The sequence below is a fragment of the Heterodontus francisci genome, chromosome 25, assembly GCF_036365525.1.
Source record: "Heterodontus francisci isolate sHetFra1 chromosome 25, sHetFra1.hap1, whole genome shotgun sequence".
In the NCBI taxonomy this organism is placed as follows: domain Eukaryota; kingdom Metazoa; phylum Chordata; class Chondrichthyes; order Heterodontiformes; family Heterodontidae; genus Heterodontus; species Heterodontus francisci.
The window spans coordinates 9221022-9293110 of NC_090395.1; positions in this window are offsets into that span (position 1 = coordinate 9221022).

Here is a 72089-nt window from a genome sequence, read left to right on the forward strand (position 1 = left end):
ACACTGTCTGTCTCTCTCTGAAACTCTCTGACACACTATGAAGCTCTCTGACACTCTCTGAATCTCTCTGAAACTCTCCAACACTCTATGACACTCTCTGAAACTTTCTGGCACTCTCTGACACTCTCTGAAGATCTCTGGCACTCTCTGAAAATCTCGACACTCTCTGAAACTCTCTGACACTCTCTGACACTCTCTGAGACTGTCTGAAACTCTCTGACAATCGCTGGCACTCTCAGACACTCTCTGACACTCTCTGACACTCTCTGAAACCCTCTGACACTCTCTGACACTCTCTGAAAATCTTTGACACTCTTTGACACTCTCAGACACTGTCTGACTCTCTCTGAAACTCTCTGACACTCTCTGAAACTCCCTGACACCCTCTGAAGATTTCGGAAAATCTATGATACTCTGTGACACCCTCTGAAACTCTCTGAAACTCTCGGACACTCTCTGAAACTTTCTGACACTCTCTGAAACTCTCTGACGCTCTTTGTAACTCTCTGACACTCTCAGAAACTCTCAGAAGCTCTCTGAAGCTCTCTGACACTCTCTGACACTCTCTGAAACTCTCAGACTCTCTCAGACACTCTCTGAAACTCTCTGAAACTCTCTGACACTCTCTGAAACACTCTGACACTCTCTGACACACTCTGGCACACTCAGAAACTATCAGAAAAAAATCAGACACTCTCTGACACTCGCAGAAATTCTCTGAAACTCTCTGACACTCTCTGAAACCCTCTGACACTCTCTGAAACTCTTTGACACTCTTTGACACTCTCAGACACTGTCTAACTCTCTCCGAAACTCTCTGACACTCTCTGAAACTCCCTGACACCCTCTGAAGATTTCGGAAAATCTATGACACTCTGTGACACCCTCTGAAACTCTCTGAAACTCTCGGACACGCTCTGAAACTCTCTTAAACTCACTGAAACTCTGTGGCACTCACTGACACTCTCTGAAGATCTCTGAAACTCTCTGAAAATCTCTGACAATCTCTGAAACTCTGTGACACTCTCTGAAACACTCTGACACTCTCTGACACTCTCTGGCACACTCAGAAACTATCAGAAAAAATCAGGCACTCTCTGACACTCGCAGAAATTCTCTGAAACTCTCTGACACTCTCTGAAACCCTCTGACACTCTCTGACACTCTCTGACACTCTCTGACTCTCTCTAACACTCTCAGACACTCTCTGACACTCTCTGACACTTTCTGAAACTCTCTGACACAATCTGACACTTTCTGAATCTCTCGGACACTCTCCGAATCTCTCTGAAACTCTCCGACACTCTGTGACACTCTCTGAAACTTTCTGGCACTCTCTGACACTCTCTGAAACTCTCTGAAACTCTTTGACACTCTTTGACACTCTCAGACACTGTCTGTCTCTCTCTGAAACTCTCTGACACACTCTGAAGCTCTCTGACACTCTCTGAATCTCTCTGAAACTCTCCAACACTCTATGACACTCTCTGAAACGTTCTGGCACTCTCTGACACTCTCTGAAGATCTCTGGCACTCTCTGAAAATCTCTGACACTCTCTGAAACTCTGTGACATTCTCTGAAGGACTCTGACACTCTCTGACACTCTCATACACTCTCTGACACTCTCTGAAACCCTCTGACACTCTCTGACACTCTCTGAAAATCTTTGACACTCTTTGACACTCTCAGACACTGTCTGACTCTCTCTGAAACTCTCTGACACTCTCTGAAACTCCCTGACACCCTCTAAAGTTTTCGGAAAATCTATGACACTCTGTGACACCCTCTGAAACTCTCTGAAACTCTCGGACACTCTCTGAAACTTTCTGACACACTCTGAAACTCTCTGACACTCTTTGTACCTCTCTGACACTCTCAGAAACTCTCAGAAGCTCTCTGAAGCTCTCTGACACTCTCTGACACTCTCTGAAACTCTCAGACACTCTCAGACACTCTCTGACACTATCTGAGACTCTCTGAAACTCTCTGACACTCTCTGACACTCTCTGAAACTCTCTGAAACTCTCCGACTCTCTCTGACACTCTCTGAAACTCGCCGACACTCTCAGACACTCTCAGACACTCTCTGACACTCTGTGACACTTTCTGAAACTTTCTGACACTATCTGACACTTTCTGAATCTCTCGGACACTCTCTGAATCTCTCTGAAACTCTCCGACACTCTATGACACTCTCTGAAACTTTCTGGCACTCTCTGACACTCTCTGAAGATCTCTGGCACTCTCAGACACTCTCTGACACTCTCTGACACTCTCTGACACTTTCTGAAACTCTCTGACACTCTGTGACACTTTCTGCAACTCTGTGACACTCTGTGACACTCTGTGACACTCTCAGAATCTCTCTGAAAAGCTCTGACACTCTGTGACACTCTCTGAAACTCTCTGAAACTCCCTGACACTCTGTGACTCTCTCTGATACTTTCTGACACTCTCTGACACTCTTTGACAATCTCAGACACTGTCTGACTCTATCTGAAACTCTCTGACACTCTCTGACACTCTCTGACACTCCCTGACACTGTCTGAAGCTCTCTGAAACTCTCTGACACTCTCTGAAACTCTCTGACGATCTCTGACACTCTCAGACACTCTCTGACACTCTCTGACACTTTGTGAAATTCTCTGACACAATCTGACACTTTCTGAATCTCTCGGACACTCTCCGAATCTCTCTGAAACTCTCCGACACTCTGTGACACTCTCGGAAACTTTCTGGCACTCTCTGACACTCTCTGAAACTCTTTGACACTCTTTGACAATCTCAGACACTGTCTGACTCCGTCTGAAACTGTCTGACACTCCCTGACACTGTCTGAAGCTCTCTGACACTCTCTGACACTCTCCGAAGCTCTCTGAAACTCTCTGACACGCTCTGACACTCTCTGAAACTCTCTGACAATCTCTGACACTCTCAGACACTCTCTGACACTTTCTGAAACTCTCTGACACTATCTGACACTTTCTGAATCTCTCGGACACTCTCTGAATCTCACTGAAACACTCCGACACTCTGTGACACTCTCTGAAACTTTCTGGCACTCTCTGACACTCTCTGAAGATCTCTGAAACTCTCTGAAAGTCTCTGACAATCTCTGAAACTCTGTGACACTCTCTGAAACACTCTGACACTCTCTGACACTCTCCGGCACACTCAGAAACTATCAGAAAATCTCAGGCACTCTCTGACACTCGCAGAAATTCTCTGAAACTCTCTGACACTCTCTGAAACCCTCTGACCCTCTCTGACACTCTCTGAAAATCTTTGACACTCTTTGACACTCTCAGACACTGTCTGACTCTCTCTGAAACTCTCTGACACTCTCTGAAACTCCCTGACACCCTCTGAAGATTTCGGAAAATCTATGAAACTCTGTGACACCCTCTGAAACTCTCTGAAACTCTCGGACACTCTCTGAAACTTTCTGACACTCTCTGAAAGTCTGTGAAACTCTTTGTAACTCTCTGACACTCTCAGAAACTCTCAGAAGCTCTCTGAAGCTCTCTGACACTCTCTGATACTCTCTGAAACTCTCAGACACTCTCAGACACTCTCTGACACTATCTGAGACTCTCTGAAACTCTCTGGCACTCTCTGACACTCTCTGAAACTCTCTGAAACTCTCTGACACTCTCTGACACTCTCTGAAACTCTCCGACACTCTCAGAAACTCTCATACACTCTCTGACACTCTGTGACACTTTCTGAAACTCTCTGACACTATCTGACACTTTCTGAATCTCTCGGACACTCTCTGAATCTCTCTGAAACTCTCCGACACTCTATGACACTCTCTGAAACTTTCTGGCACTCTCTGACACTCTCTGAAGATCTCTGGCACTCTCTGAAAATCTCTGACACTCTCTGAAACTCTGTGACATTCTCTGAAGGACTCTGACACTCTCTGACACTCTGTGACACTTTCTGAAACTCTCTGACCCTATCTGACACTTTCTGAATCTCTCGGACACTCTCTGACACTCTCTGAAACTCCCTGACACCCTCTGAAGATTTCGGAAAATCTATGACACTCTGTGACACCCTCTGAAACTCTCTGAAACTCTCGGACACTCTCTGAAACTTTCTGACACTCTCTGAAAGTCTGTGAAACTCTTTGTAACTCTCTGACACTCTCAGAAACTCTCAGAAGCTCTCTGAAGCTCTCTGACACTCTCTGATACTCTCTGAAACTCTCAGACACTCTCAGACACTCTCTGACACTATCTGAGACTCTCTGAAACTCTCTGGCACTCTCTGACACTCTCTGAAACTCTCTGAAACTCTCTGACACTCTCTGACACTCTCTGAAACTCTCCGACACTCTCAGAAACTCTCATACACTCTCTGACACTCTGTGACACTTTCTGAAACTCTCTGACACTATCTGACACTTTCTGAATCTCTCGGACACTCTCTGAATCTCTCTGAAACTCTCCGACACTCTATGACACTCTCTGAAACTTTCTGGCACTTTCTGACACTCTCTGAAGATCTCTGGCACTCTCAGACACTCTCTGACTATTTCTGAAACGCTCGGACACTCTCTGACACACTCTGCAACTCTGTGACACTCTGTGACACTCTCTGACACTCTCTGAATCTCTCTGAAAAGCTCTGACACTCTGTGACACTCTCTGAAACTCTCTGAAACTCCCTGACACTCTGTGACTCTCTCTGAAACTTTCTGACACTCTCTGACACTCTGTGAACATCTCTGAAACTCTCTGAAACTCTCTGACACTCTCTGACATTCCCTGACACTCTCTGAAACTCTCTGACACTCTTTGACAATCTCAGACACTGTCTGACTCTATCTGAAACTCTCTGACACTCTCTGACACTCCCTGACACTGTCTGAAGCTCTCTGACACTCTCTGACACTCTCTGAAACTCTCTGACACTCTCTGAAACTCTCTGACGATCTCTGACACTCTCAGACACTCTCTGACACTCTCTGACACTTTCTGAAACTCTCTGACAGAATCTGACACTTTCTGAATCTCTTGGACACTCTCTGAATCTCTCTGAAACTCTCCGACACTCTGTGACACTCTCTGAAACTTTCTGGCACTCTCTGACACTCTCTGAATATCTCTGAAACTCACTGACACTCTCTGAAACTCTCTGAACCTCTCTGAAACTTTCTGACACTCTGTGAACATCTCTGAAACTCTCTGACACTCTCTGACACTCCCTGACGCTCTCTGAAACTCTCTGACACTCTTTGACAATCTCAGACACTGTCTGACTCTATCTGAAACTCTCTGACACTCTCTGACACTCCCTGACACTGTCTGAAGCTCTCTGACACTCTCTGACACTCTCTGAAACTCTCTGAAACTCTCTGACACTCTTTGAAACTCTCTGACGATCTCTGACACTCTCAGACACTCTCTGACACTCTCTGACACTTTCTGAAACTCTCTGACACTATCTGACACTTTCTGAATCTCTCGGACACACTCTGAATCTCTCTGAAACTCTCCGACACTCTGTGACACTCTCTGAAACTTTCTGGCACTCTCTGACACTCTCTGAAGATCTCTGAAACTCTCTGACACTCTCTGAAACTCTCTGAAACTCTCTGACACTCTCTGACACGCTCTGAAACACTCTGACAATCTCTGGCACTCTCAGACACTCTCAGACACTCTCTGAAGATCTCTGAATCTCTCTGACACTCTGTGACACTCTCTGTAACTCTCTGACACTCTCTGACACTCTGTGACACTCTCAGATACTCTCTGACTCACGCAGACACACTTCGACACACTCAGAATCTCTCAGAAACTCTCTGGCACTCTCTGACACTCTCGGAAAGTCTCTGAAACTCTCTGACACTCTGTGAAACTCTCTGACACTCTCTGAAACTCTCTGAAACTCTTTGACACTCTTTGACACTCTCAGACACTGTCTGTCTCTCTCTGAAACTCTCTGACACACTCTGAAGCTCTCTGAAACACTCTGACACTCTGTGACACTCTCTGAAACTCTCTGACACTCTCTGAAACTTTCTGACACTCTCTGAAACTCACTGAAGCTCTCTGAAACTCTCTGAAACTCTCTGACTCTCTCAGAAACACTCAGAAACTCTCTGAAACTCTCTGACACTCGCTGACACTCTGTGAAACTCTCTGAAATTCTCTGACAATCTCTGACTCTCTCTGACAAACTCAGAAACTTTCAGAAACTCTGTGACACTCTCTGAAACTCTCAGACACTCTCTGACACTCTCTGACACTCTCTGAAGCTCTCTGAAACCCTCTGACACCCTGTGACACACTCTGAAACTCTCTGATACTTTCTGAAACTCTCGGACAATCTCTGAAACTCTCTGAAACCATCTGACAATCTCTGACGCGCTCTGAAACTCTCTGAAACTCTCTGCCACTCTGTGACACTCTCTGAAACTCTATGACACTCTCCGACACACTCAGAATCTGTCAGAAACTCTCAGGCACTCTCTGACACTCTCAGAAAGTCTCTGAAACTCTCTGTAACTCTCTGACACTCTCTGAAACCCTTTGACACTCTTTGACTCTCTCAGACACTGTCTGACTCTCTCTGAAACTCTCTACTCTCTCTGACACTCTCTGACACTCTCTGAAGCTCTCTGATACTCTCTGACACTCTGTGACACTCTCTGAAACTCTCTGAAAGGCTCTGACACTCTCTGGCACTCCGAAACTTTCCGACACTCTCTGAAACACACTGACACTCTCTGAAGCTCTCTGATACTCTCTGACACTCTGTGACACTCTCTGAAACTCTCTGAAACTCTCTGTCACTCTCAGAAACTCTCAGAAACTCTCTGAAACTCTCTGACACTCTCTGACACTCTCTGACACTCACTGGCACTCTGTGACACTCTCTGAAACTCTCTAACACTCCCTGACACTCTATGACACTCTCTGAAACTCTCGGACACTCTCTGACACTGATACTCTGTGGCACTCTCTGAAACTCTCTGACAGTATCTGACACTCTCTGACACTCTCTGAAACTCTCTAACACTCCCTGACACTCTCTGAAACTCTGTAACACTCTCTGAAAATCTCTGAAGATCTCCGAAACTCTCTGACTCTCTGTGACACTCTCTGACACAATCTGAAACACTTTGACACTCTTTGACACTCTCTGAAACTCTCTGAAACACCCTGACACTCTCTGACACTCTCTGAAACTCTGTAACACTCTCTGAAAATCTCTGAAGATCTCCGAAACTCTCTGACTCTCTGTGACACTCTCTGACACAATCTGAAACACTTTGACACTCTTTGACACTCTCTGACACTGTCTGAATCTCTCTGAAACTCTCTGACACTCTCTGAAACTGACTGAAACTCTCTGACACTCTCTGACACCCTCTGACACACTCTGAAGCTCTCTGAAACTATCTGAAACTCTCTGACATTCTCTGAAACTCTCTGAAGCTCTCTGAAAGTCTCTGAAATTCTCTGAAACTCTCTGACACTCTCTGACACTCTCTGACACACTCAGAAAATCTCAGAGCCCTCTGACAGTCTCTGAAACTCTCTGACACACTCTGACACTCACAGATAATTTCTGAAACTCTCTGACACTATCTGACACTTTCTGAAACTCTCTGACACTCTCTGACATTCTCTGACACTCTGTGAATATCTCTGAAACTCTCCGAAACTCTGTGACACTCTCTGAAAATCTCTGAAGATCTCCGAAACGCACTGAAACTCTGTGACAATCTCTGACACTCTCTGACACTCTCCGACACACTCAGAAACTCTCAGAAACTCTCTGGCACTCTCTTACACTCTCGGAAAGTCTTTGAGACTCTCTGACATTCTCTGAAACTCTCTGAAACTCTCTGACACTCTCTGACACTCTCTGAAACACTTTGGCACTCTTTGACACTCTCAGACACTGTCTGACTCTCTCTGAAACTCTCTGACACTCTCTGAAACTGACTGAAACTCTCTGACACACTCTGACACTCTCTGAAGCTCTCTGAAACTCTCTGACGCCCTGTGACACTCTCTGAAGCTCTCTGAAAGTCTCTGAAACTCTCTGAAACTCTCAGAAACTCTCAGAAACTCTCAGAAACTCTCTGAAAGTCTCTGACACTCTCTGACACTCTGTGACACTCTATGAAAATCTCTGACACTCTCTGACCAGCTGAGAAACTCTCAGAAACTCTCTGACACTCTCTGAAACTCTCTCACACTCTCTGACACTCTCCGAAACTCTCAGACACTCTCTGACATTCTCTGACACTCTCTGAAACTCTCTGACACTCTCTGAAACTCTCTGATACTCTCTGACAATCTCTGACACGCTCTGAAACTCGCTGACACTCTCTGACACTCTCTGACACTCTCTGACAATTTCTGAATCTCTCTGAATCTCTCTGACACTATCTGACACTTTCTGAAACGTTCTGACACTCTCTGACACTCTCTGACACTCTCTGGCTCTCTCTGATACTCTCTGACACTCTCGGACACTCTCTGACACTCTCTGAAACTCTCTGACACTCTCTGACACTCTCTGACACTCTCAGATACTGTCTGACACTCGCTGAAACTCTCTGACACTCTCTGAAACTCTCTGACACTCTCTGACTCTCCCTGACACTCTCTGAATCTCTCTGAAACTTTCTGACACTCTTGGACAATCTCTGAAACTCTCTGAAACCATCTGACAATCTCTGACGCGCTCTGAAACTCTCTGAAACTCTCTGCCACTCTGTGACACTCTCTGAAACTCTATGACACTCTCCGACACACTCAGAATCTGTCAGAAACTCTCAGGCACTCTCTGACACTCTCAGAAAGTCTCTGAAACTCTCCGTAACTCTCTGACACTCTCTGAAACCCTTTGACACTCTTTGACTCTCTCAGACACTGTCTGACTCTCTCTGAAACTCTCTACTCTCTCTGACACTCTCTGACACTCTCTGAAGCTCTCTGATACTCTCTGACACTCTGTGACACTCTCTGAAACTCTCTGAAAGGCTCTGACACTCTCTGGCACTCCGAAACATTCCGACACTCTCTGAAACACACTGAAGCTCTCTGAAACTCTCTGAAACTCTCTGACACTCTCAGAAACTCTCAGAAACTCTCTGAAACTCTCTGACACTCTCAGACACTCTCTGACACTCACTGGCCCTCTGTGACACTCTCTGAAACTCTCTGACAGTCTCTGACACTCTCTGACACTCTCTGAAACTCTCTAACACTCCCTGACACTCTCTGAAACTCTCGGACACTCTCTGACACTGATACTCTGTGGCACTCTCTGGAACTCTCTGACAGTATCTGACACTCTCTGAAACTCTCTGACACTCTCTGACTCTCGCTGACACTCTCTGATACTCTCTGACACTCGCTGATACTCTCCAACTCTCGCTGACACTCTCTGATACTCTCTGACACTCACTGACACTATCTGACACTCTCTGAAACTCTCTGACACTCACTGACACTCTGTGACAATCTCTGAAACTCTCTGACACTCTCTGGCACTCTCTGCATTCTCTCTGACACTCTCTGACACACTCAGAAAATCTCAGAGCCCTCTGACAGTCTCTGAAACGCTCTGACACACTCTGACACTCACAGATAATTTCTGAAACTCTCTGACACTATCTGACACTTTCCGAAACACTCTGACAATCTCTGACATTCTCTGACACTCTGTGAATATCTCTGAAACTCTCCGAAACTCTGCGACACTCTCTGAAACTCTCTGAAACACCCTGACACTCTCTGAAACTCTGTGACACTCTCTGAAAATCTCTGAAGATCTTCGAAACTCTCTGACTCTCTTTGACACTCTCTGACACTGTCTGAATCTCTCTGAAACTCTCTGACACTCTCTGAAACTGACTGAAACTCTCTGACACTCTCTGACACCCTCTGACACACTCTGAAGCTCTCTGAAACTATCTGAAACTCTCTGACATTCTCTGAAACACTCTGAAGCTCTCTGAAATTCTCTGAAACTCTCTGAAACTCTCAGAAACTCTCAGAAACTCCCTGAAAGTCTCTGACACTCTCTGACACTCTGTGACACTCTCTGAAAATCTCTGACACTCTCTGTCAAACTCAGAAACTCTCAGAAACTCTCTGACACTCTCTGAAACTCTCTGACACTCTCTGAAACTCTAAGACACTCTCTGACATTCTCTGACAATCTGTGAAATTCTCTGACACTCTCTGAAACTCTCTGATACTCTCTGACAATCTCTGACACGCTCTGAAACTCTCTGACACTCTCTGACACTCTCAGCCACTCTCTGACACTCTCTGACACTTTCTGAATCTCTCTGACACTATCTAACACTTTCTGAAACTTTCTGACACTCTCTGACTCTCTCTGACACTCTCTGACACTCTCTGAAGCTCTCTGAAACTCTCTGACACCCCGTGACATTCTCTGAAACTCTCTGACAGGCTCTGACACTCTCTGAAACTCTCTGAAGCTCTCTGAAACTCTCTGAAACTCTCAGAAACACTCAGAAACTCTCTGAAAGTCTCTGACACTCTCTGACACTCTGTGACACTCTCTGAAAATCTCGGACACTCTCTGACGCTCTCTGGCAAACTCAGAAACTCTCAGAAACTCTCTGACACTCTCTGAAACTCTCTGACACTCTCTGAAACTCTCTGACAGTCTCTGAAACTCTCTGATACTCTCTGACAATCTCTGACACGCTCTGAAACTCTCTGACACTCTCTGAAACTCTCAGACACTCTCGGAAACTCTCTGACACTTTCTGAATCTCTCTGACACTATCTGATACTTTCTGATACTTTCTGACACTCTCTGACACTCTCTGACACTCTCTGATACTCTCTGATACTCTCGGACAATCTCTGACACTCTCTGACAAACTCACAAACTCTCAGAAACTCTCTGACTCTCTCTGACTCTCTCAGAAACTCTCTGAAACTCTCTGACAATCTCTGAGACTCTCTGAATCTCTCAGACACTCTCTGAAAGTCTCTGAAAATCTCTGACACTCTCTGACACTCTCTGAAACTCTCTGAAACTCTCTGACAATCTCTGACACTCTCTGAATCTCTCAGACACTCTCTGAAAGTCTCTGAAAATCTCTGACACTCTCTGACACTCTCTGAAACTCTCTGAAACTCTCTGGCACCCTCTGAAACTCTCTGACACACTCTGACACTCCCTGACACACTCCGACACACTCAGAAAGTCTCCAAAACTCTCTGGTACTGTCTGACACTCTCAGAAAGTCTCTGAGACTCTCTGACATTCTCTGAAAATCTCTGACTCTCTCTGAAGCTCTCTGAAACTCTCTGACACCCTTTGACACTCTCTGAAACTCTCTGACAGGCTCTGACACTCTCTGAAACTCTCTGAAGCTCTCTGAAACATTCTGAAACTCTCTGAAACTCTCAGAAACTCTCTGAAAGTCTCTGACACTATCTGACACTCTGTGAAACTCTCTGAAAATCTCTGACACTCTCTGGCACTCTCTGACAAACTCAGAAACTCTCAGAAACTCTCTGACACTATCTGAAACTCTCTGACAATCTCTGACACGCTCTGAAACTCTCTGACACTCTCTGACACTCTCAGAAACTCTCTGACACTATCTGAAACTCTCTGACAATCTCTGACACGCTCTGAAACTCTCTGACACTCTCTGACACTCTCTGATACTCTCTGACAATCTCTGACACGCTCTGAAACTCTCTGACACTCTCTGACACTCTCAGCCACTCTCTGACACTCTCTGACATTTTCTGAATCTCTCTGACACTATCTGACACTTTCTGAAACTTTCTGACACTTTCTGACTCTCTCTGACACTCTCTGACACTCTCTGAAGCTCTCTGAAACTCTCTGACACCCCGTGACATTCTCTGAAACTCTCTGACAGGCTCTGACACTCTCTGAAACTCTCTGAAAATCTCTGAAGCTCTCTGAAACTCTCTGAAACTCTCAGAAACACTCAGAAACTCTCTGAAAGTCTCTGACAATCTCTGACACTCTGTGACACTCTCTGAAAATCTCGGACACTCTCTGACGCTCTCTGGCAAACTCAGAAACTCTCAGAAACTCTCTGACACTCTCTGAAACTCTCTGACACTCTCTGAAACTCTCTGACAGTCTCTGAAACTCTCTGATACTCTCTGACAATCTCTGACACGCTCTGAAACTCTCTGACACTCTTTGACAATCTCAGACACTGTCTGACTCTATCTGAAACTCTCTGACACTCTCTGAAAATCTCTGAAGATCTTCGAAACTCTCTGACTCTCTTTGACACTCTCTGACACTGTCTGAATCTCTCTGAAACTCTCTGACACTCTCTGAAACTGACTGAAACTCTCTGACACTCTCTGACACCCTCTGACACACTCTGAAGCTCTCTGAAACTATCTGAAACTCTCTGACATTCTCTGAAACACTCTGAAGCTCTCTGAAATTCTCTGAAACTCTCTGAAACTCTCAGAAACTCTCAGAAACTCCCTGAAAGTCTCTGACACTCTCTGACACTCTGTGACACTCTCTGAAAATCTCTGACACTCTCTGTCAAACTCAGAAACTCTCAGAAACTCTCTGACACTCTCTGAAACTCTCTGACACTCTCTGAAACTCTAAGACACTCTCTGACATTCTCTGACAATCTGTGAAATTCTCTGACACTCTCTGAAACTCTCTGATACTCTCTGACAATCTCTGACACGCTCTGAAACTCTCTGACACTCTCTGACACTCTCAGCCACTCTCTGACACTCTCTGACACTTTCTGAATCTCTCTGACACTATCTAACACTTTCTGAAACTTTCTGACACTCTCTGACTCTCTCTGACACTCTCTGACACTCTCTGAAGCTCTCTGAAACTCTCTGACACCCCGTGACATTCTCTGAAACTCTCTGACAGGCTCTGACACTCTCTGAAACTCTCTGAAGCTCTCTGAAACTCTCTGAAACTCTCAGAAACACTCAGAAACTCTCTGAAAGTCTCTGACACTCTCTGACACTCTGTGACACTCTCTGAAAATCTCGGACACTCTCTGACGCTCTCTGGCAAACTCAGAAACTCTCAGAAACTCTCTGACACTCTCTGAAACTCTCTGACACTCTCTGAAACTCTCTGACAGTCTCTGAAACTCTCTGATACTCTCTGACAATCTCTGACACGCTCTGAAACTCTCTGACACTCTCTGAAACTCTCAGACACTCTCGGAAACTCTCTGACACTTTCTGAATCTCTCTGACACTATCTGATACTTTCTGATACTTTCTGACACTCTCTGACACTCTCTGACACTCTCTGATACTCTCTGATACTCTCGGACAATCTCTGACACTCTCTGACAAACTCACAAACTCTCAGAAACTCTCTGACTCTCTCTGACTCTCTCAGAAACTCTCTGAAACTCTCTGACAATCTCTGAGACTCTCTGAATCTCTCAGACACTCTCTGAAAGTCTCTGAAAATCTCTGACACTCTCTGACACTCTCTGAAACTCTCTGAAACTCTCTGACAATCTCTGACACTCTCTGAATCTCTCAGACACTCTCTGAAAGTCTCTGAAAATCTCTGACACTCTCTGACACTCTCTGAAACTCTCTGAAACTCTCTGGCACCCTCTGAAACTCTCTGACACACTCTGACACTCCCTGACACACTCCGACACACTCAGAAAGTCTCCAAAACTCTCTGGTACTGTCTGACACTCTCAGAAAGTCTCTGAGACTCTCTGACATTCTCTGAAAATCTCTGACTCTCTCTGAAGCTCTCTGAAACTCTCTGACACCCTTTGACACTCTCTGAAACTCTCTGACAGGCTCTGACACTCTCTGAAACTCTCTGAAGCTCTCTGAAACATTCTGAAACTCTCTGAAACTCTCAGAAACTCTCTGAAAGTCTCTGACACTATCTGACACTCTGTGAAACTCTCTGAAAATCTCTGACACTCTCTGGCACTCTCTGACAAACTCAGAAACTCTCAGAAACTCTCTGACACTATCTGAAACTCTCTGACAATCTCTGACACGCTCTGAAACTCTCTGACACTCTCTGACACTCTCAGAAACTCTCTGACACTATCTGAAACTCTCTGACAATCTCTGACACGCTCTGAAACTCTCTGACACTCTCTGACACTCTCTGATACTCTCTGACAATCTCTGACACGCTCTGAAACTCTCTGACACTCTCTGACACTCTCAGCCACTCTCTGACACTCTCTGACATTTTCTGAATCTCTCTGACACTATCTGACACTTTCTGAAACTTTCTGACACTTTCTGACTCTCTCTGACACTCTCTGACACTCTCTGAAGCTCTCTGAAACTCTCTGACACCCCGTGACATTCTCTGAAACTCTCTGACAGGCTCTGACACTCTCTGAAACTCTCTGAAAATCTCTGAAGCTCTCTGAAACTCTCTGAAACTCTCAGAAACACTCAGAAACTCTCTGAAAGTCTCTGACAATCTCTGACACTCTGTGACACTCTCTGAAAATCTCGGACACTCTCTGACGCTCTCTGGCAAACTCAGAAACTCTCAGAAACTCTCTGACACTCTCTGAAACTCTCTGACACTCTCTGAAACTCTCTGACAGTCTCTGAAACTCTCTGATACTCTCTGACAATCTCTGACACGCTCTGAAACTCTCTGACACTCTTTGACAATCTCAGACACTGTCTGACTCTATCTGAAACTCTCTGACACTCTCTGAAACTCTCTGACACTCTCTGAAACTCTCTGACAGTCTCTGAAACTCTCTGATACTCTCTGACAATCTCTGACACGCTCTGAAACTCTCTGACACTCTTTGACAATCTCAGACACTGTCTGACACTTTCTGAAACGTTCTGACACTCTCTGACACTCTCTGACACTCTCTGGCTCTCTCTGATACTCTCTGACACTCTCGGACACTCTCTGACACTCTCTGAAACTCTCTGACACTCTCTGACACTCTCAGATACTGTCTGACACTCGCTGAAACTCTCTGACACTCTCTGAAACTCTCTGACACTCTCTGACTCTCCCTGACACTCTCTGAATCTCTCTGAAACTTTCTGACACTCTTGGACAATCTCTGAAACTCTCTGAAACCATCTGACAATCTCTGACGCGCTCTGAAACTCTCTGAAACTCTCTGCCACTCTGTGACACTCTCTGAAACTCTATGACACTCTCCGACACACTCAGAATCTGTCAGAAACTCTCAGGCACTCTCTGACACTCTCAGAAAGTCTCTGAAACTCTCCGTAACTCTCTGACACTCTCTGAAACCCTTTGACACTCTTTGACTCTCTCAGACACTGTCTGACTCTCTCTGAAACTCTCTACTCTCTCTGACACTCTCTGACACTCTCTGAAGCTCTCTGATACTCTCTGACACTCTGTGACACTCTCTGAAACTCTCTGAAAGGCTCTGACACTCTCTGGCACTCCGAAACATTCCGACACTCTCTGAAACACACTGAAGCTCTCTGAAACTCTCTGAAACTCTCTGACACTCTCAGAAACTCTCAGAAACTCTCCGAAACTCTCTGACACTCTCAGACACTCTCTGACACTCACTGGCCCTCTGTGACACTCTCTGAAACTCTCTGACAGTCTCTGACACTCTCTGACACTCTCTGAAACTCTCTAACACTCCCTGACACTCTCTGAAACTCTCGGACACTCTCTGACACTGATACTCTGTGGCACTCTCTGAAACTCTCTGACAGTATCTGACACTCTCTGAAACTCTCTGACACTCTCTGACTCTCGCTGACACTCTCTGATACTCTCTGACACTCGCTGATACTCTCCAACTCTCGCTGACACTCTCTGATACTCTCTGACACTCACTGACACTATCTGACACTCTCTGAAACTCTCTGACACTCACTGACACTCTGTGACAATCTCTGAAACTCTCTGACACTCTCTGGCACTCTCTGCATTCTCTCTGACACTCTCTGACACACTCAGAAAATCTCAGAGCCCTCTGACAGTCTCTGAAACGCTCTGACACACTCTGACACTCACAGATAATTTCTGAAACTCTCTGACACTATCTGACACTTTCCGAAACACTCTGACAATCTCTGACATTCTCTGACACTCTGTGAATATCTCTGAAACTCTCCGAAACTCTGCGACACTCTCTGAAACTCTCTGAAACACCCTGACACTCTCTGAAACTCTGTGACACTCTCTGAAAATCTCTGAAGATCTTCGAAACTCTCTGACTCTCTTTGACACTCTCTGACACTGTCTGAATCTCTCTGAAACTCTCTGACACTCTCTGAAACTGACTGAAACTCTCTGACACTCTCTGACACCCTCTGACACACTCTGAAGCTCTCTGAAACTATCTGAAACTCTCTGACATTCTCTGAAACACTCTGAAGCTCTCTGAAAGTCTCTGAAACTCTCTGAAACTCTCAGAAATTCTCAGAAACTCCCTGAAAATCTCTGACACTCTCTGACACTCTGTGACACTCTCTGAAAATCTCTGACACTCTCTGTCAAACTCAGAAACTCTCAGAAACTCTCTGACACTCTCTGAAACTCTCTGACACTCTCTGAAACTCTAAGACACTCTCTGACATTCTCTGACAATCTGTGAAATTCTCTGACACTCTCTGAAACTCTCTGATACTCTCTGACAATCTCTGACACGCTCTGAAACTCTCTGACACTCTCTGACACTCTCAGCCACTCTCTGACACTCTCTGACACTTTCTGAATCTCTCTGACACTATCTAACACTTTCTGAAACTTTCTGACACTCTCTGACTCTCTCTGACACTCTCTGACACTCTCTGAAGCTCTCTGAAACTCTCTGACACCCCGTGACATTCTCTGAAACTCTCTGACAGGCTCTGACACTCTCTGAAACTCTCTGAAGCTCTCTGAAACTCTCTGAAACTCTCAGAAACACTCAGAAACTCTCTGAAAGTCTCTGACACTCTCTGACACTCTGTGACACTCTCTGAAAATCTCGGACACTCTCTGACGCTCTCTGGCAAACTCAGAAACTCTCAGAAACTCTCTGACACTCTCTGAAACTCTCTGACACTCTCTGAAACTCTCTGACAGTCTCTGAAACTCTCTGATACTCTCTGACAATCTCTGACACGCTCTGAAACTCTCTGACACTCTCTGAAACTCTCAGACACTCTCGGAAACTCTCTGACACTTTCTGAATCTCTCTGACACTATCTGATACTTTCTGATACTTTCTGACACTCTCTGACACTCTCTGACACTCTCTGATACTCTCTGATACTCTCGGACAATCTCTGACACTCTCTGACAAACTCACAAACTCTCAGAAACTCTCTGACTCTCTCTGACTCTCTCAGAAACTCTCTGAAACTCTCTGACAATCTCTGAGACTCTCTGAATCTCTCAGACACTCTCTGAAAGTCTCTGAAAATCTCTGACACTCTCTGACACTCTCTGAAACTCTCTGAAACTCTCTGGCACCCTCTGAAACTCTCTGAAACACTCTGACACTCCCTGACACACTCCGACACACTCAGAAAGTCTCCAAAACTCTCTGGTACTGTCTGACACTCTCAGAAAGTCTCTGAGACTCTCTGACATTCTCTGAAAATCTCTGACTCTCTCTGAAGCTCTCTGAAACTCTCTGACACCCTTTGACACTCTCTGAAACTCTCTGACAGGCTCTGACACTCTCTGAAACTCTCTGAAGCTCTCTGAAACATTCTGAAACTCTCTGAAACTCTCAGAAACTCTCTGAAAGTCTCTGACACTATCTGACACTCTGTGAAACTCTCTGAAAATCTCTGACACTCTCTGGCACTCTCTGACAAACTCAGAAACTCTCAGAAACTCTCTGACACTATCTGAAACTCTCTGACAATCTCTGACACGCTCTGAAACTCTCTGACACTCTCTGACACTCTCAGAAACTCTCTGACACTATCTGAAACTCTCTGACAATCTCTGACACGCTCTGAAACTCTCTGACACTCTCTGACACTCTCTGATACTCTCTGACAATCTCTGACACGCTCTGAAACTCTCTGACACTCTCTGACACTCTCAGCCACTCTCTGACACTCTCTGACATTTTCTGAATCTCTCTGACACTATCTGACACTTTCTGAAACTTTCTGACACTTTCTGACTCTCTCTGACACTCTCTGACACTCTCTGAAGCTCTCTGAAACTCTCTGACACCCCGTGACATTCTCTGAAACTCTCTGACAGGCTCTGACACTCTCTGAAACTCTCTGAAACTCTCTGAAGCTCTCTGAAACTCTCTGAAACTCTCAGAAACACTCAGAAACTCTCTGAAAGTCTCTGACAATCTCTGACACTCTGTGACACTCTCTGAAAATCTCGGACACTCTCTGACGCTCTCTGGCAAACTCAGAAACTCTCAGAAACTCTCTGACACTCTCTGAAACTCTCTGACACTCTCTGAAACTCTCTGACAGTCTCTGAAACTCTCTGATACTCTCTGACAATCTCTGACACGCTCTGAAACTCTCTGACACTCTCAGAAACTCTCAGACACTCTCGGAAACTCTCTGACACTTTCTGAATCTCTCTGACACTATCTGATACTTTCTGATACTTTCTGACACTCTCTGACACTCTCTGACACTCTCTGATACTCTCTGACACTCTTGGACAATCTCTGACACTCTCTGACAAACTCACAAACTCTCAGAAACTCTCTGACTCTCTCTGACTCTCTCAGAAACACTCTGAAACTCTCTGAAACTCTCGGACACTCTCTGACACTGATACTCTGTGGCACTCTCTGAAACTCTCTGACAGTCTCTGACACTCTCTGAAACTCTCTGACACTCTCTGACTCTCGCTGACACTCTCTGATACTCTCTGACACTCGCTGATACTCTCCAACTCTCGCTGACACTCTCTGATACTCTCTGACACTCACTGACACTATCTGACACTCTCTGAAACTCTCTGACACTCACTGACACTCTGTGACAATCTCTGAAACTCTCTGACACTCTCTGGCACTCTCTGCATTCTCTCTGACACTCTCTGACACACTCAGAAAATCTCAGAGCCCTCTGACAGTCTCTGAAACGCTCTGACACACTCTGACACTCACAGATAATTTCTGAAACTCTCTGACACTATCTGACACTTTCCGAAACTCTCTGACAATCTCTGACATTCTCTGACACTCTGTGAATATCTCTGAAACTCTCCGAAACTCTGTGACACTCTCTGAAACTCTCTGAAACACCCTGACACTCTCTGACACTCTCTGAAACTCTGTAACACTCTCTGAAAATCTCTGAAGATCTCCGAAACTCTCTGATTCTCTGTGACACTCTCTGACACAATCTGAAACACTTTGACACTCTTTGACACTCTCTGACACTGTCTGAATCTCTCTGAAACTCTCTGACACTCTCTGAAACTGACTGAAACTCTCTGACATCCTCTGACACACTCTGAAGCTCTCTGAAACTATCTGAAACTCTCTGACATTCTCTGAAACTCTCTGAAGCTCTCTGAAAGTCTCTGAAACTCTCTGAAACTCTCTGACACTCTCTGACACACTCAGAAAATCTCAGAGCCCTCTGACAGTCTCTGAAACTCTCTGCCACACTCTGACACTCACAGATAATTTCTGAAACTCTCTGACACTATCTGACACTTTCTGAAACTCTCTGACACTCTCTGACATTCTCTGACACTCTGTGAATATCTCTGAAACTCTCCGAAACTCTGTGACACTCTCTGAAACTCTCTGAAACTGCCTGACACTCTCTGACACTCTCTGAAACTCTGTGACACTCTCTGAAAATCTCTGAAGATCTCCGAAACGCACTGAAACTCTGTGACAATCTCTGACACTCTCTGACACTCTCCGACACACTCAGAAACTCTCAGAAACTCTCTGGCACTCTCTTACACTCTCAGAAAGTCTTTGAGACTCTCTGACATTCTCTGAAACTCTCTGAAACTCTCTGACACTCTCTGACACTCTCTGAAACACTTTGGCAATCTTTGACACTCTCAGACACTGTCTGACTCTCTCTGAAACTCTCTGACACTCTCTGAAACTGACTGAAACTCTCTGACACACTCTGAAAGTCTCTGAAACTCTCTGAAACTCTCAGAAACTCTCAGAAACTCTCAGAAACTCTCTGAAAGACTCTGACACTCTCTGACACTCTGTGACACTCTATGAAAATCTCTGACACTCTCTGACCAGCTGAGAAACTCTCAGAAACTCTCTGACACTCTCTGAAACTCTCTCACACTCTCTGACACTCTCTGAAACTCTCTGATACTCTCTGACAATCTCTGACACGCTCTGAAACTCGCTGACACTCTCTGACACTCTCTGACACTCTCTGACAATTTCTGAATCTCTCTGAATCTCTCTGACACTATCTGACACTTTCTGAAACGTTCTGACACTCTCTGACACTCTCTGACACTCTCTGGCTCTCTCTGATACTCTCTGACACTCTCGGACACTCTCTGACACTCTCTGAAACTCTCTGACACTCTCTGACACTCTCAGATACTGTCTGACACTCGCTGAAACTCTCTGACACTCTCTGAAACTCTCTGATACTCTCTGACTCTCCCTGACACTCTCTGAATCTCTCTGAAACTTTCTGACACTCTTGGACAATCTCTGAAACTCTCTGAAACCATCTGACGATCTCTGACGCGCTCTGAAACTCTCTGAAACTCTCTGCCACTCTGTGACACTCTCTGAAACTCTATGACACTCTCCGACACACTCAGAATCTGTCAGAAACTCTCAGGCACTCTCTGACACTCTCAGAAAGTCTATGAAACTCTCCGTAACTCTCTGACACTCTCTGAAACCCTTTGACACTCTTTGACTCTCTCAGACACTGTCTGACTCTCTCTGAAACTCTCTACTCTCTCTGACACTCTCTGACACTCTCTGAAGCTCTCTGATACTCTCTGACACTCTGTGACACTCTCTGAAACTCTCTGAAAGGCTCTGACACTCTCTGGCACTCCGAAACATTCCTACACTCTCTGAAACACACTGAAGCTCTCTGAAACTCTCTGAAACTCTCTGACACTCTCAGAAACTCTCAGAAACTCTCTGAAACTCTCTGACACTCTCTTACACTCTCTGACACTCACTGGCCCTCTGTGACACTCTCTGAAACTCTCTGACAGTCTCTGACACTCTCTGACACTCTCTGAAACTCTCTAACACTCCCTGACACTCTCTGACACTCTCTGAAACTCTCGGACACTCTCTGACACTGATACTCTGTGGCACTCTCTGAAACTCTCTGACAGTCTCTGACACTCTCTGAAACTCTCTGACACTCTCTGACTCTCGCTGACACTCTCTGATACTCTCTGACACTCGCTGATACTCTCCAACTCTCGCTGACACTCTCTGATACTCTCTGACACTCACTGACACTATCTGACACTCTCTGAAACTCTCTGACACTCACTGACACTCTGTGACAATCTCTGAAACTCTCTGACACTCTCTGGCACTCTCTGCATTCTCTCTGACACTCTCTGACACACTCAGAAAATCTCAGAGCCCTCTGACAGTCTCTGAAACGCTCTGACACACTCTGACACTCACAGATAATTTCTGAAATTCTCTGACACTATCTGACACTTTCCGAAGCACTCTGACAATCTCTGACATTCTCTGACACTCTGTGAATATCTCTGAAACTCTCCGAAACTCTGTGACACTCTCTGAAACTCTCTGAAACACCCTGACACTCTCTGAAACTCTGTGACACTCTCTGAAAATCTCTGAAGATCTTCGACACTCTCTGACTCTCTTTGACACTCTCTGACACTGTCTGAATCTCTCTGAAACTCTCTGACACTCTCTGAAACTGACTGAAACTCTCTGACACTCTCTGACACCCTCTGACACACTCTGAAGCTCTCTGAAACTATCTGAAACTCTCTGACATTCTCTGAAACTCTCTGAAGCTCTCTGAAAGTCTCTGAAACTCTCTGAAACTCTCAGAAACTCTCAGATACTCCCTGAAAGTCTCTGACACTCTCTGACACTCTGTGACACTCTCTGAAAATCTCTGACACTCTCTGTCAAACTCAGAAACTCTCAGAAACTCTCTGACACTCTCTGAAACTCTCTGACACTCTCTGAAACTCTAAGACACTCTCTGACATTCTCTGACAATCTGTGAAATTCTCTGACACTCTCTGAAACTCTCTGATACTCTCTGACAATCTCTGACACGCTCTGAAACTCTCTGACACTCTCTGACACTCTCTGACACTCTCTGACACTTTCTGAATCTCTCTGACACTATCTAACACTTTCTGAAACTTTCTGACACTCTCTGAATTTCTCTGACACTCTCTGACACTCTCTGAAGCTCTCTGAAACTCTCTGACACCCCGTGACATTCTCTGAAACTCTCTGACAGGCTCTGACACTCTCTGAAACTCTCTGAAGCTCTCTGAAACTCTCTGAAACTCTCAGAAACACTCAGAAACTCTCTGAAAGTCTCTGACACTCTCTGACACTCTGTGACACTCTCTGAAAATCTTGGACACTCTCTGACGCTCTCTGGCAAACTCAGAAACTCTCAGAAACTCTCTGACACTCTCTGAAACTCTCTGACACTCTCTGAAACTCTCTGACAGTCTCTGAAACTCTCTGATACTCTCTGACAATCTCTGACACGCTCTGAAACTCTCTGACACTCTCTGAAACTCTCAGACACTCTCGGAAACTCTCTGACACTTTCTGAATCTCTCTGACACTATCTGATACATTCTGATACTTTCTGACACTCTCTGACACTCTCTGACACTCTCTGATACTCTCTGACACTCTCGGACAATCTCTGACACTCTCTGACAAACTCACAAACTCTCAGAAACTCTCTGACTCTCTCTGACTCTCTCAGAAACTCTCTGAAACTCTCTGACAATCTCTGACACTCTCTGAATCTCTCAGACACTCTCTGAAAGTCTCTGAAAATCTCTGACACTCTCTGACACTCTCTGAAACTCTCTGAAACTCTCTGGCACCCTCTGAAACTCTCTGACACACTCTGACACTCCCTGACACACTCCGACACACTCAGAAAGTCTCCAAAACTCTCTGGTACTGTCTGACACTCTCAGAAAGTCTCTGAGACTCTCTGACATTCTCTGAAAATCTCTGACTCTCTCTGAAGCTCTCTGAAACTCTCTGACACCCTTTGACACTCTCTGAAACTCTCTGACAGGCTCTGACACTCTCTGAAACTCTCTGAAGCTCTCTGAAACATTCTGAAACTCTCTGAAACTCTCAGAAACTCTCTGAAAGTCTCTGACACTATCTGACACTCTGTGAAACTCTCTGAAAATCTCTGACACTCTCTGGCACTCTCTGACAAACTCAGAAACTCTCAGAAACTCTCTGACACTATCTGAAACTCTCTGACAATCTCTGACACGCTCTGAAACTCTCTGACACTCTCTGACACTCTCAGAAACTCTCTGACACTCTCTGACACTATCTGAAACTCTCTGACAATCTCTGACATGCTCTGAAACTCTCTGACACTCTCTGACACTCTCTGATACTCTCTGACAATCTCTGACACGCTCTGAAACTCTCTGACACTCTCTGACACTCTCAGCCACTCTCTGACACTCTCTGACATTTTCTGAATCTCTCTGACACTATCTGACACTTTCCGAAACTTTCTGACACTCTCTGACTCTCTCTGACACTCTCTGACACTCTCTGAAGCTCTCTGAAACTCTCTGACACCCCGTGACATTCTCTGAAACTCTCTGACAGGCTCTGACACTCTCTGAAACTCTCTGAAACTCTCTGAAGCTCTCTGAAACTCTCTGAAACTCTCAGAAACACTCAGAAACTCTCTGAAAGTCTCTGACAATCACTGACACTCTGTGACACTCTCTGAAAATCTCGGACACTCTCTGACGCTCTCTGGCAAACTCAGAAACTCTCAGAAACTCTCTGACACTCTCTGAAACTCTCTGACACTCTCTGAAACTCTCTGACAGTCTCTGAAACTCTCTGATACTCTCTGACAATCTCTGACACGCTCTGAAACTCTCTGACACTCTCAGAAACTCTCAGACACTCTCGGAAACTCTCTGACACTTTCTGAATCTCTCTGACACTATCTGATACTTTCTGATACTTTCTGACACTCTCTGACACTCTCTGACACTCTCTGATACTCTCTGACAATCTTGGACAATCTCTGACACTCTCTGACAAACTCACAAACTCTCAGAAACTCTCTGACTCTCTCTGACTCTCTCAGAAACACTCTGAAACTCTCTGAAACTCTCTGACAATCTCTGAGACTCTCTGAATCTCTCAGACACTCTCTGAAAGTCTCTGAAAATCTCTGACACTCTCTGACACTCTCTGAAACTCTCTGAAACTCTCTGGCACCCTCTGAAACTCTCTGAAACACTCTGACACTCTCTGACACACTCCGACACACTCAGAAATTCTCTGAAACTCTCTGGTACTGTCTGACACTCTCAGAAGGTCTCTGATACTCTCTGACATTCTCTGAAAATCTCTGACTCTCTCTGAAGCTCTCTGAAACTCTCTGACACCCTTTGACACTCTCTGAAACTCTCTGACAGGCTCTGACACTCTCTGACACTCTCTGACACTCTCTGACACTCTCTGAAACTCTGTGACACTCTCTGAAAATCTCTGAAGATCTCCGAAACGCACTGAAACTCTGTGACAATCTCTGACACTCTCTGACACTCTCCGACACACTCAGAAACTCTCAGAAACTCTCTGGCACTCTCTTACACTCTCAGAAAGTCTTTGAGACTCTCTGACATTCTCTGAAACTCTCTGAAACTCTCTGACACTCTCTGACACTCTCTGAAACACTTTGGCACTCTTTGACACTCTCAGACACTGTCTGACTCTCTCTGAAACTCTCTGACACTCTCTGAAACTGACTGAAACTCTCTGACACACTCTGACACTCTCTGAAGCTCTCTGAAACTCTCTGACGCCCTGTGACACTCTCTGAAGCTCTCTGAAAGTCTCTGAAACTCTCTGAAACTCTCAGAAACTCTCAGAAACTCTCAGAAACTCTCTGAAAGTCTCTGACACTCTCTGACACTCTGTGACACTCTATGAAAATCTCTGACACTCTCTGACCAGCTGAGAAACTCTCAGAAACTCTCTGACACTCTCTGAAACTCTCTCACACTCTCTGACACTCTCTGAAACTCTCAGACACTCTCTGACATTCTCTGACACTCTCTGAAACTCTCTGACACTCTCTGAAACTCTCTGATACTCTCTGACAATCTCTGACACGCTCTGAAACTCGCTGACACTCTCTGACACTCTCTGACACTCTCTGACAATTTCTGAATCTCTCTGAATCTCTCTGACACTATCTGACACTTTCTGAAACGTTCTGACACTCTCTGACACTCTCTGACACTCTCTGGCTCTCTCTGATACTCTCTGACACTCTCGGACACTCTCTGACACTCTCTGAAACTCTCTGACACTCTCTGACACTCTCAGATACTGTCTGACACTCGCTGAAACTCTCTGACACTCTCTGAAACTCTCTGATACTCTCTGACTCTCCCTGACACTCTCTGAATCTCTCTGAAACTTTCTGACACTCTTGGACAATCTCTGAAACTCTCTGAAACCATCTGACGATCTCTGACGCGCTCTGAAACTCTCTGAAACTCTCTGCCACTCTGTGACACTCTCTGAAACTCTATGACACTCTCCGACACACTCAGAATCTGTCAGAAACTCTCAGGCACTCTCTGACACTCTCAGAAAGTCTCTGAAACTCTCCGTAACTCTCTGACACTCTCTGAAACCCTTTGACACTCTTTGACTCTCTCAGACACTGTCTGACTCTCTCTGAAACTCTCTACTCTCTCTGACACTCTCTGACACTCTCTGAAGCTCTCTGATACTCTCTGACACTCTGTGACACTCTCTGAAACTCTCTGAAAGGCTCTGACACTCTCTGGCACTCCGAAACATTCCTACACTCTCTGAAACACACTGAAGCTCTCTGAAACTCTCTGAAACTCTCTGACACTCTCAGAAACTCTCAGAAACTCTCTGAAACTCTCTGACACTCTCTGACACTCTCTGACACTCACTGGCCCTCTGTGACACTCTCTGAAACTCTCTGACAGTCTCTGACACTCTCTGACACTCTCTGAAACTCTCTAACACTCCCTGACACTCTCTGACACTCTCTGAAACTCTCGGACACTCTCTGACACTGATACTCTGTGGCACTCTCTGAAACTCTCTGACAGTCTCTGACACTCTCTGAAACTCTCTGACACTCTCTGACTCTCGCTGACACTCTCTGATACTCTCTGACACTCGCTGATACTCTCCAACTCTCGCTGACACTCTCTGATACTCTCTGACACTCACTGACACTATCTGACACTCTCTGAAACTCTCTGACACTCACTGACACTCTGTGACAATCTCTGAAACTCTCTGACACTCTCTGGCACTCTCTGCATTCTCTCTGACACTCTCTGACACACTCAGAAAATCTCAGAGCCCTCTGACAGTCTCTGAAACGCTCTGACACACTCTGACACTCGCAGATAATTTCTGAAACTCTCTGACACTATCTGACACTTTCCGAAGCACTCTGACAATCTCTGACATTCTCTGACACTCTGTGAATATCTCTGAAACTCTCCGAAACTCTGTGACACTCTCTGAAACTCTCTGAAACACCCTGACACTCTCTGAAACTCTGTGACACTCTCTGAAAATCTCTGAAGATCTTCGAAACTCTCTGACTCTCTTTGACACTCTCTGACACTGTCTGAATCTCTCTGAAACTCTCTGACACTCTCTGAAACTGACTGAAACTCTCTGACACTCTCTGACACCCTCTGACACACTCTGAAGCTCTCTGAAACTATCTGAAACTCTCTGACATTCTCTGAAACTCTCTGAAGCTCTCTGAAAGTCTCTGAAACTCTCTGAAACTCTCAGAAACTCTCAGAAACTCCCTGAAAGTCTCTGACACTCTCTGACACTCTGTGACACTCTCTGAAAATCTCTGACACTCTCTGTCAAACTCAGAAACTCTCTGACACTCTCTGAAACTCTCTGACACTCTCTGAAACTCTAAGACACTCTCTGACATTCTCTGACACTCTGTGAAATTCTCTGACACTCTCTGAAACTCTCTGATACTCTCTGACAATCTCTGACACGCTCTGAAACTCTCTGACACTCTCTGACACTCTCTGACACTCTCTGACACTTTCTGAATCTCTCTGACACTATCTAACACTTTCTGAAACTTTCTGACACTCTCTGAATTTCTCTGACACTCTCTGACACTCTCTGAAGCTCTCTGAAACTCTCTGACACCCCGTGACATTCTCTGAAACTCTCTGACAGGCTCTGACACTCTCTGAAACTCTCTGAAGCTCTCTGAAACTCTCTGAAACTCTCAGAAACACTCAGAAACTCTCTGAAAGTCTCTGACACTCTCTGACACTCTGTGACACTCTCTGAAAATCTCGGACACTCTCTGACGCTCTCTGGCAAACTCAGAAACTCTCAGAAACTCTCTGACACTCTCTGAAACTCTCTGACACTCTCTGAAACTCTCTGATACTCTCTGACAATCTCTGACACGCTCTGAAACTCTCTGACACTCTCTGAAACTCTCAGACACTCTCGGAAACTCTCTGACACTTTCTGAATCTCTCTGACACTATCTGATACTTTCTGATACTTTCTGACACTCTCTGACACTCTCTGACACTCTCTGATACTCTCTGACACTCTCGGACAATCTCTGACACTCTCTGACAAACTCACAAACTCTCAGAAACTCTCTGACTCTCTCTGACTCTCTCAGAAACTCTCTGAAACTCTCTGACAATCTCTGACACTCTCTGAATCTCTCAGACACTCTCTGAAAGTCTCTGAAAATCTCTGACACTCTCTGACACTCTCTGAAACTCTCTGAAACTCTCTGGCACCCTCTGAAACTCTCTGACACACTCTGACACTCCCTGACACACTCCGACACACTCAGAAAGTCTCCAAAACTCTCTGGTACTGTCTGACACTCTCAGAAAGTCTCTGAGACTCTCTGACATTCTCTGAAAATCTCTGACTCTCTCTGAAGCTCTCTGAAACTCTCTGACACACTTTGACACTCTCTGAAACTCTCTGACAGGCTCTGACACTCTCTGAAACTCTCTGAAGCTCTCTGAAACATTCTGAAACTCTCTGAAACTCTCAGAAACTCTCTGAAAGTCTCTGACACTATCTGACACTCTGTGAAACTCTCTGAAAATCTCTGACACTCTCTGGCACTCTCTGACAAACTCAGAAACTCTCAGAAACTCTCTGACACTATCTGAAACTCTCTGACAATCTCTGACACGCTCTGAAACTCTCTGACACTCTCTGACAATCTCAGAAACTCTCTGACACTCTCTGACACTATCTGAAACTCTCTGACAATCTCTGACACGCTCTGAAACTCTCTGACACTCTCTGACACTCTCTGATACTCTCTGACAATCTCTGACACGCTCTGAAACTCTCTGACACTCTCTGACACTCTCAGCCACTCTCTGACACTCTCTGACATTTTCTGAATCTCTCTGACACTATCTGACACTTTCCGAAACTTTCTGACACTCTCTGACTCTCTCTGACACTCTCTGACACTCTCTGAAGCTCTCTGAAACTCTCTGACACCCCGTGACATTCTCTGAAACTCTCTGACAGGCTCTGACACTCTCTGAAACTCTCTGAAACTCTCTGAAGCTCTCTGAAACTCTCTGAAACTCTCAGAAACACTCAGAAACTCTCTGAAAGTCTCTGACAATCACTGACACTCTGTGACACTCTCTGAAAATCTCGGACACTCTCTGACGCTCTCTGGCAAACTCAGAAACTCTCAGAAACTCTCTGACACTCTCTGAAACTCTCTGACACTCTCTGAAACTCTCTGACAGTCTCTGAAACTCTCTGATACTCTCTGACAATCTCTGACACGCTCTGAAACTCTCTGACACTCTCAGAAACTCTCAGACACTCTCGGAAACTCTCTGACACTTTCTGAATCTCTCTGACACTATCTGATACTTTCTGATACTTTCTGACACTCTCTGACACTCTCTGACACTCTCTGATACTCTCTGACACTCTTGGACAATCTCTGACACGCTCTGACAAACTCACAAACTCTCAGAAACTCTCTGACTCTCTCTGACTCTCTCAGAAACACTCTGAAACTCTCTGAAACTCTCTGACAATCTCTGAGACTCTCTGAATCTCTCAGACACTCTCTGAAAGTCTCTGAAAATCTCTGACACTCTCTGACACTCTCTGAAACTCTCTGAAACTCTCTGGCACCCTCTGAAACTCTCTGAAACACTCTGACACTCTCTGACACACTCCGACACACTCAGAAAGTCTCTGAAACTCTCTGGTACTGTCTGACACTCTCAGAAAGTCTCTGATACTCTCTGACATTCTCTGAAAATCTCTGACTCTCTCTGAAGCTCTCTGAAACTCTCTGACACCCTTTGACACTCTCTGAAACTCTCTGACAGGCTCTGACACTCTCTGACACTCTCTGAAACTCTCTGACACTCTCTGACACTCTCTGAAACACTCTGGCACCCTCTGTAACTCTCTGAAACTCTCTGAAACTCTCTGACACTCTCTGACACTCTCAGACACTCTCTGACACTCTCTGACACTTTCTGAAACTCTCTGACACTCTCTGACACTTTCTGACACTCTCTGACACTCTCTGACAATCTCTGACTCTCTCTGACACTCTCTGATACACTCTGACACTCTCTGACACTCATTGAAAATCTTCGACACTTTCTGACACTCTCAGATACTATCTGACACTCTTTGAAAATCTCTGACATTCTCTGACATTCCCTGACACTCTCTGAATCTCTCTGAAACTCTCTGACCCTCTGTGACACTCAATGAAACTTTCTGACACTCTGACACTCTCTGAAGATCTCTGAAATCCACTGAAAATCTGTGACATTCTCTGACACTCTGTGACACTCTCTGAAACTCTCTGACACTCTCTGACACTCTCCGACACACTCAGAAATTGTCAGAAACTCTCAGGCACTCTCTGACACTCTCAGAAAGTCTCTGAAACTCTCTGACACTCTCTGAAACTCTCTGACACTCTCTGAAACTCTTTGACACTCTTTGACACTCTCAGACACTGTCTGACTCTCTCTGGAACTCTCTACACTCTCTGAAACTCTCTGACACACTCTGAAGCTAGCTGATACTCGCTGACACTCTGTGACACTCTCTGAAACTCTCTGAAAGTCTCTGACACTCTCTGACACTCTGTGACACTCTCTGAAAATCTCGGACACTCTCTGACGCTCTCTGGCAAACTCAGAAACTCTCAGAAACTCTCTGACACTCTCTGAAACTCTCTGACACTCTCTGAAACTCTCTGACAGTCTCTGAAACTCTCTGATACTCTCTGACAATCTCTGACACGCTCTGAAACTCTCTGACACTCTCTGAAACTCTCAGACACTCTCGGAAACTCTCTGACACTTTCTGAATCTCTCTGACACTATCTGATACTTTCTGATACTTTCTGACACTCTCTGACACTCTCTGACACTCTCTGATACTCTCTGACACTCTCGGACAATCTCTGACACTCTCTGACAAACTCACAAACTCTCAGAAACTCTCTGACTCTCTCTGACTCTCTCAGAAACTCTCTGAAACTCTCTGACAATCTCTGACACTCTCTGAATCTCTCAGACACTCTCTGAAACTCTCTGAAGCTCTCTGAAACTCTCTGAAACTCTCAGAAACTCTCTAATACTCTCTGAAAGTCTCTGACACTCTCTGAAACTCTCTGAAGCTCTCTGAAACTCTCTGACACCCTGTGACACTCTCTGAAACACACTGAATCTCTCAGACACTCTCTGAAAGTCTCTGAAAATCTCTGACACTCTCTGACACTCTCTGAAACTCTCTGAAACTCTCTGGCACCCTCTGAAACTCTCTGAAACACTCTGACACTCTCTGACACACTCCGACACACTCAGAAAGTCTCTGAAACTCTCTGGTACTGTCTGACACTCTCAGAAAGTCTCTGATACTCTCTGACATTCTCTGAAAATCTCTGACTCTCTCTGAAGCTCTCTGAAACTCTCTGACACCCTTTGACACTCTCTGAAACTCTCTGACAGGCTCTGACACTCTCTGACACTCTCTGAAACTCTCTGACACTCTCTGAAACTCTCTGAAACACTCTGGCACCCTCTGTAACTCTCTGAAACTCTCTGAAACTCTCTGACACTCTCTGACACTCTCAGACACTCTCTGACACTCTCTGACACTTTCTGAAACTCTCTGACACTCTCTGACACTTTCTGACACTCTCTGACACTCTCTGACAATCTCTGACTCTCTCTGACACTCTCTGATACACTCTGACACTCTCTGACACTCATTGAAAATCTTCGACACTTTCTGACACTCTCAGATACTATCTGACACTCTTTGAAAATCTCTGACATTCTCTGACATTCCCTGACACTCTCTGAATCTCTCTGAAACTCTCTGACCCTCTGTGACACTCAATGAAACTTTCTGACACTCTGACACTCTCTGAAGATCTCTGAAATCCACTGAAAATCTGTGACATTCTCTGACACTCTGTGACACTCTCTGAAACTCTCTGACACTCTCTGACACTCTCCGACACACTCAGAAATTGTCAGAAACTCTCAGGCACTCTCTGACACTCTCAGAAAGTCTCTGAAACTCTCTGACACTCTCTGAAACTCTCTGACACTCTCTGAAACTCTTTGACACTCTTTGACACTCTCAGACACTGTCTGACTCTCTCTGGAACTCTCTACACTCTCTGAAACTCTCTGACACACTCTGAAGCTAGCTGATACTCGCTGACACTCTGTGACACTCTCTGAAACTCTCTGAAAGTCTCTGACACTCTCTGACACTCTGTGACACTCTCTGAAAATCTCGGACACTCTCTGACGCTCTCTGGCAAACTCAGAAACTCTCAGAAACTCTCTGACACTCTCTGAAACTCTCTGACACTCTCTGAAACTCTCTGACAGTCTCTGAAACTCTCTGATACTCTCTGACAATCTCTGACACGCTCTGAAACTCTCTGACACTCTCTGAAACTCTCAGACACTCTCGGAAACTCTCTGACACTTTCTGAATCTCTCTGACACTATCTGATACTTTCTGATACTTTCTGACACTCTCTGACACTCTCTGACACTCTCTGATACTCTCTGACACTCTCGGACAATCTCTGACACTCTCTGACAAACTCACAAACTCTCAGAAACTCTCTGACTCTCTCTGACTCTCTCAGAAACTCTCTGAAACTCTCTGACAATCTCTGACACTCTCTGAATCTCTCAGACACTCTCTGAAAGTCTCTGAAAATCTCTGACACTCTCTGACACTCTCTGAAACTCTCTGAAACTCTCTGGCACCCTCTGAAACTCTCTGACACACTCTGACACTCCCTGACACACTCCGACACACTCAGAAAGTCTCCAAAACTCTCTGGTACTGTCTGACACTCTCAGAAAGTCTCTGAGACTCTCTGACATTCTCTGAAAATCTCTGACTCTCTCTGAAGCTCTCTGAAACTCTCTGACACCCTTTGACACTCTCTGAAACTCTCTGACAGGCTCTGACACTCTCTGAAACTCTCTGAAGCTCTCTGAAACATTCTGAAACTCTCTGAAACTCTCAGAAACTCTCTGAAAGTCTCTGACACTATCTGACACTCTGTGAAACTCTCTGAAAATCTCTGACACTCTCTGGCACTCTCTGACAAACTCAGAAACTCTCAGAAACTCTCTGACACTATCTGAAACTCTCTGACAATCTCTGACACGCTCTGAAACTCTCTGACACTCTCTGACACTCTCAGAAACTCTCTGACACTCTCTGACACTATCTGAAACTCTCTGACAATCTCTGACACGCTCTGAAACTCTCTGACACTCTCTGACACTCTCTGATACTCTCTGACAATCTCTGACACGCTCTGAAACTCTCTGACACTCTCTGACACTCTCAGCCACTCTCTGACACTCTCTGACATTTTCTGAATCTCTCTGACACTATCTGACACTTTCCGAAACTTTCTGACACTCTCTGACTCTCTCTGACACTCTCTGACACTCTCTGAAGCTCTCTGAAACTCTCTGACACCCCGTGACATTCTCTGAAACTCTCTGACAGGCTCTGACACTCTCTGAAACTCTCTGAAACTCTCTGAAGCTCTCTGAAACTCTCTGAAACTCTCAGAAACACTCAGAAACTCTCTGAAAGTCTCTGACAATCACTGACACTCTGTGACACTCTCTGAAAATCTCGGACACTCTCTGACGCTCTCTGGCAAACTCAGAAACTCTCAGAAACTCTCTGACACTCTCTGAAACTCTCTGACACTCTCTGAAACTCTCTGACAGTCTCTGAAACTCTCTGATACTCTCTGACAATCTCTGACACGCTCTGAAACTCTCTGACACTCTCAGAAACTCTCAGACACTCTCGGAAACTCTCTGACACTTTCTGAATCTCTCTGACACTATCTGATACTTTCTGATACTTTCTGACACTCTCTGACACTCTCTGACACTCTCTGATACTCTCTGACACTCTTGGACAATCTCTGACACTCTCTGACAAACTCACAAACTCTCAGAAACTCTCTGACTCTCTCTGACTCTCTCAGAAACACTCTGAAACTCTCTGAAACTCTCTGACAATCTCTGAGACTCTCTGAATCTCTCAGACACTCTCTGAAAGTCTCTGAAAATCTCTGACACTCTCTGACACTCTCTGAAACTCTCTGAAACTCTCTGGCACCCTCTGAAACTCTCTGAAACACTCTGACACTCTCTGACACACTCCGACACACTCAGAAAGTCTCTGAAACTCTCTGGTACTGTCTGACACTCTCAGAAAGTCTCTGATACTCTCTGACATTCTCTGAAAATCTCTGACTCTCTCTGAAGCTCTCTGAAACTCTCTGACACCCTTTGACACTCTCTGAAACTCTCTGACAGGCTCTGACACTCTCTGACACTCTCTGAAACTCTCTGACACTCTCTGACACTCTCTGAAACACTCTGGCACCCTCTGTAACTCTCTGAAACTCTCTGAAACTCTCTGACACTCTCTGACACTCTCAGACACTCTCTGACACTCTCTGACACTTTCTGAAACTCTCTGACACTCTCTGACACTTTCTGACACTCTCTGACACTCTCTGACAATCTCTGACTCTCTCTGACACTCTCTGATACACTCTGACACTCTCTGACACTCATTGAAAATCTTCGACACTTTCTGACACTCTCAGATACTATCTGACACTCTTTGAAAATCTCTGACATTCTCTGACATTCCCTGACACTCTCTGAATCTCTCTGAAACTCTCTGACCCTCTGTGACACTCAATGAAACTTTCTGACACTCTGACACTCTCTGAAGATCTCTGAAATCCACTGAAAATCTCTGACATTCTCTGACACTCTGTGACACTCTCTGAAACTCTCTGACACTCTCTGACACTCTCCGACACACTCAGAAATTGTCAGAAACTCTCAGGCACTCTCTGACACTCTCAGAAAGTCTCTGAAACTCTCTGACACTCTCTGAAACTCTCTGACACTCTCTGAAACTCTTTGACACTCTTTGACACTCTCAGACACTGTCTGACTCTCTCTGGAACTCTCTACACTCTCTGAAACTCTCTGACACACTCTGAAGCTAGCTGATACTCGCTGACACTCTGTGACACTCTCTGAAACTCTCTGAAAGTCTGTGACACTCTCTGGCACTCTCTGAAACTTTCTGACACTCTCGGAAACACACTGAAGCTCTCAGAAACTCTCCGAAACTCTCTGACAATCTCAGGAACTCTCTGAAACTCTCTGAAACTCTCTGACACTCTCTGACACTCTCTGACACTCTGTCACACTCTCTGAAGCTCTCTGACACTCTCTGAAACACTTTGACACTCTTTGAGACTCTCAGAAACTCTCTGACACTCTCTGACACTCGCTGCACTCTCTGACTCCGCTGAAACTCTCTGATACTCTCTGACACCCACTGACACTATCTGAAACTCTCTGAAACTCTTTGACACTCACTGACACTCTGGGACACTCTCTGAAACGCTCTAACACTCTCTGAGACTCTCGGAAAATCTCTGACCCTCTCTGACACACTCAGAAAATCTCAGAGCCCTCTGACAGTCTCTGAAACTCTCTGACATTCTCTGACAATCTGTGAATATCTCTGAAACTCTCCGAAACTCTGTGACACTCTCTGAAACTCCCTGACACTCTATCAAACTCTGTGACACTCTCTGAAAATCTCTGAATATCTCTGAAACTCTCTGACACTCTGTGACACTCTCTGACACTCTCCGACACACTCAGTAACTCTCAGAAAATTCTCCGGCACTCTCTGACACTCTCAGAAAGTCTCTGCGACTCTCTGACACTCTCTGAAACTCTCTGAAACTCTCTGACACTCTCTGACACTCTCTGAAACACTTTGACACTCTTTGACACTCTCATACACTGTCTGAAACTGTCTGACACTCTCTGACACTCTCCGAAGCTCTCTGAAACTCTCTGACACCCTGTGACACTCTCTGAAACTCTCTGACAGGCTCTGACACTCTCTGAAACTCTCTGAAGCTCTCTGAAACTCTCTGAAACTCTCAGAAACTCTCTAATACTCTCTGAAAGTCTCTGACACTCTCTGACACGCTCTGAAGCTCTCTGAAACTCTCTGACACCCTGTGACACTCTCTGAAACACACTGAATCTCTCAGACACTCTCTGAAAGTCTCTGAAAATCTCTGACACTCTCTGACACTCTCTGAAACTCTCTGAAACTCTCTGGCACCCTCTGAAACTCTCTGAAACACTCTGACACTCTCTGACACACTCCGACACACTCAGAAAGTCTCTGAAACTCTCTGGTACTGTCTGACACTCTCAGAAAGTCTCTGATACTCTCTGACATTCTCTGAAAATCTCTGACTCTCTCTGAAGCTCTCTGAAACTCTCTGACACCCTTTGACACTCTCTGAAACTCTCTGACAGGCTCTGACACTCTCTGACACTCTCTGAAACTCTCTGACACTCTCTGACACTCTCTGAAACACTCTGGCACCCTCTGTAACTCTCTGAAACTCTCTGAAACTCTCTGACACTCTCTGACACTCTCAGACACTCTCTGACACTCTCTGACACTTTCTGAAACTCTCTGACACTCTCTGACACTTTCTGACACTCTCTGACACTCTCTGACAATCTCTGACTCTCTCTGACACTCTCTGATACACTCTGACACTCTCTGACACTCATTGAAAATCTTCGACACTTTCTGACACTCTCAGATACTATCTGACACTCTTTGAAAATCTCTGACATTCTCTGACATTCCCTGACACTCTCTGAATCTCTCTGAAACTCTCTGACCCTCTGTGACACTCAATGAAACTTTCTGACACTCTGACACTCTCTGAAGATCTCTGAAATCCACTGAAAATCTCTGACATTCTCTGACACTCTGTGACACTCTCTGAAACTCTCTGACACTCTCTGACACTCTCCGACACACTCAGAAATTGTCAGAAACTCTCAGGCACTCTCTGACACTCTCAGAAAGTCTCTGAAACTCTCTGACACTCTCTGAAACTCTCTGACACTCTCTGAAACTCTTTGACACTCTTTGACACTCTCAGACACTGTCTGACTCTCTCTGGAACTCTCTACACTCTCTGAAACTCTCTGACACACTCTGAAGCTAGCTGATACTCGCTGACACTCTGTGACACTCTCTGAAACTCTCTGAAAGTCTGTGACACTCTCTGGCACTCTCTGAAACTTTCTGACACTCTCGGAAACACACTGAAGCTCTCAGAAACTCTCCGAAACTCTCTGACAATCTCAGGAACTCTCTGAAACTCTCTGAAACTCTCTGACACTCTCTGACACTCTCTGACACTCTGTCACACTCTCTGAAGCTCTCTGACACTCTCTGAAACACTTTGACACTCTTTGAGACTCTCAGAAACTCTCTGACACTCTCTGACACTCGCTGCACTCTCTGACTCCGCTGAAACTCTCTGATACTCTCTGACACCCACTGACACTATCTGAAACTCTCTGAAACTCTTTGACACTCACTGACACTCTGTGACACTCTCTGAAACGCTCTAACACTCTCTGAGACTCTCGGAAAATCTCTGACCCTCTCTGACACACTCAGAAAATCTCAGAGCCCTCTGACAGTCTCTGAAACTCTCTGACATTCTCTGACAATCTGTGAATATCTCTGAAACTCTCCGAAACTCTGTGACACTCTCTGAAACTCCCTGACACTCTATCAAACTCTGTGACACTCTCTGAAAATCTCTGAATATCTCTGAAACTCTCTGACACTCTGTGACACTCTCTGACACTCTCCGACACACTCAGTAACTCTCAGAAAATTCTCCGGCACTCTCTGACACTCTCAGAAAGTCTCTGCGACTCTCTGACACTCTCTGAAACTCTCTGAAACTCTCTGACACTCTCTGACACTCTCTGAAACACTTTGACACTCTTTGACACTCTCATACACTGTCTGAAACTGTCTGACACTCTCTGACACTCTCCGAAGCTCTCTGAAACTCTCTGACACCCTGTGACACTCTCTGAAACTCTCTGACAGGCTCTGACACTCTCTGAAACTCTCTGAAGCTCTCTGAAACTCTCTGAAACTCTCAGAAACTCTCTAATACTCTCTGAAAGTCTCTGACACTCTCTGACACGCTCTGAAGCTCTCTGAAACTCTCTGACACCCTGTGACACTCTCTGAAACACACTGAAGCTCTCAGAAACTCTCTGAAACTCTCTGACAATCTCAGGAACTCTCTGAAACTCTCTGAAACTCTCTGACATTCTCTGACAATCTGTGAATATCTCTGAAACTCTCCGAAACTCTGTGACACTCTCTGAAACTCTCTGAAACTCCCTGACGCTCTCTCAAACTCTGTGACACTCTCTGAAAATCTCTGAATATCTCTGAAACTCTCTGACGCTCTGCGACACTCTCTGACACTCTCCGACACACTCAGTAACTCTCAGAAAATTCTCTGGCACTCTCTGACACTCTCAGAAAGTCTCTGAGACTCTCTGACACTCTCTGAAACTCTCTGACACTCTCTGACACTCTCTGAAACACTTTGACACTCTTTGACACTCTCATACACTGTCTGAAACTGTCTGACACTCTCTGACACTCTCCGAAGCTCTCTGAAACTCTCTGACACCCTGTGACACTCTCTGAAACTCTCTGACAGGCTCTGGCACTCTCTGAAACTCTCTGAAGCTCTCTGAAACTCTCAGCAACTCTCTGATACTCTCTGAAAGTCTCTGACACTCTCTGACACTCTCTGAAGCTCTCTGAAACTCTCTGACACCCTGTGACACTCTCTGAAACACACTGAAGCTCTCAGAAACTCTCTGAAACTCTCTGACAATCTCAGGAACTCTCTGAAACTCTCTGAAACTCTCTGACATTCTCTGACAATCTGTGAATATCTCTGAAACTCTCCGAAACTCTGTGACACTCTCTGAAACTCTCTGAAACTCCCTGACACTCTCTCAAACTCTGTGACACTCTCTGAAAATCTCTGAATATCTCTGAAACTCTCTGACGCTCTGCGACACTCTCTGACACTCTCTGACACTCTCCGACACACTCAGTAACTCTCAGAAAATTCTCTGGCACTCTCTGACACTCTCAGAAAGTCTCTGAGACTCTCTGACACTCTCTGAAACTCTCTGACACTCTCTGACACTCTCTGAAACACTTTGACACTCTTTGACACTCTCATACACTGTCTGAAACTGTCTGACACTCTCTGACACTCTCCGAAGCTCTCTGAAACTCTCTGACACCCTGTGACACTCTCTGAAACTCTCTGACAGGCTCTGGCACTCTCTGAAACTCTCTGAAGCTCTCTGAAACTCTCTGAAACTCTCAGCAACTCTCTGATACTCTCTGAAAGTCTCTGACACTCTCTGACACTCTCTGAAGCTCTCTGAAACTCTCTGACACCCTGTGACACTCTCTGAAACACACTGAAGCTCTCAGAAACTCTCTGAAACTCTCTGACAATCTCAGGAACTCTCTGAAACTCTCTGAAACTCTCTGACATTCTCTGACAATCTGTGAATATCTCTGAAACTCTCCGAAACTCTGTGACACTCTCTGAAACTCTCTGAAACTCGCTGACACTCTCTCAAACTCTGTGACACTCTCTGAAAATCTCTGAATATCTCAGACACTCTCTGAAAGTCTCTGAAAATCTCTGACACTCTCTGACACTCTCTGAAACTCTCTGAAACTCTCTGGCACCCTCTGAAACTCTCTGAAACACTCTGCGACACTCTCTGACACTCTCTTACACTCTCCGACACACTCAGTAACTCTCAGAAAATTCTCTGGCACTCTCTGACACTCTCAGAAAGTCTCTGAGACTCTGACACTCTCTGAAACTCTCTGAAACTCTCTGACACTCTCTGAAACACTTTGACACTCTTTGACACTCTCTGACACTCTCTGAAACTGTCTGAAACTGTCTGACACTCTCTGACACTCTCCGAAGCTCTCTGAAACTCTCTGACACCCTGTGACACTCTCTGAAACTCTCTGACAGGCTCTGACATTCTCTGACACTCTCTGACACTCTGTGACACTCTCTGAAAATCTCTGACACTCTCTTACACTCTCTGACACTCTCTGACTCTCGCTGACACTCTCTGATACTCTCTGACATTCACTGACACTATCTGACTCTCGCTGACACTCTCTGATACTCTCTGACACTCACTGACAATATCTGAAACTCTCTGAAAATCTCTGACACTCACTGACACTCTGACACACTCTCTGAAACTCTCTGACATTCTCTGACACTCTCTGACACTCTCTGACTCTCTGTGACACTCTCTGATAATCTCTGACACTCTCTGAAACTCTCTGACACTCTCTGACACACTCAGAAAATCTCAGTGCCCTCTGAATGTCTCTGACAGGCTCTGACAAACGCAGAAACTCTCAGAAACTCTCTGACACTCTCTGAAACTCTCCGACACTCTCTGACACTCGCTGACACTCTCTGATACTCTCTGACACTCACTGACACTATCTGAAACTCTCAGCAACTCTCTGACACTCACTGACACTCTGTGACACTCTCTGAAACTCTCTGACACTCTCTGACTCTCTCTGAAACTCTCTGACACTCTCTGACACACTCAGAAAATCTCAGAGCCCTCTGACAGTCTCTGAAACTCTCTGACACACTCTGACAATCACAGATAATTACTGAAACTCTCTGACACTATCTGACACTTTCTGTAACTCTCTGACACTCTCTGACATTCTCTGACACTCTGTGAATATCTCTGAAACTCTCCGAAACTCTGTGACACTCTCTGAAACTCCCTGAAACACCCTGACACTCTCTGAAACTCTGTGACACTCTCTGAAAATCTCTGAAGATCTTCGAAACTCTCTGACTCTCAGTGACACTCTCTGACACAATCTGAAACACTTTGACACTCTTTGACACTCTCTGACACTGTCTGAATCTCTCTGAAACTCTCTGACACTCTCTGAAACTGACTGAAACTCTCTGACACTCTCTGACACCCTCTGACACTCTCTGAAGCTCTCTGAAACTATCTGACACCCTGTGATACTCTCTGAAACACTTTGACACTCTCTGAGACTCTCAGAAACTCTCTGACACTCTCTGACACTCGCTGCACTCTCTGACTCCGCTGAAACTCTCTGATACTCTCTGACACCCACTGACACTATCTGAAACTCTCTGAAACTCTTTGACACTCACTGACACTCTGTGACACTCTCTGAAACGCTCTAACACTCTCTGAGACTCTCTGAAAATCTCTGACCCTCTCTGACACACTCAGAAAATCTCAGAGCCCTCTGACAGTCTCTGAAACTCTCTGACATTCTCAGACAATCTGTGAATATCTCTGAAACTCTCCGAAACTCTGTGACACTCTCTGAAACTCCCTGACACTCTATCAAACTCTGTGACACTCTCTGAAAATCTCTGAATATCTCTGAAACTCTCTGACACTCTGTGACACTCTCTGACACTCTCCGACACACTCAGTAACTCTCAGAAAATTCTCTGGCACTCTCTGACACTCTCAGAAAGTCTCTGAGACTCTCTGACACTCTCTGAAACTCTCTGAAACTCTCTGACACTCTCTGACACTCTTTGAAACACTTTGACACTCTTTGACACTCTCATACACTGTCTGAAACAGTCTGACACTCTCTGACACTCTCCGAAGCTCTCTGAAACTCTCTGACACCCTGTGACACTCTCTGAAACTCTCTGACAGGCTCTGACACTCTCTGAAACTCTCTGAAGCTCTCTGAAACTCTCTGAAACTCTCAGAAACTCTCTAATACTCTCTGAAGGTCTCTGACACTCTCTGACACGCTCTGAAGCTCTCTGAAACTCTCTGACACCCTGTGACACTCTCTGAAACACACTGAAGCTCTCAGAAACTCTCTGAAACTCTCTGACAATCTCAGGAACTCTCTGAAACTCTCTGAAACTCTCTGACATTCTCTGACAATCTGTGAATATCTCTGAAACTCTCCGAAACTCTGTGACACTCTCTGAAACTCTCTGAAACTCCCTGACACTCTCTCAAACTCTGTGACACTCTCTGAAAATCTCTGAATATCTCTGAAACTCTCTGACGCTCTGCGACACTCTCTGACACTCTCTGACACTCTCCGACACACTCAGTAACTCTCAGAAAATTCTCTGGCACTCTCTGACACTCTCAGAAAGTCTCTGAGACTCTCTGACACTCTCTGAAACTCTCTGACACTCTCTGACACTCTCTGAAACACTTTGACACTCTTTGACACTCTCATACACTGTCTGAAACTGTCTGACACTCTCTGACACTCTCCGAAGCTCTCTGAAACTCTCTGACACCCTGTGACACTCTCTGAAACTCTCTGACAGGCTCTGGCACTCTCTGAAACTCTCTGAAGCTCTCTGAAACTCTCTGAAACTCTCAGCAACTCTCTGATACTCTCTGAAAGTCTCTGACACTCTCTGACACTCTCTGAAGCTCTCTGAAACTCTCTGACACCCTGTGACACTCTCTGAAACACACTGAAGCTCTCAGAAACTCTCTGAAACTCTCTGACAATCTCAGGAACTCTCTGAAACTCTCTGAAACTCTCTGACATTCTCTGACAATCTGTGAATATCTCTGAAACTCTCCGAAACTCTGTGACACTCTCTGAAACTCTCTGAAACTCCCTGACACTCTCTCAAACTCTGTGACACTCTCTGAAAATCTCTGAATATCTCAGACACTCTCTGAAAGTCTCTGAAAATCTCTGACATTCTCTGACACTCTCTGAAACTCTCTGAAACTCTCTGGCACCCTCTGAAACTCTCTGAAACACTCTGCGACACTCTCTGACACTCTCTTACACTCTCCGACACACTCAGTAACTCTCAGAAAATTCTCTGGCACTCTCTGACACTCTCAGAAAGTCTCTGAGACTCTGACACTCTCTGAAACTCTCTGAAACTCTCTGACACTCTCTGACACTCTCTGAAACACTTTGACACTCTTTGACACTCTCTGACACTCTCTGAAACTGTCTGAAACTGTCTGACACTCTCTGACACTCTCCGAAGCTCTCTGAAACTCTCTGACACCCTGTGACACTCTCTGAAACTCTCTGACAGGCTCTGACACTCTCTGACACTCTGTGACACTCTCTGAAAATCTCTGACACTCTCTTACACTCTCTGACACTCTCTGACTCTCGCTGACACTCTCTGATACTCTCTGACATTCACTGACACTATCTGACTCTCGCTGACACTCTCTGATACTCTCTGACACTCACTGACAATATCTGAAACTCTCTGAAAATCTCTGACACTCACTGACACTCTGACACACTCTCTGAAACTCTCTGACATTCTCTGACACTCTCTGACACTCTCTGACTCTCTGTGACACTCTCTGATAATCTCTGACACTCTCTGAAACTCTCTGACACTCTCTGACACACTCAGAAAATCTCAGTGCCCTCTGAATGTCTCTGACAGGCTCTGACAAACGCAGAAACTCTCAGAAACTCTCTGACACTCTCTGAAACTCTCCGACACTCTCTGACTCTCGCTGACACTCTCTGATACTCTCTGACACTCACTGACACTATCTGAAACTCTCAGCAACTCTCTGACACTCACTGACACTCTGTGACACTCTCTGAAACTCTCTGACACTCTCTGACTCTCTCTGAAACTCTCTGACACTCTCTGACACACTCAGAAAATCTCAGAGCCCTCTGACAGTCTCTGAAACTCTCTGACACACTCTGACAATCACAGATAATTACTGAAACTCTCTGACACTATCTGACACTTTCTGTAACTCTCTGACACTCTCTGACATTCTCTGACACTCTGTGAATATCTCTGAAACTCTCCGAAACTCTGTGACACTCTCTGAAACTCCCTGAAACACCCTGACACTCTCTGAAACTCTGTGACACTCTCTGAAAATCTCTGAAGATCTTCGAAACTCTCTGACTCTCAGTGACACTCTCTGACACAATCTGAAACACTTTGACACTCTTTGACACACTCTGACACTGTCTGAATCTCTCTGAAACTCTCTGACACTCTCTGAAACTGACTGAAACTCTCTGACACTCTCTGACACCCTCTGACACTCTCTGAAGCTCTCTGAAACTATCTGACACCCTGTGACATTCTCTGAAACACTCTGACATGCTCTGAGACTCTCTGAAACTCTCTGAAGCTCTCTTAAAGTCTCTGAAACACTCTGAAACTCTCAGAAACTCTCAGAAACTCCCTGAAAGTCTCTGACACTCTCTGACACTCTGTGACACTCTCCGAAAATCTCTGACACTCTCTGACACTCCCTGACAAACTCAGAAACTCTCAGAAACTCTCTGACACTCTCTGAAACTCTCTGACACTCTCTGAAACTCTCTGACACTCTCTGAAACTCTCTGATACTCTCTGACAATCTCTGACACGCTCTGAAACTCTCTGACACTCTCTCTGACACTCTCAGCCATTCTCTGACACTTTCTGAATCTCTCTGACGCTATCTGACACTTTCTGAAACTTTCTGACACTCTCTGACACTCTCTGATTCTCTCTGACACTCTCGGACTATCTCTGACACTCTCTGACAAACTCACAAACTCTCAGAAACTCTCTGACTCTTTCTGACACTCTCTGAAACACTTTGACACTCTTTGACAATCTCAGACAGTGTCTGACTGTCTCTGAAACTCTCTGACACTCTCTGAAACTGACTGAAACTCTCTAACACTCTCTGACACTCTCTGACACTCTCTGAAGCTCTCTGAAACTCTCTGACACCCCGTGACATTCTCTGAAACTCTCTGACAGGCTCTGACACTCTCTGAAACTCTCTGAAGTTCTCTGAAACGCTCTGAAACTCTCAGAAACACTCAGAAACTCTCTGAAAGTCTCTGACACTCTCTGACACTCTGTGACACTCTCTGAAAATCTCTGACACTCTCTGATACTCTCTGACAAACTCAGAAACTCTCAGAAACTCTCTGACACTCTCTGAAACTCTCTGACACTCTCTGAAACTCTCAGACACTCTCTGACATTCTCTGACACTCTCTGAAACTCTCTGACAGTCTCTGAAACTTTCTGATACTCTCTGACAATCTCTGACACGCTCTGAAACTCTCTGACACTCTCTGAAACTCTCAGACACTCTCGGAAACTCTGTGACACTTTCTGAATCTCTCTGACACTATCTGATACTTTCTGAAACTTTCTGACAATCTCTGACAATCTCTGACACTCTCTGACAAACTCACAAACTCTCAGAAGCTCTCTGACTCTCTCTGACTCTCTCAGACACTCTCTGAAACTCTCTGAAACTCTCTGACACTCTCTGGCACTCTCAGAATCTCTCAGACACTCTCTGAAACTCTATGAAACTCTCCGGCACCCTCTGAAACTCTCTGAAACTCTCTGACACTCTCTGACACTTTCTGAAACTCTCTGACACTCTCAGACAGTCTCTGACACTCTCTGACACTTTCTGACACTCTCTGACACTCTCTGAAGCTCTCTCAAACTGTCTGACACCCTGTGACACTCTCTGAAACTCTCTGACAGGCTCTGACACTCTCTGATACTCTCTGACACTCTTGGACTATCTCTGACACTCTCTGACAAACTCACAAACTCTCAGAAACTCTCTGACTCTTTCTGACACTCTCTGAAACACTTTGACACTCTTTGACAATCTCAGACAGTGTCTGACTGTCTCTGCAACTCTCTGACACTCTCTGAAACTGACTGAAACTCTCTAACGCTCTCTGACACTCTCTGACACTCTCTGAAGCTCTCTGAAACTCTCTGACACCCCGTGACATTCTCTGAAACACTCTGACAGGCTCTGACACTCTCTGAAACTCTCTGAAGTTCTCTGAAACTCTCTGAAACTCTCAGAAACACTCAGAAACTCTCTGAAAGTCTCTGACACTCTCTGACACTCTGTGACACTCTCTGAAAATCTCTGACACTCTCTGACAAACTCAGAAACTCTCAGAAACTCTCTGACACTCTCTGAAACTCTCTGACACTCTCTGAAACTCTCAGACTCTCTCTGACATTCTCTGACACTCTCTGAAACTCTCTGACAGTCTCTGAAACTCTCTGATACTTTTTGAATCACTCTGACACTATCTGATACTTTCTGAATCTTTCTGACACTCTCTGACACTCTCTGACACTCTCTGATACTCTCTGACACTCTCGGACAATCTCTGACACTCTCTGACAAACTCACAAACTCTCAGAAACTCTCTGACTCTCTCCGACTCTCTCAGACACTCTCTGAAACTCTCTGAAACTCTCTGAAATTCTCTGACACTCTCTGAATCTCTCAGACACTCTCTGACACTCTCTGACACTCTGGAAATCTCTGACACTCTCAGACACTCTCTGAAATTCTCTGAAACTCTCCGGCACCCTCTGAAACTCTCTGAAACTCTCTGAACACTCTCTGACACTTTCTGAAACTCTCTGACACTCTTTGACACTCTCAGACAATCTCTGACACTCTCTGACACTTTCTGACACTCTCTGACACTCTCTGAAGCTCTCTCAAACTGTCTGACACCCTGTGACACTCTCTGAAACTCTCTGACAGGCTCTGACACTCTCTGAAACATTCTGAAACTCCCTGAAACTCTCAGAAACTCTCAGAAACTCTCTGAAAGTCTCTGACACTCTCTGACACTCTGTGACACTCTCTGAAAATCTCTGACACTCTCTGACACTCTCTGACAAACTCAGAAACTGTCAGAAACTCTCTGACACTCTCTGAAACTCTCTGACAATCTCTGACACGCTCTGAAACCTTCTGACACTCTCTGACACTCTCAGACACTCTCTGACACTTTCCGAAACTCTTTGACACTATCTGACACTTTCCGAAACTTCCTGACATTCTCTGACAATCTCTGACACTCTCTGACACTCTCTGATACTCTCTGACACTCTCGGACAATCTCTGACACACTCTGACAAACTCACAAACTCTCAGAAACTCTATGACTCTCTCAGACACTCTCAGACACTCTCTGGCACTCTCTGAAACTTTCTGACACTCTCTGAAACACACTGAAGCTCTCTGAAACTCTCTGAAACTCTCTGACAATCTCAGGAACTCGCTGAAACTCTCTGACACATTCTGACACTCTCTGACACTCTGCCACACTCTCTGAAGCTCTCTGACACTCTCTGAAACACTTTGACACTCTCTGAGGCTCTCAGAAACTCTCTGACACTCTCTGACACTCACTGACACTCTGTGAAACTCTCTGAAACTCTCTAACACTCTCTGACTCTCTCTGAAAATCTCTGACACTCTCTGACACACTCAGAAAGTCTCAGAGCCCTCTGACAGTCTCTGAAACTCTTGACATTCTCTGACACTCTGTGAATATCTCTGAAACTCTCTGAAACTCCCTGACATTCTCTCAAACTCTGTGACACTCTGAAAATCTCTGAATGTCTCTGAAACTCTCTGACACTCTGTGACACTCTGTGACACTCTGTGACACACTCTGACACTCCCTGACACTCTCCGACACACTCAGTAACTCTCAGAAAACTCTCTGGCACTCTCTGACACTCTCAGAAAGTCTCTGAGACTCTCTGACACTCTCTGAAACTCTCTGAAACTCTCTGACACTCTCTGACACTCTCTGAAACACTTTGACACTCTTTGACACTCTCAGACAATGTCTGAAACTCTCTGAAACTCTGACACTCTCTGAAACTGTCTGAAACTATCTGACACTCTCTGACACTCTCTGAAGCTGTCTAAAACTCTCTGACACCATGTGACACTCTCTGAAACTCTCTGACAGGCTCTGACACTCTCTGAAACTCTCTGAAGCTCTCTGAAACTCTCAGAAACTCTCTAAAACTCTATGAAACTCTCTGACATGCTCTGACACTCTCTGAAGCTCTCTGAAACTCTCTGACACCCCGTGACATTCTCTGAAACTCTCTGACAGGCTCTGACACTCTCTGAAACTCTCTGAAGTTCTCTGAAACTCTCTGAAACTCTCAGAAACACTCAGAAACTCTCTGAAAGTATCTGACACTCTCTGACACTCTGTGACACTCTCTGAAAATCTCTGACACTCTCTGACAAACTCAGAAACTCTCAGAAACTCTCTGACACTCTCTGAAACTCTCTGACACTCTCTGAAACTCTCAGACTCTCTCTGACATTCTCTGACACTCTCTCAAACTCTCTGACAGTCTCTGAAACTCTCTGATACTCTCTGACAATCTCTGACACGCTCTGAAACTCTCTGACACTCTCTGAAACTCTCAGACACTCTCGGAAACTCTCTGACACTTTCTGAATCACTCTGACACTATCTGATACTTTCTGAATCTTTCTGACACTCTCTGACACTCTCTGACACTCTCTGATACTCTCTGACACTCTCGGACAATCTCTGACACTCTCTGACAAACTCACAAACTCTCAGAAACTCTCTGACTCTCTCTGACTCTCTCAGACACTCTCTGAAACTCTCTGAAACTCTCTGATATTCTCTGACACTCTCTGAATCTCTCAGACAGTCTCTGACACTCTCTGACACTCTGAAAATCTCTGACACTCTCAGACACTCTCTGAAATTCTCTGAAACTCTCCGGCACCCACTGCAACGCTCTGAAACTCTCTGAACACTCTCTGACACTTTCTGAAACTCTCTGACACTCTTTGACACTCTCAGACACTCTCTGACACTCTCTGACACTTTCTGACACTCTCTGACACTCTCTGAAGCTCTCTCAAACTGTCTGACACCCTGTGACACTCTCTGAAACTCTCTGACAGGCTCTGACACTCTCTGAAACATTCCGAAACTCCCTGAAACTCTCTGAAACTCTCAGAAACTCTCTGAAAGTCTCTGACACTCTCTGACACTCTGTGACACTCTCTGAAAATCTCTGACACTCTCTGACACTCTCTGACAAACTCAGAAACTGTCAGAAACTCTCTGATACTCTCTGAAACTCTCTGACAATCTCTGACACGCTCTGAAACCTTCTGACACTCTCTGACACTCTCAGACACTCTCTGACACTTTCCGAAACTCTTTGACACTATCTGACACTTTCCGAAACTTCCTGACATTCTCTGACAATCTCTGACACTCTCTGACACTCTCTGATACTCTCTGACACTCTCGGACAATCTCTGACACTCTCTGACAAACTCACAAACTCTCAGAAACTCTATGACTCTCTCAGACACTCTCAGACACTCTCTGGCACTCTCTGAAACTTTCGGACACTCTCTGAAACACACTGAAGCTCTCTGAAACTCTCTGACACTCTCTGACAATCTCAGGAACTCTCAGAAACTCTCTGACTCTCTCTGACTCTCTCAGACACTCTCTGAAACTCTCTGAAACTCTCTGATATTCTCTGACACTCTCTGAATCTCTCAGACACTCTCTGACACTCTCTGACACTCTGAAAATCTCTGACACTCTCAGACACTCTCTGAAATTCTCTGAAACTCTCCGGCACCCTCTGAAACTCTCTGAAACTCTCTGAACACTCTCTGACACTTTCTGAAACTCTCTGACACTCTTTGACACTCCCAGACACTCTGTGACACTCTCTGACACTTTCTGACACTCTCTGACACTCTCTGAAGCTCTCTCAAACTGTCTGACACCCTGTGACACTCTCTGAAACTCTCTGACAGGCTCTGACACTCTCTGAAACATTCCGAAACTCCCTGAAACTCTCAGAAACTCTCAGAAACTCTCTGAAAGTCTCTGACACTCTCTGACACTCTGTGACACTCTCTGAAAATCTCTGACACTCTCTGACACTCTCTGACAAACTCAGAAACTGTCAGAAACTCTCTGATACTCTCTGAAACTCTCTGACAATCTCTGACACGCTCTGAAACCTTCTGACACTCTCTGACACTCTCAGACACTCTCTGACACTTTCCGAAACTCTTTGACACTATCTGACACTTTCCGAAACTTCCTGACATTCTCTGACAATCTCTGACACTCTCTGGCACTCTCTGATACTCTCTGACACTCTCTGACACTCTCTGAAACTCTCTGACACTCTCTGAAACTCTCTGATACTCTCTGACAATCTCTGACACGCTCTGAAACTCTCTGACACTCTCTCTGACACTCTCAGCCATTCTCTGACACTTTCTGAATCTCTCTGACGCTATCTGACACTTTCTGAAACTTTCTGACACTCTCTGACACTCTCTGATTCTCTCTGACACTCTCGGACTATCTCTGACACTCTCTGACAAACTCACAAACTCTCAGAAACTCTCTGACTCTTTCTGACACTCTCTGAAACACTTTGACACTCTTTGACAATCTCAGACAGTGTCTGACTGTCTCTGAAACTCTCTGACACTCTCTGAAACTGACTGAAACTCTCTAACACTCTCTGACACTCTCTGACACTCTCTGAAGCTCTCTGAAACTCTCTGACACCCCGTGACATTCTCTGAAACTCTCTGACAGGCTCTGACACTCTCTGAAACTCTCTGAAGTTCTCTGAAACGCTCTGAAACTCTCAGAAACACTCAGAAACTCTCTGAAAGTCTCTGACACTCTCTGACACTCTGTGACACTCTCTGAAAATCTCTGACACTCTCTGATACTCTCTGACAAACTCAGAAACTCTCAGAAACTCTCTGACACTCTCTGAAACTCTCTGACACTCTCTGAAACTCTCAGACACTCTCTGACATTCTCTGACACTCTCTGAAACTCTCTGACAGTCTCTGAAACTTTCTGATACTCTCTGACAATCTCTGACACGCTCTGAAACTCTCTGACACTCTCTGAAACTCTCAGACACTCTCGGAAACTCTGTGACACTTTCTGAATCTCTCTGACACTATCTGATACTTTCTGAAACTTTCTGACAATCTCTGACAATCTCTGACACTCTCTGACAAACTCACAAACTCTCAGAAGCTCTCTGACTCTCTCTGACTCTCTCAGACACTCTCTGAAACTCTCTGAAACTCTCTGACACTCTCTGGCACTCTCAGAATCTCTCAGACACTCTCTGAAACTCTATGAAACTCTCCGGCACCCTCTGAAACTCTCTGAAACTCTCTGACACTCTCTGACACTTTCTGAAACTCTCTGACACTCTCAGACAGTCTCTGACACTCTCTGACACTTTCTGACACTCTCTGACACTCTCTGAAGCTCTCTCAAACTGTCTGACACCCTGTGACACTCTCTGAAACTCTCTGACAGGCTCTGACACTCTCTGATACTCTCTGACACTCTTGGACTATCTCTGACACTCTCTGACAAACTCACAAACTCTCAGAAACTCTCTGACTCTTTCTGACACTCTCTGAAACACTTTGACACTCTTTGACAATCTCAGACAGTGTCTGACTGTCTCTGCAACTCTCTGACACTCTCTGAAACTGACTGAAACTCTCTAACGCTCTCTGACACTCTCTGACACTCTCTGAAGCTCTCTGAAACTCTCTGACACCCCGTGACATTCTCTGAAACACTCTGACAGGCTCTGACACTCTCTGAAACTCTCTGAAGTTCTCTGAAACTCTCTGAAACTCTCAGAAACACTCAGAAACTCTCTGAAAGTCTCTGACACTCTCTGACACTCTGTGACACTCTCTGAAAATCTCTGACACTCTCTGACAAACTCAGAAACTCTCAGAAACTCTCTGACACTCTCTGAAACTCTCTGACACTCTCTGAAACTCTCAGACTCTCTCTGACATTCTCTGACACTCTCTGAAACTCTCTGACAGTCTCTGAAACTCTCTGATACTTTTTGAATCACTCTGACACTATCTGATACTTTCTGAATCTTTCTGACACTCTCTGACACTCTCTGACACTCTCTGATACTCTCTGACACTCTCGGACAATCTCTGACACTCTCTGACAAACTCACAAACTCTCAGAAACTCTCTGACTCTCTCCGACTCTCTCAGACACTCTCTGAAACTCTCTGAAACTCTCTGAAATTCTCTGACACTCTCTGAATCTCTCAGACACTCTCTGACACTCTCTGACACTCTGGAAATCTCTGACACTCTCAGACACTCTCTGAAATTCTCTGAAACTCTCCGGCACCCTCTGAAACTCTCTGAAACTCTCTGAACACTCTCTGACACTTTCTGAAACTCTCTGACACTCTTTGACACTCTCAGACAATCTCTGACACTCTCTGACACTTTCTGACACTCTCTGACACTCTCTGAAGCTCTCTCAAACTGTCTGACACCCTGTGACACTCTCTGAAACTCTCTGACAGGCTCTGACACTCTCTGAAACATTCTGAAACTCCCTGAAACTCTCAGAAACTCTCAGAAACTCTCTGAAAGTCTCTGACACTCTCTGACACTCTGTGACACTCTCTGAAAATCTCTGACACTCTCTGACACTCTCTGACAAACTCAGAAACTGTCAGAAACTCTCTGACACTCTCTGAAACTCTCTGACAATCTCTGACACGCTCTGAAACCTTCTGACACTCTCTGACACTCTCAGACACTCTCTGACACTTTCCGAAACTCTTTGACACTATCTGACACTTTCCGAAACTTCCTGACATTCTCTGACAATCTCTGACACTCTCTGACACTCTCTGATACTCTCTGACACTCTCGGACAATCTCTGACACACTCTGACAAACTCACAAACTCTCAGAAACTCTATGACTCTCTCAGACACTCTCAGACACTCTCTGGCACTCTCTGAAACTTTCTGACACTCTCTGAAACACACTGAAGCTCTCTGAAACTCTCTGAAACTCTCTGACAATCTCAGGAACTCGCTGAAACTCTCTGACACATTCTGACACTCTCTGACACTCTGCCACACTCTCTGAAGCTCTCTGACACTCTCTGAAACACTTTGACACTCTCTGAGGCTCTCAGAAACTCTCTGACACTCTCTGACACTCACTGACACTCTGTGAAACTCTCTGAAACTCTCTAACACTCTCTGACTCTCTCTGAAAATCTCTGACACTCTCTGACACACTCAGAAAGTCTCAGAGCCCTCTGACAGTCTCTGAAACTCTTGACATTCTCTGACACTCTGTGAATATCTCTGAAACTCTCTGAAACTCCCTGACATTCTCTCAAACTCTGTGACACTCTGAAAATCTCTGAATGTCTCTGAAACTCTCTGACACTCTGTGACACTCTGTGACACTCTGTGACACACTCTGACACTCCCTGACACTCTCCGACACACTCAGTAACTCTCAGAAAACTCTCTGGCACTCTCTGACACTCTCAGAAAGTCTCTGAGACTCTCTGACACTCTCTGAAACTCTCTGAAACTCTCTGACACTCTCTGACACTCTCTGAAACACTTTGACACTCTTTGACACTCTCAGACAATGTCTGAAACTCTCTGAAACTCTGACACTCTCTGAAACTGTCTGAAACTATCTGACACTCTCTGACACTCTCTGAAGCTGTCTAAAACTCTCTGACACCATGTGACACTCTCTGAAACTCTCTGACAGGCTCTGACACTCTCTGAAACTCTCTGAAGCTCTCTGAAACTCTCAGAAACTCTCTAAAACTCTATGAAACTCTCTGACATGCTCTGACACTCTCTGAAGCTCTCTGAAACTCTCTGACACCCCGTGACATTCTCTGAAACTCTCTGACAGGCTCTGACACTCTCTGAAACTCTCTGAAGTTCTCTGAAACTCTCTGAAACTCTCAGAAACACTCAGAAACTCTCTGAAAGTATCTGACACTCTCTGACACTCTGTGACACTCTCTGAAAATCTCTGACACTCTCTGACAAACTCAGAAACTCTCAGAAACTCTCTGACACTCTCTGAAACTCTCTGACACTCTCTGAAACTCTCAGACTCTCTCTGACATTCTCTGACACTCTCTCAAACTCTCTGACAGTCTCTGAAACTCTCTGATACTCTCTGACAATCTCTGACACGCTCTGAAACTCTCTGACACTCTCTGAAACTCTCAGACACTCTCGGAAACTCTCTGACACTTTCTGAATCACTCTGACACTATCTGATACTTTCTGAATCTTTCTGACACTCTCTGACACTCTCTGACACTCTCTGATACTCTCTGACACTCTCGGACAATCTCTGACACTCTCTGACAAACTCACAAACTCTCAGAAACTCTCTGACTCTCTCTGACTCTCTCAGACACTCTCTGAAACTCTCTGAAACTCTCTGATATTCTCTGACACTCTCTGAATCTCTCAGACAGTCTCTGACACTCTCTGACACTCTGAAAATCTCTGACACTCTCAGACACTCTCTGAAATTCTCTGAAACTCTCCGGCACCCACTGCAACGCTCTGAAACTCTCTGAACACTCTCTGACACTTTCTGAAACTCTCTGACACTCTTTGACACTCTCAGACACTCTCTGACACTCTCTGACACTTTCTGACACTCTCTGACACTCTCTGAAGCTCTCTCAAACTGTCTGACACCCTGTGACACTCTCTGAAACTCTCTGACAGGCTCTGACACTCTCTGAAACATTCCGAAACTCCCTGAAACTCTCTGAAACTCTCAGAAACTCTCTGAAAGTCTCTGACACTCTCTGACACTCTGTGACACTCTCTGAAAATCTCTGACACTCTCTGACACTCTCTGACAAACTCAGAAACTGTCAGAAACTCTCTGATACTCTCTGAAACTCTCTGACAATCTCTGACACGCTCTGAAACCTTCTGACACTCTCTGACACTCTCAGACACTCTCTGACACTTTCCGAAACTCTTTGACACTATCTGACACTTTCCGAAACTTCCTGACATTCTCTGACAATCTCTGACACTCTCTGACACTCTCTGATACTCTCTGACACTCTCGGACAATCTCTGACACTCTCTGACAAACTCACAAACTCTCAGAAACTCTATGACTCTCTCAGACACTCTCAGACACTCTCTGGCACTCTCTGAAACTTTCGGACACTCTCTGAAACACACTGAAGCTCTCTGAAACTCTCTGACACTCTCTGACAATCTCAGGAACTCTCAGAAACTCTCTGACTCTCTCTGACTCTCTCAGACACTCTCTGAAACTCTCTGAAACTCTCTGATATTCTCTGACACTCTCTGAATCTCTCAGACACTCTCTGACACTCTCTGACACTCTGAAAATCTCTGACACTCTCAGACACTCTCTGAAATTCTCTGAAACTCTCCGGCACCCTCTGAAACTCTCTGAAACTCTCTGAACACTCTCTGACACTTTCTGAAACTCTCTGACACTCTTTGACACTCCCAGACACTCTGTGACACTCTCTGACACTTTCTGACACTCTCTGACACTCTCTGAAGCTCTCTCAAACTGTCTGACACCCTGTGACACTCTCTGAAACTCTCTGACAGGCTCTGACACTCTCTGAAACATTCCGAAACTCCCTGAAACTCTCAGAAACTCTCAGAAACTCTCTGAAAGTCTCTGACACTCTCTGACACTCTGTGACACTCTCTGAAAATCTCTGACACTCTCTGACACTCTCTGACAAACTCAGAAACTGTCAGAAACTCTCTGATACTCTCTGAAACTCTCTGACAATCTCTGACACGCTCTGAAACCTTCTGACACTCTCTGACACTCTCAGACACTCTCTGACACTTTCCGAAACTCTTTGACACTATCTGACACTTTCCGAAACTTCCTGACATTCTCTGACAATCTCTGACACTCTCTGGCACTCTCTGATACTCTCTGACACTCTCGGACAATCTCTGACACTCTCTGACAAACTCACAAACTCTCAGAAACTCTATGACTCTCTCAGACACTCTCAGACACTCTCTGGCACTCTCTGAAACTTTCTGACACTCTCTGAAACACACTGAAGCTCTCTGAAACTCTCTGAAACTCTCTGACAATCTCAGGAACTCGCTGAAACTCTCTGACACATTCTGACACTCTCTGACACTCTGCCACACTCTCTGAAGCTCTCTGACACTCTCTGAAACACTTTGACACTCTCTGAGACTCTCAGAAACTCTCTGACACTCTCTGACACTCACTGACACTATCTGACACTCTCTAAAACTCTCTGACACTCACTGACACTCTGTGAAACTCTCTGAAACTCTCTAACACTCTCTGACACTCTCTGAAAATCTCTGACACTCTCTGACACACTCAGAAAGTCTCAGAGCCCTCTGACAGTCTCTGAAACTCTTGACATTCTCTGACACTCTGTGAATATCTGTGAAACTCTCTGAAACTCCCTGACATTCTCTCAAACTCTGTGACACTCTGAAAATCTCTGAATGTCTCTGAAACTCTCTGACACTCTGTGACACTCTGTGACACTCTGTGACACACTCTGACACTCCCTGACACCCTCCGACACACTCAGTAACTCTCAGAAAACTCTCTGGCACTCTCTGACACTCTCAGAAAGTCTCTGAGACTCTCTGACACTCTCTGAAACTCTCTGAAACTCTCTGACACTCTCTGACACTCTCTGAAACACTTTGACACTCTTTGACACTCTCAGACAATGTCTGAAACTCTCTGAAACTCTCTGACACTCTCTGAAACTGTCTGAAACTATCTGACACTCTCTGACACTCTCTGAAGCTGTCTGAAACTCTCTGACACCATGTGACACTCTCTGAAACTCTCTGACAGGCTCTGACACTCTCTGAAACTCTCTGAAGCTCTCTGAAAATCTCTGAAACTCTCAGAAACTCTCTAAAACTCTATGAAACTCTCTGACAAGCTCTGACACTCTCTGACACTCTCTGAAGCTCTCTGAAACTCTCTGACACCCCGTGACATTCTCTGAAACTCTCTGACAGGCTCTGACACTCTCTGAAACTCTCTGAAGTTCTCTGAAACTCTCTGAAACTCTCTGACACTCTCTGAAACTCTCTGAAAGTCTCTGACACTCTCTGACACTCTCTCAAACTCTCTGACAGTCTCTGAAACTCTCTGATACTCTCTGACAATCTCTGACACGCTCTGAAACTCTCTGACACTCTCTGAAACTCTCAGACACTCTCGGAAACTCTCTGACACTTTCTGAATCACTCTGACACTATCTGATACTTTCTGAATCTTTCTGACACTCTCTGACACTCTCTGACACTCTCTGATACTCTCTGACACTCTCGGACAATCTCTGACACTCTCTGACAAACTCACAAACTCTCAGAAACTCTCTGACTCTCTCTGACTCTCTCAGACACTCTCTGAAACTCTCTGAAACTCTCTGAAATTCTCTGACACTCTCTGAATCTCTCAGACACTCTCTGACACTCTCTGACACTCTGAAAATCTCTGACACTCTCAGACACTCTCTGAAATTCTCTGAAACTCTCCGGCACCCTCTGAAACTCTCTGAAACTCTCTGAACACTCTCTGACACTTTCTGACACTCTCTGACACTCTCTGAAGCTCTCTCAAACTGTCTGACACCCTGTGACACTCTCTGAAACTCTCTGACAGGCTCTGACACTCTCTGAAACATTCTGAAACTCCCTGAAACTCTCAGAAACTCTCAGAAACTCTCTGAAAGTCTCTGACACTCTCTGAGACTCTGTGACACTCTCAGAAAATGTCTGACACTCTCTGACACTCTCTGACAAACTCAGAAACTGTCAGAAATTCTCTGACACTCTCTGAAACTCTCTGACAATCTCTGACACGCTCTGAAACCTTCTGACACTCTCTGACACTCTCAGACCCTCTCTGACACTTTCTGAAACTCTTTGACACTATCTGACACTTTCCGAAACTTCCTGACATTCTCTGACAATCTCTGACACTCTCTGACACTCTCTGATACTCTCTGACACTCTCAGACAGTCTCAGACACTCTCTGGCACTCTCTGAAACTTTCTGACACTCTCTGAAACACACTGAAGCTCTCTGAAACTCTCTGAAACTCTCTGACAATCTCAGGAACTCGCTGAAACTCTCTGACACATTCTGACACTCTCTGACACTCTGCCACACTCTCTGAAGCTCTCTGACACTCTCTGAAACACTTTGACACTCTCTGAGACTCTCAGAAACTCTCTGACACTCTCTGACACTCACTGACACTATCTGACACTCGCTAAAACTCTCTGACACTCACTGACACTCTGTGAAACTCTCTGAAACTCTCTAACACTCTCTGACACTCTCTGAAAATCTCTGACACTCTCTGACACACTCAGAAAGTCTCAGAGCCCTCTGACAGTCTCTGAAACTCTTGACATTCTCTGACACTCTGTGAATATCTCTGAAACTCTCTGAAACTCCCTGTCATTCTCTCAAACTCTGTGACAGTCTAAAAATCTCTGAATGTCTCTGAAACTCTCTGACACTCTGTGACACTCTGTGACACTCTGTGACACACTCTGACACTCCCTGGCACTCTCCGACACACTCAGTAACTCTCAGAAAACTCTCCGGCACTCTCTGACACTCTCAGAAAGTCTCTGAGACTCTCTGACACTCTCTGAAACTCTCTGAAACTCTCTGACATTCTCTGAAACACTTTGACACTCTTTGACACTCTCAGACAATGTCTGAAACTCTCTGAAACTCTCTGACACTCTCTGAAACTGTCTGAAACTATCTGACACTCTCTGACACTCTCTGAAGCTCTCTGAAACTCTCTGACACCATGTGACACTCTCTGAAACTCTCTGACAGGCTCTGACACTCTCTGAAACTCTCTGAAGCTCTCTGAAAATCTCTGAAACTCTCAAAAACTCTCTAGAACTCTATGAAACTCTCTGACATGCTCTGACAATCCCTTGCACTCTCTGACACTCTCAGACTTTCGCTGACACTCTCTGATACTCTCTGACATTCACTGACACTATCTGACTCTCGCTGACACTCTCTGATACTCTCTGACACTCACTGACAATATCTGACACTCTCTGAAACTCTCTGACACTCACTGACCCTCTGAGACACTCTGTGAAACTCTCTGACAGTCTCTGACACTCTCTGACACACTCTGACAGTCTGTGACACTCTCTGAAACATTCTGGCACTCTCTGACACTCTCTGAAGATCTCTGAAACTCTCTGAAAATCTCTGACACTCTCTGAAACTCTGTGACACTCTCGGAAACACTCTGACACTCTCTGACAGTCTCCGACACACTCAGAAACTGTCAGAAACTCTCAGGCACTCTCTGACACTCTCAGAAATTCTCTGAAACTCTCTGACACTCTCTGACACTCTCTGACACTCTCTGAAACTCTCTGACACTCTCTGACACTCGCTGACACTCTCTGATACTCTCTGACACTCACTGACACTCTCTGACACTCTCTGAAACTCTCTGACATTCTCTGACACTCTCCGACAAACTCAGAAACTCTCAGAAACTCCCTGACACTCTCTGACACTCGCTGACACTCTCTGACTCTCACTGAAAGTCTCTGATACTCTCTAACACTCACTGACACTATCTGACACTCTCTGAAACTCTCTGACACTCTCTGACACTCTCCGACACTCTCCGACACTCTCCGACACTCTCTGAAACTCTCTGACACTCTCTGACACTCGCTGACACTCTCTGATACTCTCTGACACTCACTGACACTCTGTGACACTCTCTGAAACTCTCTGACACTCTCTGAAATTCTCTGACACTCTCTGACACTCCCTGACACTCTCTGAATCTCTCTGAAGCTCTCTGACACTCTGTGACACTCTCTGATTCTCGCTGACACTCTCTGATACTCTCTAACACTCACTGACACTCTGTGACACTCTCTGAAACTCTCTGACATTCTCTGACACTCTCTGACACTCTCTGAAACTCTCTGACTCTCACTGACGCTCTGTGACACTCTCTGAAACTCTCTGACACTCTCTGACACTCTCTGAAACTCTTCGGCACTCTCTGACACTCTCAGATACTGTCTGACACTCTCTGAAACTCTCTGACACTCTCTGAAATTCTCTGACACTCTCTGACACTCCCTGACACTCTTTGAATCTCTCTGAAGCTCTCTGACACTCTGTGACACTCTCCGAAACTTTCCGGCACTCTCTGACACTCTCTGAAGATCTCTGAAACTCTCTGAAAATCTCTGACACTCTCTGAAACTCTGTGACACTCTCTGAAACGCTCTGACAATCTTTGAAACTCTCCGAAACACTCACAAACTGTCAGAAACTCTCAGGCACTCTCCGACACTCTCAGAATGTCTCTGAAACTCTCTGACACTATCTGAACCTCTCTGACACTCTCTGACACTCTGTGAATATCTGTGAAACTCTCTGAAACTCCCTGACATTCTCTCAAACTCTGTGACACTCTGAAAATCTCTGAATGTCTCTGAAACTCTCTGACACTCTGTGACACTCTGTGACACTCTCTGACACTCCCTGACACTCTCAGACAATGTCTGAAACTCTCTGACACTCTCTGACACTCTCTGAAACACTTTGACACTCTTTGACACTCTCAGACAATGTCTGAAACTCTCTGAAACTCTCTGACACTCTCTGAAACTGTCTGAAACTATCTGACACTCTCTGACACTCTCTGAAACTCTCTGACAGGCTCTGACACTCTCTGAAACTCTCTGAAGCTCTCTGAAAATCTCTGAAACTCTCAGAAACTCTCTAAAACTCTATGAAACTCTCTGACAAGCTCTGACACTCTCTGACACTCTCTGAAGCTCTCTGAAACTCTCTGACACCCCGTGACATTCTCTGAAACTCTCTGACAGGCTCTGACACTCTCTGAAACTCTCTGAAGTTCTCTGAAACTCTCTGAAACTCTCTGACACTCTCGGAAACTCTCAGACTCTCTCTGACATTCTCTGACACTCTCTCAAACTCTCTGACAGTCTCTGAAACTCTCTGATACTCTCTGACAATCTCTGACACGCTCTGAAACTCTCTGACACTCTCTGAAACTCTCAGACACTCTCGGAAACTCTCTGACACTTTCTGAATCACTCTGACACTATCTGATACTTTCTGAATCTTTCTGACACTCTCTGACACTCTCTGATACTCTCTGACACTCTCGGACAATCTCTGACACTCTCTGACAAACTCACAAACTCTCAGAAACTCTCTGACTCTCTCTGACTCTCTCAGACACTCTCTGAAACTCTCTGAAACTCTCTGAAATTCTCTGACACTCTCTGAAATTCTCTGACACTCTCTGAATCTCTCAGACACTCTCTGACACTCTCTGACACTCTGAAAATCTCTGACACTCTCAGACACTCTCTGAAATTCTCTGAAACTCTCCGGCACTCTCTGAAACACTCTGAAACTCTCTGAACACTCTCTGACACTTTCTGACACTCTCTGACACTCTCTGAAGCTCTCTCAAACTGTCTGACACCCTGTGACACTCTCTGAAACTCTCTGACAGGCTCTGACACTCTCTGAAACATTCTGAAACTCCCAGAAACTCTCAGAAACTCTCAGAAACTCTCTGAAAGTCTCTGACACTCTCTGACACTCTGTGACACTCTCTGAAAATCTCTGACACTCTCTGACACTCTCTGACAAACTCAGAAACTGTCAGAAACTCTCTGACACTCTCTGAAACTCTCTGACAATCTCTGACACGCTCTGAAACCTTCTGACACTCTCTGACACTCTCAGACCCTCTCTGACACTTTCTGAAACTCTTTGACACTATCTGACACTTTCCGAAACTTCCTGACATTCTCTGACAATCTCTGAAACTCTCTGACTCTCTCTGACTCTCTCTGACACTCTCTGACACTCTGAAAATCTCTGACACTCTCAGACACTCTCTGAAATTCTCTGAAACTCTCCGGCACCCTCTGAAACTCTCTGAAACTCTCTGAACACTCTCTGACACTTTCTGAAACTCTCTGACACTCTTTGACACTCTCAGACACTCTCTGACACTCTCTGACACTTTCTGCCACTCTCTGACACTCTCTGAAGCTCTCTCAAACTGTCTGACACCCTGTGACACTCTCTGAAACTCTCTGACAGGCTCTGACACTCTCTGAAACATTCTGAAACTCCCTGAAACTCTCAGAAACTCTCAGAAACTCTCTGAAAGTCTCTGACACTCTCTGACACTCTGTGACACTCTCTGAAAATCTCTGACACTCTCTGACACTCTCTGACAAACTCAGAAACTGTCAGAAATTCTCTGACACTCTCTGAAACTCTCTGACAATCTCTGACACGCTCTGAAACCTTCTGACACTCTCTGACACTCTCAGACCCTCTCTGACACTTTCTGAAACTCTTTGACACTATCTGACACTTTCCGAAACTTCCTGACATTCTCTGACAATCTCTGACACTCTCTGACACTCTCTGATACTCTCTGACACTCTCAGACAGTCTCAGACACTCTCTGGCACTCTCTGAAACTTTCTGACACTCTCTGAAACACACTGAAGCTCTCTGAAACTCTCTGAAACTCTCTGACAATCTCAGGAACTCGCTGAAACTCTCTGACACATTCTGACACTCTCTGACACTCTGCCACACTCTCTGAAGCTCTCTGACACTCTCTGAAACACTTTGACACTCTCTGAGACTCTCAGAAACTCTCTGACACTCTCTGACACTCACTGACACTATCTGACACTCGCTAAAACTCTCTGACACTCACTGACACTCTGTGAAACTCTCTGAAACTCTCTAACACTCTCTGACACTCTCTGAAAATCTCTGACACTCTCTGACACACTCAGAAAGTCTCAGAGCCCTCTGACAGTCTCTGAAACTCTTGACATTCTCTGACACTCTGTGAATATCTCTGAAACTCTCTGAAACTCCCTGTCATTCTCTCAAACTCTGTGACAGTCTAAAAATCTCTGAATGTCTCTGAAACTCTCTGACACTCTGTGACACTCTGTGACACTCTGTGACACACTCTGACACTCCCTGACACTCTCCGACACACTCAGTAACTCTCAGAAAACTCTCCGGCACTCTCTGACAGTCTCAGAAAGTCTCTGAGACTCTCTGACACTCTCTGAAACTCTCTGAAACTCTCTGACATTCTCTGAAACACTTTGACACTCTTTGACACTCTCAGACAATGTCTGAAACTCTCTGAAACTCTCTGACACTCTCTGAAACTGTCTGAAACTATCTGACACTCTCTGACACTCTCTGAAGCTCTCTGAAACTCTCTGACACCATGTGACACTCTCTGAAACTCTCTGACAGGCTCTGACACTCTCTGAAACTCTCTGAAGCTCTCTGAAAATCTCTGAAACTCTCAGAAACTCTCTAGAACTCTATGAAACTCTCTGACATGCTCTGACAATCCCTTGCACTCTCTGACACTCTCAGACTTTCGCTGACACTCTCTGATACTCTCTGACATTCACTGACACTATCTGACACTCGCTGACACTCTCTGATACTCTCTGACACTCACTGACAATATCTGACACTCTCTGAAACTCTCTGACACTCACTGACCCTCTGAGACACTCTGTGAAACTCTCTGACAGTCTCTGACACTCTCTGACACACTCTGACAGTCTGTGACACTCTCTGAAACATTCTGGCACTCTCTGACACTCTCTGAAGATCTCTGAAACTCTCTGAAAATCTCTGACACTCTCTGAAACTCTGTGACACTCTCGGAAACACTCTGACACTCTCTGACAGTCTCCGACACACTCAGAAACTGTCAGAAACTCTCAGGCACTCTCTGACACTCTCAGAAATTCTCTGAAACTCTCTGACACTCTCTGACACTCTCTGACACTCTCTGAAACTCTCTGACACTCTCTGATACTCGCTGACACTCTCTGATACTCTCTGACACTCACTGACACTCTCTGACACTCTCTGAAACTCTCTGACATTCTCTGACACTCTCCGACAAACTCAGAAACTCTCAGAAACTCCCTGACACTCTCTGACACTCGCTGACACTCTCTGACTCTCACTGAAAGTCTCTGATACTCTCTAACACTCACTGACACTATCTGACACTCTCTGAAACTCTCTGAACCTCACTGACACTCTGTGACACTCTCTGAAACTCTCTGACACTCTCTGACACTCTCCGACACTCTCCGACACTCTCTGAAACTCTCTGACACTCTCTGACACTCGCTGACACTCTCTGATACTCTCTGACACTCACTGACACTCTGTGACACTCTCTGAAACTCTCTGACACTCTCTGAAATTCTCTGACACTCTCTGACACTCCCTGACACTCTCTGAATCTCTCTGAAGCTCTCTGACACTCTGTGACACTCTCTGATTCTCGCTGACACTCTCTGATACTCTCTGACACTCACTGACACTCTGTGACACTCTCTGAAACTCTCTGACATTCTCTGACACTCTCTGACACTCTCTGAAACTCTCTGACTCTCACTGACGCTCTGTGACACTCTCTGAAACTCTCTGACACTCTCTGACACTCTCTGAATCTCTTCGGCACTCTCTGACACTCTCAGATACTGTCTGACACTCTCTGAAACTCTCTGACACTCTCTGAAATTCTCTGACACTCTCTGACACTCCCTGACACTCTCTGAATCTCTCTGAAGCTCTCTGACACTCTGTGACACTCTCTGAAACTTTCCGGCACTCTCTGACACTCTCTGAAGATCTCTGAAACTCTCTGAAAATCTCTGACACTCTCTGAAACTCTGTGACACTCTCTGAAACGCTCTGACAATCTTTGAAACTCTCCGACACACTCAGAAACTGTCAGAAACTCTCAGGCACTCTCCGACACTCTCAGAATGTCTCTGAAACTCTCTGACACTATCTGAACCTCTCTGACACTCTCTGACACTCTGTGAATATCTGTGAAACTCTCTGAAACTCCCTGACATTCTCTCAAACTCTGTGACACTCTGAAAATCTCTGAATGTCTCTGAAACTCTCTGACACTCTGTGACACTCTGTGACACTCTGTGACACACTCTGACACTCCCTGACACTCTCAGACAATGTCTGAAACTCTCTGACACTCTCTGACACTCTCTGAAACACTTTGACACTCTTTGACACTCTCAGACAATGTCTGAAACTCTCTGAAACTCTCTGACACTCTCTGAAACTGTCTGAAACTATCTGACACTCTCTGACACTCTCTGAAGCTGTCTGAAACTCTCTGACACCATGTGACACTCTCTGAAACTCTCTGACAGGCTCTGACACTCTCTGAAACTCTCTGAAGCTCTCTGAAAATCTCTGAAACTCTCAGAAACTCTCTAAAACTCTATGAAACTCTCTGACAAGCTCTGACACTCTCTGACACTCTCTGAAGCTCTCTGAAACTCTCTGACACCCCGTGACATTCTCTGAAACTCTCTGACAGGCTCTGACACTCTCTGAAACTCTCTGAAGTTCTCTGAAACTCTCTGAAACTCTCTGACACTCTCGGAAACTCTCAGACTCTCTCTGACATTCTCTGACACTCTCTCAAACTCTCTGACAGTCTCTGAAACTCTCTGATACTCTCTGACAATCTCTGACACGCTCTGAAACTCTCTGACACTCTCTGAAACTCTCAGACACTCTCGGAAACTCTCTGACACTTTCTGAATCACTCTGACACTATCTGATACTTTCTGAATCTTTCTGACACTCTCTGACACTCTCTGACACTCTCTGATACTCTCTGACACTCTCGGACAATCTCTGACACTCTCTGACAAACTCACAAACTCTCAGAAACTCTCTGACTCTCTCTGACTCTCTCAGACACTCTCTGAAACTCTCTGAAACTCTCTGAAATTCTCTGACACTCTCTGAAATTCTCTGACACTCTCTGAATCTCTCAGACACTCTCTGACACTCTCTGACACTCTGAAAATCTCTGACACTCTCAGACACTCTCTGAAATTCTCTGAAACTCTCCGGCACTCTCTGAAACACTCTGAAACTCTCTGAACACTCTCTGACACTTTCTGACACTCTCTGACACTCTCTGAAGCTCTCTCAAACTGTCTGACACCCTGTGACACTCTCTGAAACTCTCTGACAGGCTCTGACACTCTCTGAAACATTCTGAAACTCCCTGAAACTCTCAGAAACTCTCAGAAACTCTCTGAAAGTCTCTGACACTCTCTGACACTCTGTGACCCTCTCTGAAAATCTCTGACACTCTCTGACACTCTCTGACAAACTCAGAAACTGTCAGAAACTCTCTGACACTCTCTGAAACTCTCTGACAATCTCTGACACGCTCTGAAACCTTCTGACACTCTCTGACACTCTCAGACCCTCTCTGACACTTTCTGAAACTCTTTGACACTATCTGACACTTTCCGAAACTTCCTGACATTCTCTGACAATCTCTGACACTCTCTGACACTCTCTGATACTCTCTGACACTCTCAGACAGTCTCAGACACTCTCTGGCACTCTCTGAAACTTTCTGACACTCTCTGAAACACACTGAAGCTCTCTGAAACTCTCTGAAACTCTCTGACAATCTCAGGAACTCGCTGAAACTCTCTGACACATTCTGACACTCTCTGACACTCTGCCACACTCTCTGAAGCTCTCTGACACTCTCTGAAACACTTTGACACTCTCTGAGACTCTCAGAAACTCTCTGACACTCTCTGACACTCACTGACACTATCTGACACTCGCTAAAACTCTCTGACACTCACTGACACTCTGTGAAACTCTCTGAAACTCTCTAACACTCTCTGACACTCTCTGAAAATCTCTGACACTCTCTGACACACTCAGAAAGTCTCAGAGCCCTCTGACAGTCTCTGAAACTCTTGACATTCTCTGACACTCTGTGAATATCTCTGAAACTCTCTGAAACTCCCTGACATTCTCTCAAACTCTGTGACAGTCTAAAAATCTCTGAATGTCTCTGAAACTCTCTGACACTCTGTGACACTCTGTGACACTCTGTGACACACTCTGACACTCCCTGACACTCTCCGACACACTCAGTAACTCTCAGAAAACTCTCCGGCACTCTCTGACACTCTCAGAAAGTCTCTGAGACTCTCTGACACTCTCTGAAACTCTCTGAAACTCTCTGACATTCTCTGAAACACTTTGACACTCTTTGACACTCTCAGACAATGTCTGAAACTCTCTGAAACTCTCTGACACTCTCTGAAACTGTCTGAAACTATCTGACACTCTCTGACACTCTCTGAAGCTCTCTGAAACTCTCTGACACCATGTGACACTCTCTGAAACTCTCTGACAGGCTCTGACACTCTCTGAAACTCTCTGAAGCTCTCTGAAAATCTCTGAAACTCTCAGAAACTCTCTAGAGCTCTTTGAAACTCACTGACATGCTCTGACACTCCCTTGCACTCTCTGACACTCTCTGACTTTCGCTGACACTCTCTGATACTCTCTGACATTCACTGACACTATCTGACTCTCGCTGACACTCTCTGATACTCTCTGACACTCACTGACAATATCTGACACTCTCTGAAACTCTCTGACACTCACTGACCCTCTGAGACACTCTGTGAAACTCTCTGACAGTCTCTGACACTCTCTGACACACTCTGACAGTCTGTGACACTCTCTGAAACATTCTGGCACTCTCTGACACTCTCTGAAGATCTCTGAAACTCTCTGAAAATCTCTGACACTCTCTGAAACTCTGTGACACTCTCGGAAACACTCTGACACTCTCTGACAGTCTCCGACACACTCAGAAACTGTCAGAAACTCTCAGGCACACTCTGACACTCTCAGAAATTCTCTGAAACTCTCTGACACTCTCTGACACTCTCTGACACTCTCTGAAACTCTCTGACACTCTCTGACACTATCTGACACTCTCTGAAACTCTCTGAACCTCACTGACACTCTGTGACACTCTCTGAAACTCTCTGACACTCTCTGACACTCTCCGACACTCTCCGACACTCTCCGACACTCTCTGAAACTCTCTGACACTCTCTGACACTCGCTGACACTCTCTGATACTCTCTGACACTCCCTGACACTCTGTGACACTCTCTGAAACTCTCTGACACTCTCTGAAATTCTCTGACACTCTCTGACACTCCCTGACACTCTCTGAATCTCTCTGAAGCTCTCTGACACTCTGTGACACTCTCTGATTCTCGCTGACACTCTCTGATACTCTCTGACACTCACTGACACTCTGTGACACTCTCTGAAACTCTCTGACATTCTCTGACACTCTCTGACACTCTCTGAAACTCTCTGACTCTCACTGACGCTCTGTGACACTCTCTGAAACTCTCTGACACTCTCTGACACTCTCTGAAACTCTTCGGCACTCTCTGACACTCTCAGATACTGTCTGACACTCTCTGAAACTCTCTGACACTCTCTGAAATTCTCTGACACTCTCTGACACTCCCTGACACTCTCTGAATCTCTCTGAAGCTCTCTGACACTCTGTGACACTCTCTGAAACTTTCCGGCACTCTCTGACACTCTCTGAAGATCTCTGAAACTCTCTGAAAATCTCTGACACTCTCTGAAACTCTGTGACACTCTCTGAAACGCTTTGACAATCTTTGAAACTCTCCGACAGACTCAGAAACTGTCAGAAAGTCTCAGGCACTCTCCGACACTCTCAGAATGTCTCTGAAACTCTCTGACACTATCTGAACCTCTCTGACACTCTCTGACACTCTCTGACACTCGCTGACACTCTCTGATACTCTCTGACACTCACTGACACTCTGTGACACTCTCTGAAACTCTCTGACACTCTCTGAAATTCTCTGACACTCTCTGACACTCCCTGACACTCTCTGAATCTCTCTGAAGCTCTCTGACACTCTGTGACACTCTCTGATTCTCGCTGACACTCTCTGATACTCTCTGACACTCACTGACACTCTGTGACACTCTCTGAAACTCTCTGACATTCTCTGACACTCTCTGACACTCTCTGAAACTCTCTGACTCTCACTGACGCTCTGTGACACTCTCTGAAACTCTCTGACACTCTCTGACACTCTCTGAAACTCTTCGGCACTCTCTGACACTCTCAGATACTGTCTGACACTCTCTGAAACTCTCTGACACTCTCTGAAATTCTCTGACACTCTCTGACACTCCCTGACACTCTCTGAATCTCTCTGAAGCTCTCTGACACTCTGTGACACTCTCTGAAACTTTCCGGCACTCTCTGACACTCTCTGAAGATCTCTGAAACTCTCTGAAAATCTCTGACACTCTCTGAAACTCTGTGACACTCTCTGAAACGCTCTGACAATCTCTGAAACTCTCCGACACACTCAGAAACTGTCAGAAACTCTCAGGCACTCTCCGACACTCTCAGAATGTCTCTGAAACTCTCTGACACTATCTGAACCTCTCTGACACTCTCTGACACTCTCTGACACTCTCTGAAACTCTTTGACACTCTCTGAAACTCTCAGACTCTGTCTGACTATCTCTGAAACTCTCCGAAACTCTCTGACACTCTCTGACACTCAATGACACTCTCTGAAGCTCTCTGAAACTCTCTGACACTCCCCGACACTCTCTGAAACTCTCTGAAACTCTCTGACACTCTCTGACACTCTCTGACACTCTCAGACACTCGCTGACACTCTCTGACACTCTCTGAAACTCTCTGACACGTTCTGACACTCTCTGAAACTCTCTGAAGCTCTCTGGCACTCTCTGAAACTCTCTGAATCTCTCTGACACTCTCTGACAATCTCTGACACTCTCTGACACTCTCAGAAACTCTCAGAAAATCTCTGAAACTTTCTGACACTCTCTGAAACACACTGAAGCTCTCTGAAACTCTCTGACAATCTCAGGAACTCTCTGAAACTCTCTGACACATTCTGACACTGTCAGACACACTGCCACACTCTGTGAAGCTCTCTGACACTCTCTGAAACTCTTTGACACTCTCTGAGACTCTCAGAAACTCTCTGACACTCTCAGCCACTCTCTGACACTTTCTGACACTTTCTGAATCTCTCTGAACTATCTGACACTTTCTGAAACTTTCTGACACTCTCTGACACTCTCTGATACTCTCTGACACTCTCGGACTATCTCTGACACTCTCTGACAAACTCACAAACTCTCAGAAACTCTCTGACTCTTTCTGACACTCTCTGAAACACTTTGACACTCTTTGACAATCTCAGACAGTGTCTGACTGTCTCTGCAACTCTCTGACACTCTCTGAAACTGACTGAAACTCTCTAACGCTCTATGACACTCTCTGACACTCTCTGAAGCTCTCTGAAACTCTCTGACACCCCGTGACATTCTCTGAAACTCTCTGACAGGCTCTGACACTCTCTGAAACGCTCTGAAGTTCTCTGAAACTCTCTGAAACTCTCAGAAACACTCAGAAACTCTCTGAAAGTCTCTGACACTCTCTGACACTCTGTGACACTCTCTGAAAATCTCTGAGACTCTCTGACAAACTCAGAAACTCTCAGAAACTCTCTGACACTCTCTGAAACTCTCTGACACTCTCTGAAACTCTCAGACTCTCTCTGACATTCTCTGACACTCTCTGAAACTCTCTGACAGTCTCTGAAACTCTCTGATACTCTCTGACAATCTCTGACACGCTCTGAAACTCTCTGACACTCTCTGAAACTCTCAGACACTCTCGGAAACTCTCTGACACTTTCTGAATCACTCTGACACTATCTGATACTTTCTGAATCTTTCTGACACTCTCTGACACTCTCTGACACTCTCTGATACTCTCTGACACTCTCGGACAATCTCTGACACTCTCTGACAAACTCACAAACTCTCAGAAACTCTCTGACTCTCTCTGACTCTCTCAGACACTCTCTGAAACTCTCTGAAACTCTCTGAAATTCTCTGACACTCTCTGAATCTCTCAGACACTCTCTGACACTCTGAAAATCTCTGACACTCTCAGACACTCTCTGAAATTCTCTGAAACTCTCCGGCACCCTCTGAAACTCTCTGAAACTCTCTGAACACTCTCTGACACTTTCTGAATCTTTCTGACACTCTCTGACACTCTCTGACACTCTCTGATACTCTCTGACAAACTCACAAACTCTCAGAAACTCTCTGACTCTCTCTGACTCTCTCAGACACTCTCTGAAACTCTCTGAAACTCTCTGAAATTCTCTGACACTCTCTGAATCTCTCAGACACTCTCTGACACTCTGAAAATCTCTGACACTCTCAGACACTCTCTGAAATTCTCTGAAACTCTCCGGCACCCTCTGAAACTCTCTGAAACTCTCTGAACACTCTCTGACACTTTCTGAAACTCTCTGACACTCTTTGACACTCTCAGACACTCTCTGACACTCTCTGACACCTTCTGACACTCTCTGACACTCTCTGAAGCTCTCTCAAACTGTCTGACACCCTGTGACACTCTCTGAAACTCTCTGACAGGCTCTGACACTCTCTGAAACATTCTGAAACTCCCTGAAACTCTCAGAAACTCTCAGAAACACTCTGAAAGTCTCTGACACTCTCTGACACTCTGTGACACTCTCTGAAAATCTCTGACACTCTCTGACACTCTCTGACAAACTCAGAAACTGTCAGAAACTCTCTGACACTCTCTGAAACTCTCTGACAATCTCTGACACGCTCTGAAACCTTCTGACACTCCCTGACACTCTCAGACACTCTCTGACACTTTCCGAAACTCTTTGACACTATCTGACACTTTCCGAAACTTCCTGACATTCTCTGACAATCTCTGACACTCTCTGACACTCTCTGATAGTCTCTGACACTCTCGGACAATCTCTGACACTCTCTGACAAACTCACAAACTCTCAGAAACTCTATGACTCTCTCAGACACTCTCAGACACTCTTTGGCACTCTCTGAAACTTGCTGACACTCTCTGAAACACACTGAAGCTCTCTGAAACTCTCTGAAACTCTCTGACAATCTCAGGAACTCGCTGAAACTCTCTGACACATTCTGACACTCTCTGACACTCTGCCACACTCTCTGAAGCTCTCTGACACTCTCTGAAACACTTTGACACTCTCTGAGACTCTCAGAAACTCTCTGACACTCTCTGACACTCACTGACACTATCTGACACTCTCTAAAACTCTCTGACACTCACTGACACTCTGTGAAACTCTCTGAAACTCTCTAACACTCTCTGACACTCTCTGAAAATCTCTGACACACTCTGACACACTCAGAAAGTCTCAGAGCCCTCTGACAGTCTCTGAAACTCTTGACATTCTCTGACACTCTGTGAATATCTGTGAAACTCTCTGAAACTCCCTGACATTCTCTCAAACTCTGTGACACTCTCTGACACTCTGTGAAACTCTCTGAAACTCTCTAACACTCTCTGACACTCTCTGAAAA